The sequence below is a fragment of the Triticum aestivum genome, chromosome 2A (genome assembly GCF_018294505.1).
Source record: "Triticum aestivum cultivar Chinese Spring chromosome 2A, IWGSC CS RefSeq v2.1, whole genome shotgun sequence".
Classification (NCBI taxonomy): Eukaryota; Viridiplantae; Streptophyta; class Magnoliopsida; order Poales; family Poaceae; genus Triticum; species Triticum aestivum.
This window is the reverse complement of record NC_057797.1, coordinates 152,167,421-152,239,509: the sequence shown is the minus strand read 5'-3', so window position 1 is coordinate 152,239,509 and position 72,089 is coordinate 152,167,421. Positions and strand designations below refer to the sequence as shown.

General features: G+C 45.1%; 1 protein-coding gene and 1 pseudogene across 2 annotated transcripts; both read left to right on the top strand.

Annotated features, from left to right (window-relative positions):
• Positions 1-51,700: 51,700 nt before the first annotated feature.
• On the top strand, positions 51,701-60,972 carry LOC123188094 (L-type lectin-domain containing receptor kinase SIT2-like). The gene is made up of 3 exons (XM_044600131.1): positions 51,701-53,724; positions 59,686-60,187; positions 60,311-60,972. The coding sequence occupies exons 1-3, from the start codon at positions 51,712-51,714 to the stop codon at positions 60,916-60,918; spliced, it is 3,123 nt and encodes a 1,040-aa protein (XP_044456066.1). The 5' UTR covers positions 51,701-51,711; the 3' UTR covers positions 60,919-60,972.
• Positions 60,973-63,838: 2,866 nt separating this feature from the next.
• LOC123185046 (L-type lectin-domain containing receptor kinase SIT2-like) lies at positions 63,839-66,029 on the top strand (annotated as a pseudogene). Its single transcript, XR_006493150.1, has one exon. The product of XR_006493150.1 is annotated as an L-type lectin-domain containing receptor kinase SIT2-like (transcript).
• The last annotated feature ends 6,060 nt before the right edge of the window (positions 66,030-72,089 follow it).

Sequence of the window (72,089 nt, the reverse complement as noted above, 5' to 3'; positions counted from 1 at the left end):
AGGAGCGGAGTCCACTCCTCTTAAGAATAACCCGCCTAACATGGAAGATACAGACAGCCCTAGTTGATACATGAGCTATTCGAGCATACAAAACAGGATATTTATTTGAAGGTTTAGAGTTTGGCACATACAAATTTACTTGGAACGACAGGTAGATACCGTAAATAGGTAGGTATAGTGGACTCATGTGGAATAACTTTGAGGTTTAAGGAGTTTGGATGCACAAGCAGTATTCCCGCTTAGTACAGGTGAAGGCTAACAAAAGACTGGGAAGCGACCGGCTAGAGAGCGAAAACAGTCATGAACATGCATTAAAATTAATCAACACTGAATGCAAGCATGATTAGGATATAATCCACCATGAACATAAATATCGTGAAGGCTATGTTGATTTTGTTTCAACTACATGCGTGAACATGTGCCAAGTCAAGTCACTTAAATCATTCAGAGGAGGATACCATCCTACCATACCACATCATAACCATTTTAATAGCATGTTGGCACACAAGGTAAACCATTATAACTCATAGCTAATCAAGCATGGCATAAGAAACTATGATCTCTAGTTGTCATTACAAACATGTTTATTCATAATAGGCTGAATCAGGAATGATGAACTAATCATATTTACAAAAACAAAAGAGGTCGAGCTCATACCAGCTTTTCTCATCTCAGTCAGTCCATCATATATCGTCATAATTGCCTTTCACTCGCACGACCGAACAATGTGAATAATAATAATAATAGTGCACGTGCATTGGACTAAGCTAGAATCTGCAGGCATTCAATAAACAGGAGAAGACAAGGCAATATGGCCTCTTTTGTCAGATCAACAATAATGCATATAAGAGCCACTTCAACAATTTAATCATGGTCTTCTCCTATCAACCCCCAAAGAAAAGAAATGAAATAAAACAATTTACACGAGAAAACTCCCAACAAGCAAAAAGAAGAACAGGAAATATTTTTGGGTTTTCTTTTTAATTACTACTACAAGCATGGAAATTAAAACTAGCTAGAAGCTACAACTAATTTTTTTGGTTTTTCTTAAGGTTTATTAAACACACAAGAAGAAAGCATAAAAAGGAAAATAAACTAGCATGGATGATACAATGAAAAAGTATGAGCACCGACATCTAGCAATGAGTGTGTGAGCATAAATATAATGTCGGTGAGAAATACGTACTCCCCCAAGCTTAGGCTTTTGGCCTAAGTTGGTCCATGGCCACGGCTGGCCTGGCGGATATCCATAATAATAGTTGGGGTCGTATTGAGAAGAAGAGGAGGAAGGCTCCGATTGCCACTGGCTGACAATCATCTCCGGGTCCCACTGGTAATTAGACTGTCGTGAAGGATCAAATTGTGGTTCCGTCTCTGGCTCCTCGGCTGGTGCAGGGTTCTGGTAGGCGTACATAGCCATCAACAGAACAAGGTACGTGCCTACAGTCAAATCAAACAAAGAAGGAGCAGGCAAGGTAATAGTCTCGGGATGATGTTTATTAAAGAACAATTGATATTTAAGCTCTCCTTCCCTATTCTTAACAATAAAATCATGTGCCAGCATACTTTTATAATCTAGATAAACACGAGGCAGCACTTTTTCTTCCTTCTCAGCATGCCTAATAGGATGTGCAGCTAGGCGTGTAGCATAGATGCCTCCAAAGATGGGGCCCTTGGTATGGTTCGGACTTAACCGTTTGGCAATAATGCCGCCCATACTAAAAGAGTTATCACCATATAAACTAGGTGCAAAATAATAATATCAGGGATACTCAGGTTTCCACAGTTTCCGCAACCAATTAAGCAACGACTAGCAAATAAAGCAAAGTAACGTAAAACAGGAAAGTGTATGCTAGTGACTCGTGCATCGGAAACCTTCCTTGTTTCCCCTATAGTGATAGTGTCAATAAATCCCTCCACATTATCACGATGTGGTTCTTCTGTATTGCCCTCAAAAGCGACTAAACAAATCCGACAGAAATCATAAAGTGACATCTCCTTATGCTCATCATATAAATGAAATTCCACCGTAGGTGGTGAGTTCCTAGAATGAAAATGAAAGTTTTACACAAAGGTATTTGTGAGCAAGAGATACTGATCGCATTGGTCGTGGAGGAAAGCGGTAAGGCCTCCAGTCTGAGCCAACTCATGAAAATCTTCATAAATCCCAGCTGCTCTTAAGAAATCCTCGGAAGGCCATTCACACGCCCGAACCTCCGCGGTGCGAGGCAGATTATACTTAGGCTTTGGTGCCTTTTCCTTCGAGCTTTGGCTCGATGAGCCCCTCAAAAGTCTACTCATCATTTTCCGAAAAATTCTAAATTTTTTAGTAACTTCAAAATAAAAGTAAACCAAACTCAATAATATTGATGGTAACTACTCCTACAAGTGCCTAGGGCCTATATCATGCATCAAAACTACTTTTGACCATATAAATTTGACATGCAAGCTCAAGAATAGGGTCACCTAATGTAACGCCTCGGACACACCTGCCGGTGGTCGTTACTCCTGGCAGGATCTAGACTGGCCTCACAGATCAATACTAGTCTTTTCTGCGCACTTTGTCCTCACTCATGCGCACCCGGGAGCAACTTCCCGGTCGGTCGCCCATCCTGACACTACTCCAAGCTGAGCACGCTTAACTTTGGAGTTCTGTCCTGACACTACTCCAAGCTGAGCACGCTTAACTTTGGAGTTCTGTCTGAATGGTCTACCGAAAAAGAAGGAATTCCTTATTGATATGATTAGTCTATCATCCCTAATAAGCCAGGCCATCACATACACCCCCACTCCGAGGAACCGACGTCCTCGTCGGGCCACGGGAACGTTCCCTCTTGGCACATACGTTTGTGCTTCCAGTCCAGTACATGTGTCATGTCGTGTGCCATGACGGGTCACAAACGTCATGAACAACATGACCACGCACCTATCCGCAACCATCCGTGTAACCGCGAGGGTCGGCTCTGATACCAACTTGTAACGCCCCGGACACACCCGCCGGTGGTCGTTACTCCTGGCAGGATCTAGACTGGCCCCACATATCAATACTAGTATTTTCTGCGCACTTTGTCCTCACTCATGTGCACCCGGGAGAAACTGAAGGAAATATGCCCTAGAGGCAATAATAAAGTTATTATTTATTTCCTTATTTCATGATAAATGTTTATTATTCATGCTATAATTGTATTAACCGAAAACATAATACATGTGTGAATACATAGACAAACAGAGTGTCACTAGTATGCCTCTACTTGACTAGCTCGTTAATCAAAGATGGTTATGTTTCCTAACCATAGACAAAGAGTTGTTATTTGATTAACGGGATCACATCATTAGGTGAATGATCTGATTGACATGACCCATTCCATTAGCTTAGCACCCGATTGTTTAGTATGTTAATATTGCTTTCTTCATGACTTATACATGTTCCTATGACTATGAGATTATGACACTCCCGTTTGCCGAAGGAACACTTTGTGTGCTACCAAACGTCACAACGTAAATGGGTGATTATAAAGGAGCTCTACAGGTGTCTCCAAAGGTAAATGTTGGGTTGGCGTATTTCGAGATTAGGATTTTTCACTCCGATTGTCGGAGAGGTATCTCTGGGCCCTCTCGGTAATGCACATCACTTAAGCCTTGCAAGCATTGCAACTAATGAGTTAGTTGCGAGATGGTGTATTACGGAACGAGTAAAGAGACTTGCCGGTAACGAGATTGAACTAGGTATTGGATACCGACGATCAAATCCCGGGCAAGTAACATACCGATGACAAAGGGAACAACGTATGTTGTTATGCGGTCTGACCGATAAAGATCTTCGTAGAATATGTAGGAGCCAATATGGGCATCCATGTCCCGCTATTGGTTATTGACCGGAGACGTGTCTCGGTCATGTCTACATTGTTCTCGAACCCGTAGGGTCCGCACGCTTAAGGTTTCGATGACAGTTATATTATGAGTTTATGAGTTTTGATGTACCGAAGGATTTCGGAGTCCCGGATGAGATCGGGGACATGACGAGGAGTCTCGAAATGGTCGAGACGTAAAGATCGATATATTGGACGACTATATTCGGACATCGGAAAGGTTCCGAGTGATTCGGGTATTTTTCGGAGTACAGGGTAGTTACGGGAGAAGCAATGGGCCTTGACGGGCTTTAGTGGGAAGAGGAGAAAGGGCCAAGGGGCTGCTGCGCCCCCCCCCCCTCTGGTCCGAATTGGACTAGGGAAAGGGGGGCAGGCCACCTTTCCTTCTCCTCCACTTCCTTCTCCCTTCCTCCCCTCTTGGTGGACTCCTACTAGGACTTGGAGTCCTAGTAGGACTCCACATCCTGGCCGCACCAAGCCTTGGCCGGCCTCCTCCTTCTCCATCCTTTATATACTGAGGCAAGGGGCACCCCATAGACACACAAGTTGATCCACGTGATCTATTTCTTAGCCGTGTGCGGCGCCCCAGCCACCATAGTCTTCGATAATATTGTAGTGGTGCTTAGGCGAAGCCCTGCAGTAGTAGTACGTCAAGATCGTCACCACGCCGTCGTGCTGACGGAACTCTTCCCCGACACTTTGCTGGATCAGAGTCCGGGGATCGTCATCGAGCTGAACGTGTGCTAGAACTCGGAGGTGTCGTAGTTTCGGTGCTTGATCGGTCGGATCGTGGAGACGTACGACTACATCAACCAAACGCTTCCGTTGTCGATCTACTAGGTATGTAGATCATACTCCCCCTCTCGTTGCTATGCATCACCATGATCTTGCGTGTGCGTAGGAATTTTTTTGAAATTACTACGTTCCCCAACAGAAACTTCACGGTCGGTCGCCCATCCTGACTCTACTCCAAGCTGAGCACGCTTAACTTTGGAGTTCTGTCTGAATGGGCTACCGGAAAAGAAGGAATTCCTTATTGATATGAGTAGTCTATCATCCCTAATAAGCCAGGCCATCACACCTAAGCAGCAAAAATTTGCAATGAATAAAGCATTAGAACAAAAACTAATTGGACCAATGGAGGAGTCACATACCAAGGAACAATCTCCCCAAGCAGTTTTGTGAGAGGTGCTTTGAGCAAGGAGATCGAAAATGGCGGCAAAACGAGCTTGGACTCGGGTTTGAGCTGGTTATTCGTGTTTGGGTGAGGAAGAAGGAGTGTATGGGTGAAAGGATAAGTGGAGGAGGGCCACCGTGGGCCCACGAGGACGGGGGCGCGCCCTCCACCCTCGTGGCAAGGTGGTTGGCCCCCTGGTGTGTATTCAGTTCCATAAATCCTCAATATTCTAGAAAAAATCATATTTAATTTTCAGGGCATTTGGAGATCTTTTATTTTCGAGGTATTTTTATATTGCATGGATAATCAGATAACAGACATAAAAATATTTATTTTTATTTTATTTAATGTAAATAACAGAAAGTAAAAGTGGGGTACAGGAGGTTGTGCCTTCTAGTTTCGTCCATCTCATGATAATCAAAAGGAATCCACTAACAAGGTTGATCAAGTCTTGTTAACGAACTCATTCCGAATAACATGGAACCGGAGAAATTTTGAATAACACTATGTTACCTCAACGGGGATATGCACATCCCCAATAATAATAATATCATATTTCTTCTTGACAGTAGGAAGAGGAAATTCAAAACCTCCAAATATAATCGATGGAATTTTTCCAATAGAGTTGATACTATGAACTTGAGGTTGTTTCTTCGTAAAGTGTACCGTATACTCATTACCATTAACATGAAAAGTGACATTGCCTTTAGTGCAATCAATAATAGCCCCTGAAGTATTCAAAAAGGGTCTTCCAAGAATAATAGACATACTATCGTCCTCGGGAATATCAAGAATAACAAAGTCCGTTAAAATAGTAACATTTGCAACTACAACAGGCACATCCTCACAAATACCGACAGGTATAGCAGTTGATTTATCAGCCATTTGCAAAGATATTTCAGTAGGTGTCAACTTTTTCAAATCAAGTCTATGATATAAAGAGAGAGGCATAACACTAACACCGGCTCCAAGATCACATAAAGCAGTTTTAACATAGTTTCTTTTAATAAAGCATGGTATAGTGGGTACTCCTGGATCTCCAAGTTTCTTTGGTATTCCACCCTTAAAAGTGTAATTAGCAAGCATGGTGGAAATTTCAGCTTCCGGTATCTTTCTTTTATTTGTAATAATATCTTTCATGTACTTAGCATAAGGATTACTTTTAAGCATATCAGTTAATTGCATACGCAAAAAGATAGGTCTAATCATTTCAGCAAAGCGGTCAAAATCCTCATCATCCTTTTTCTTGGATGGTTTGGGAGGAAATGGCATGGGTTTCTGAACCCATGGCTCTCTTTCTTTACCATGTTTCCTAGCAACAAAGTCTTTCTTATCATAACGTTGATTCTTTGATTGTGGGTTATCAAGATCAACAGTAGGTTCAATTTCTATATCATTATCATTGCTAGGTTGAGCATCATCATGAACATTATTATTAACATTATCACTAGTTTCAGGTTCATTACCCGATTGAGTTTCAGCATCAGAACTAGAAATATCATTTGGATTCTCAGATGTTTCAACAATAGGATCACTAGAAGCATGCAAAGTCTTATCATTTTTCTTTTTCTTCTTTTTAGAAGAACTAGGTGCATCTAAATTATTTCTCTGAGAATCTTGCTCAATTCTCTTAGGGTGGCCTTCAGGATACAAAGGTTCCTGAGTCATTCTACCAGTTCTAGTAGCCACTCTAACAGCATTATCATTGTTCTTACTATTCAATTCATTGTGCAAATCATTTTGAGCGTTAAGTACTTGTTCTACTTGAGTGGTAACCATAGAACCATGTTTACTAATAAGTTTAAGTTCACCTTTGACATTAGCCATATAATCACCCAAGTGTCCAAGCATATTTGAATTGTATTTCAGTTGTCTACCAAAATAAGCATTAAAATCTTCTTGCTTAGCCACAAATTTATCAAACTCATCTAAGCATGGGCTAGCAATTTTAGTAAATGGGATTACAGTTTTATCATATCTATAGAGAGAATTTACCTTCACTACCTGTGTCGGGTTATCAAGACCATGAGTTTCTTCAATAGGTAAAGGATTAAAATTATATGTTTCTTCAACAGGCAGTAAATTAAGACCATGTATTTCTTCAATAGGAGGTAAATTCTTAACATCTTCAGCTTTAATACCCTTTTCTTTCATAGATTTATTTGCCTCTTGCATATCTTCAGGATTGAGAAATAGAATACCCCTCTTCTTCGAAGTTGGTTTAGGAATAGGCTCAGGAATTGGCTCCGGAGGTGTCCATATATTTTCATTTGTCAACATATTATTAAATAGAATTTCAGCTTCATCCGGTGTTCTTTCCCTGAAAAGAGAACCAGCACAACTATCCAGGTAATCTCTGGAGGCATCGGTTAGTCCACTATAAAAGATATCAAGTATTTCATTTTTCTTAAGAGGATGATCAGGCAAAGCATTAAGTAATTGGAGAAGCCTCCCCCAAGCTTGTGGGAGACTCTCCTCTTCAATTTGCACAAAATTATATATATCCCTTAAAGCAGCTTGTTTCTTATGAGCAAGGAAATATTTAGCAGAGAAGTAATAAATCATATCCTGGGGACTATGCACACAACCATGATCAAGAGAATTAAACCATATCTCAGCATCACGCTTTAATGAGAACGGAAATATTTTAAGGATATAAAAGTAGAGAGTTCTCTCATCTTTAGTGAACAGGGTAGCTATATCATTCAGTTTAGTAAGATGTGCCACAACAGTTTCAGATTCATAACCATGAAAAGGATCAGATTCAACCAAAGTAATTATATCAGGATCAACAGAGAATTCATAATCCTTATCAGTAACAAAGATAGGTGAAGTAGCAAAAGCAGGGTCAGGTTTCATTCTATCATTTAGGGATTGCTTACTCCATTTAGCTAATAATTTTTTAAGTTCAGTTCTATTTCTGCAAGCTAAAATAGCTAAAGAAGCATCTTGATCAAAAACATAACCCTTAGGAATGGCAAGTGGTTCTTCATCATCACTTTCATCAGTATCATCAGATTCAATATTTTCAATTTCTCTATCCCTAGCAAGTTGTTCATCAAGAAAAGCACTAAGTGTCATAGTAGTATCAGGCATAGAGGTAGTTTCATCATAAGTATCATGCATAGCAGAAGTGGCATCATCAATAACATGCGACATATCGGAACAAATAGCAGAAGCAGGTGTAGGTGTCACAAGCTTACTCAAAACAGAAGGTGAATCAAGTGCACAGCTAGATGGCAGTTCCTTACCTCCCCTCGTAGTTGAGGGATAGATCTTGGTTTTTGGATCTCTCAAATTCTTCATAATGATAAGCAGATATATATCCCAAGTGACTCAAAGAATAGAGCTATGCTCCCCGGCAATGGTGCCAGAAAATAGTCTTGATAACCCACAAGTATAGGGGATCGCAACAGTTTTCGAGGGTAGAGTATTCAACCCAAATTTATTGATTTGACACAAGTGGAGCCAAAGAATATTCTCAAGTATTAGCAGCTGAGTTGTCAATTCAACCACACCTAGAAACTTAATATCTGCAGCAAAGTGCTTAGTAGCAAAGTAATATGATAGTAGTGATAACGGTAACAAAAGATAACAATAGCAAAAGCATGTTGTTGGTATTTTGTAGTGATGATAGCAATAGCAACGGAAAAGTAAATAGGCGGAGAACATTATATGGAACGCTCGTAGGCAATGGATCGGTGATGGAGAATTATGTCAGATGCGGTTCATCATGTAACAGTCATAACCTAGGGTGACACAGAACTAGCTCCAGTTCGTTGATATAATGTAGGCATGTATTCCGAATATAGTCATACGTGCTTATGGAAAAGAACTTGCAAGACATCTTTTGTCCTACCCTCCCGTGGCAGCGGGGTCCTTACGGAAACTAAGGGATATTAAGGCCTCCTTTTAATAGAGTACCGGAACAAAGCGTTAACACATACTGAATACATGAACTCCTCAAACTACGGTCATCACCGGTAAGTATCCCGATTATTGTCACTTCGGGGTTAACGGATCATAACACATAATAGGTGACTATAGACTTGCAAGATAGGATCAAGAACACTCATATATTGATGAAAACATAATAGGTTCAGATCTGAAATCATGGCGCTCGGGCCCTAGTGACAAGCATTAAGCATAGCAAAGTCATAGCAACATCAATCTCAGAACATAGTGGACACTAGGGATCAAACCCTAACAAAACTAACTCGATTACATGATAGATCCCATCCAACCCATCACCGTCCAGCAAGCCTACGATGGAATTACTCACGCACGGCGGTGAGCATCATGAAATTGGTGATGGAGGATGGTTGATGATGACGATGGCGACGGATTCCCCTCTCCGGAGCCCCGAATGGACTCCAGATCAACCCTCCCGAGAGGTTTTAGGGCTTGGCGGCGGCTCCGTGTCGTAAAATGCGATGATTTCTTCTCTCTGATTTTTTTCTCATCGAAAATCAATATATGGAGGTGGAGTTGGAGTTGGAGAGGCAACAGGGGGCCCACAAGGTAGGGGGCGCACCCCCCACCCCCGTGGCAAGACGGTGGGCCCCCCTGGCCTTCATCTTTGGCAGGTATTTTTCTTATTTTCTGAAAAGTGTCTCCGTAAAGTTTCAGGTCATTCCGAGAATGTTTGCTCCTGCACATAAATAACACAATGGTAATTCTGCCGAAAACAGCGTCAGTCCGGGTTAGTTCCATTCAAATCATGCAAGTTAGAGTCCAAAACAAGGGAAAAAGTGTTTGGAAAAGTAGATACATTGGAGACGTATCAGTAAGGGAAGCAACGAGGAAGCCACGAGGCAGGGGCGCGCCCTCCACCCTCGTGGGCCCCTCGTGGCTCCCCTAATGTACTTCTTCCTCCTATATATATCCATATAACCTAAAACGATCGGGGAACACAATAGATCGGGAGTTCCGCTAGCAGAAGCCTGCGTAGCCACTGAAAGTCAATCTAGACCCATTCTGGCACCCTGCCGGAGGTGGGAATCCCTTTCCGGTGGCCATCTTCATCATCCCGGTGCTCTCCATGACGAGGAGGGAGTAGTTCTCCCTCGGGGCTGAGGGTATGTACTAGTAGCTATGTGTTTGATCTCTCTCTCTCTCTCGTGTTCTTGAGGTGATACGATCTTGATGTATCGCGAGCTTTGCTATTATAGTTGGATCTTATGTTTCTTCTCCCCCTCTACTCTCTTGTAATGAATTGAGTTTTCCCCTTGAAGTAATCTTATCGGATTGAGTCTTTAACGATTTGAGAACACTTGATGTATGTCTTGCTGTGCGTATCTGTGGTGACAATGGGATATCACGTGATTCACTTGATGTATGTTTTGGTGACCAACTTGCGGGTTCCGCCCATGAACTTATGCATAGGGGTTGGCACACGTTTTCGTCTTGACTCTCTGGTAGAAACTTTGAGGCACTCTTTGAGGTTCTATGTGTTGGTTGAATAGATGAATCTGAGATTGTATGATGCATATCGTATAATCATACCCACGGATACTTGAGGTAACATTGGAGTATCTATGTGACATTAGGGTTTTGATTGATTTGTGTCTTAAGGTGTTATTCTAGTATGAACTCTAGGGCTGTTTGTGACACTTATAGGAATAGCCCAACGGATTGATTGGATAGAATAACTTTGAGGTGGTTTCGTACCATACCATAATCTCTTTGTTTGTTCTCCGCTATTAGTGACTTTGGAGTGAATCTTTGTTGCATGTTGAGGGATAGTTATGTGATCCAATTATGTTATTATTGTTGAGAGAACTTGCACTAGTGAAAGTATGAACCCTAGGCCTTGTTTCAACGCATTGCAATACTGTTTGTGCTCACTTTTATCATTAGTTACCTTGCTGTTTTTATATTTTCAGATTACAAAAACTTATATCTACTATCCATATACCACTTGTATCACCATCTCTTCGCCGAACTAGTGCACCTATACAATTTACCATTGTATTGGGTGTGTTGGGGACACAAGAGACTCTTTGTTATTTGGTTGCAGGGTTGCTTGAGAGAGACCATCTTCATCCCGCGCCTCCTACAGATTGTAAACCTTAGGTCGTCCACTTGAGGGAAATTTGCTACTGTCCTACAAACCTCTGCACTTGGAGGCCCAACAACGTCTACAAGAAGAAGGTTGTGTAGTAGACATCAGTTGTCCAATTTATGTTTTCCCTTCTAACCACATTATATATATTTATATTATTACTATTATGGTATGTTTTATAGAGACTTATATATACATTATAAAAACATCCCACGTGTTATTAACTTATAAAAGTAAATGTTTAACAGAAGTTGGCAAGGAAAATCCTGGTTGTTTTTGACTCACAGGTAGGAAAATCCTGGTGATCGCATACAAAAGCTTGCGAAGATTTTAAGGACCAATGTAATAATAACACGCTCATTTTTATTTTGAGCAATAACTCGCTAATTTGTTAATTTTTATATATATATATATATATATATATATATATAATGTGTCGCAACTGTTTATTTTTTGATATTAATTGCTCCTTCTAACCTAACATTATATATAGAACGAGCCCAGCTAATTCGTGTATTTCAAGAAAGTGCAAATGGGCTGGGATTTCTTAGAAAATATTAAATGGGCCGCATTGACGCGAAATTATTTGTTCACCCAGCCCAGCAAATGGACTGTACATTCTAGAAAACATGGGTTAAATATATGCCACATTTTTGAAGGCTCACATGTGGGATAATAGGTCGAAGCCTACGCAGGGCATTGTCAACTTGGTCAACAAATGATTATGACATCTACAGCCATTGGATTTATATCCAGCGGCCGGCATGCACCTTCAATCTCTCGTCTTCTTCCTCCAGCATCGTCGGGACCGCCTGGTCCGGCCTCCGGCGGCTAGCGGCTCTGCTTAGCACGCATCACTGCGAAGTGCTACCCCACCGCTGGTCAGGCTATCCCTCCACCCCACCACACCTCCTGTTATTCTCCACCGACTGCAGCCCCACGTCGCACCAGAACTAGTTATAACCCTTGTACTACTCTCAATCTGTGACTCCATTGCCGCGTCTTCCCATCTCCAGGTTGTTCCCGTCCGGGGCCTCGCCGTCGTCCACCACCTCGCTGCGCTTGGCGCGGCGTGGTCAACAAACGCGAGTCATTGGAAGAGGACTATATATGGAGAGCCTGACGGCTGGGACCCACGAGGTCCATGGTCACACACAAAGAAAGTTCCTCCTTATTAAGCTGGAAAAAAATGTTTCCTCCCCCTGACCGCCGGGACCCACAGGTTGTATCTTCGCACGGAAGGAAGTGCCTCCTTGTTATGCAAAAAAACTATTCCTTCCGTTGACAGCTGGGACCCATCAAGATTTGGTGGCTGACTTGTGGGCCTACTAAGTGAGCATGTACGCAGGGCTTTGTCAACTTAATCAACAAATGATTCTAGCAGCTGGAGCGTTGGATGTTAATCCAACAGCATGCTCCTTCTTCAACCTCTGTTCTTGCTCCTATCTCCCGTGGGTGGTAGTGCTGTCGCGCACCCGAACCAGTCAAGTTTCCCACTCCTCTCCATCCGCGACTCCACTGCCGCATCTTCCCCATCTCCGGGTCGTTCCAGTCTGGGGCCTCGCCGTCGTCCACCGGCCTTGGTGCGCTCGGCACAGTGTGGTCAACGTGGTCAACAACCGAGAGTCATCGGAAGATGACTGTACGTGAGAGGCTGACAGTGGGGACACATCACGCCCATGGGCGCATGCATGCAACTACATCCTTTTAACCCTGAAAAATAATGTTTTTCTCCCCCTGACTGCTGGGACCCACCAACTACATCTTCGCATGCAATGAAGTGTGTCCTTATTACGCCAAAAAGAATGAATACTACCGCTGACAGCTCAGACCCACCAGCTATATCTTCGCACGCAAGGAAGTGCGTCCTTATTACGCACAAAAAAATGAATACTCCCCCTGCTAGATGGGACCCAGCATAGTGGGGGGCTGACCTGTGGGCCTACTAAGTTGCCAGGGACGAAGGGCTTTGTCAACTTAGTCAATATGAATGATTCTAGCTCTAGTGACCATATGATGTCCATCCAACGGCCGTGGTGGTTCTTCAAACTCTGGTCTTCTTGTTCCAGCCGCCCAAACAAGCGTCGGCCGTGCCGCCTGCTCCTGCCTCCCGTGTCCGGCTGTGCTGCCACCGCTGGCCATGCCATCCCTCTATACTCACCCACACCTCCTGTTATTCTCCGGCGACGGCAGCCTCACACCACAGCCGAAGCAGTCAACCCACATACTCCCCTCCGCGTGGGCATCCACTGCCACGTCTTCCCCAGCTCCGCGTCGTCCCCTTCCTAGGCCTCGCTGTCGACCACCGCCCTGATGCTCTTGGCGCGGCGTGGTCAACGTGGTCAAGGAAGGACTTCCATCAAAAGAGTATTGTACGTGGAGAGGCTGATAGCTGGGTCCACGGCAGCAGCAAGGAAGTGCCTCCTTATTACGTGGAAAATAATGAATCCTCCACCTGACAGCAAGGACCCACCGGACGGGCCACCGTATTTCACAGAAAAACGTTTCCCCCCTAACTGCTATGACCCACCAGCTACATCTTCGCACTCAAGGAAGTGCGTGACAGTCGGGACCCACCTGGTCGAAGCGTACGTAGCGTTGTCATTCTGGTCGTGAACATGTACGTACATACTGCTCGATGTAGAGGCGTGCCCGTGTCGTAGTAGAGGCGCGCATGTAGCATGTACACGTACGTACAACGGCTAGGGTGCAAGAAACAAAATACGGCCACGTACGTACATATGGACGGGGTCTCGAATGCCTATTCGCGCATACGTACGGCCAGGGCTCGTGTACATGGCTGGGTCGGAATGGAGAAGCTGTGCCATCGTCGTGTTCATGGGGAGGCAACTGGCTGGGTCAGAACTAAATGCGTCGTCGTGTTCATTGGGAGCCAACCGGCTTGGATGGAACATCCGATGGAAACGAGGCTTGGCGTACCGCAGAACAGAGGAAACAACCTTGTGTTCGACCGGCCACGGTCGAAACGGGATCCTGTTCATCGGGAGGGGTCTGGCGTACTATAAAACAGAGGAAACGGGCCTCCTACGATTGAAATGGGGTTCTATTGATTGGGACGGGTGTGGCGTACCGCAAAACGGAGAAAACAGACTTGTGTTGGAGCACTACGGTCGAAACGAGGGTCCTGTTCATCGGGAGGGGTGTGGCTTACCGCAAAACGGGACTCCACATGATATTGTTCATCTCCACCGTCGACTGCCTCCACGGGCTACTGTTCATCCACCGTCGACCTCCTCGCTCCAGCCTCCACCAGCGACTGTTCATCCATGGGCTCCTATTCATCCAGCCTCCACCACGCGCTCCTCCACCTGCTACTGTTCAACCAGCCCTCTCCACGGGGTCCTGTTCAACCACCCCTCCACGGGCTACTATTCATCCACCCCTCCACGGGCTACTGTTCATCCACCCCTCCACGGGCTACTGTTCATCCCACCCCCCACGGGGTCCTGTTCATCCAGCCCTACATGGGGTCTTGTTCATCCACTGGCTCGATCGATCGGGGTACTGTTCATCCAGCGGCAACGGCCTCTACTACCACGGGGTCCTGTTCATCCAACCCCCCACCGGCAACAGTTCATCCAACCCCCCCCCCCAGCAACGCTCACTGTTCATCTAGAGGCAACATCGATCGGCTTCAGTTAGCAGCAGTAGCGAAGGAATCAGTCGGGTTCAGTTAACAGCAAGGGATCGATCAATCGCTCGGGTTCAGTAACGCGTAGCCTGCAGTGCAATCGCTCGGGTTCAGTTAGAGCCCAATGCCTCACTCGGGTTCAGTTAGAGCCCAACGCCTCGCACACACACGCGTACGTACGAGAGAAATGCGCATCACTCGGCCCCCGACCACCCAGCGTAACCGGGAACTCCCCGATATTTTCCTAGCCCTCGCTTCTACCACGATTTTTTCCATCATGGACGCCCCAAAGAATGTCATGCAAGTGTGTCTTCGGCCCACCCAGGATGAAAAGCCTATTTTTTGTCATGATTTTTGTCATAGAAGTAGGACCCCACCACATCTATGATGATACCGGGTTTTGTCACAATTATCGTCATAGAAGTGTCATAAGTATGACAGAAAAAAATTCGTTCGGCCCAAAGTGTCACGGATGTGTCTTTTTTGTAGTGGTGGTCTTTGGTTGACTTGCCCGATTATCGGCAAGCCATAGATAATAGATGGATCTTCCAGAAGAAGACTGGTGCTGATGGTAATGTTACTATCTATAAAGCTCGACTTGTCACGAAAGGTTTTCGATAAGTTCAAGGAGTTGACTATGATGAGACTGTCTCACCCGTAGCAATGCTTAAGTTTGTCTGAATCATGTTAGCAATTGCCACAATTTATGATTATGAAATCTGGCAAATGGACGTCAAAACTGCATTCCTTAATAGATTTCTCAAAGTAGTGTTGTATATGTTGCAACCAGAAGGTTTTGTCGATCCTAAAGGTGCTAACAAAGTGTGCAAAGCCCCAGCGATCCATCTATGGACTGGTGCAAGCATCTCGGACTTGGAATATACGCTTTGATAAGGTGATCAAAGCATATGGTTTTATATAGACTTATGGTGAAGCCTATATCTACAAGAAAGAGAGTGGGAGCTCTGTAGCATTTCCGATGTTATATGTGGATGACATATTGTTGATTGGAAATGATATAGAATTTCTGGATAGCATAAAAGGATACTTGAATAAGAATTTTGATACGTCTCCAACTTATCTATAATTTTTGATTGTTCCATGCTATATTATATTCTGTTTTGGACATTATTGGGCTTTATTATACACTTTTATATTATTTTTGGGACTAACCTACTAACCGGGGGCCCAACCCAGAATTGCTATTTTTTGCCTATTTTAGGGTTTCGAAGAAAAGGAATATCAAACAGAGTCCAAATGGAATGAAACCTTCGGGAACATGATTTTCGGAACGAACATGATCTAGAGGACTTGGACCCTACGTCAAGAAATTAATCAGGAGGCCACGAGGTAGGGGGAGCACCTCCCCCCCAGGCGCACCCTCCACCCTCGTGGGCCCCCTGTTGCTCCACCGACCTACTCCTTCCTCCTATATATACCTACGTACCCCCAAACTACCAGATACGGAGCCAAAACCCTAATTCCACCGCCATAACTTTCTGTATCCGCGAGATCCCATCTTGGGGCCTGTTTCGGAGCTCTGCCGGAGGGGGCATCCATCACGGAGGGCTTCTACATCAACACCATAGCCTCTCTAATGAAGTGTGAGTAGTTTACTTCAAACCTACGGGTCCATAGTTATTAGCTAGATGGCTTCTTCTCTCTTTTTGGATCTCAATACAAAGGTCTCCCCCTCTCTTGTGGAGATCTATTCGATGTAATCTTCTTTTGCGGTGTGTTTGTTGAGACCGATGAATTGTGGGTTTATGATCAAGTTTATCTATGAACAATATTTGAATCTTCTCTGAATTCTTTTATGTATGATTGGTTATCTTTGCAAGTCTCTTCGAATTATCAGTTTGGTTTGGCCTACTAGATTGATCTTTCTTGCAATGGGAGAAGTGCTTCGCTTTGGGTTCAATCTTGCGGTGTCCTTTCCCAGTGACAGTAGGGGCAGCAAGGCACGTATTGTATTGTTGCCATCGAGGATAACAAGATGGGGTTTTCATCATATTGCATGAGTTTATCCCTCTACATCATGTCATCTTACTTAAAGTGTTACTCTATTCTCTTGAACTTAATACTCTAGATGCACGCTGGATAGCGGTCGATGAGTGGAGTAATAGTAGTAGATGCAGGCAGGAGTTGGTCTACTTGTCTCGGACTTGATGCCTATATACATGATCATACCTAGATATTCTCATAACTATGCTCAATTATATCAATTACTCAACAGTAATTTGTTCACCCACCGTAGAATATGTATGCTCTCGAGCGAAGCCACTAGTGAAACCTATGGCCCCTGGGTCTATCTTCATCATATTAATCTACCAATACTTAGTTATTTCCTTTTGCTTTTACTTTGCATCTTTATCATAAAAATACCAAAAATATTATCTTATCATATCTATCAGATCTCACTCTCGTAAGTGGTTGTGTAGGGATTGACAACCCCTTATCGTGTTGGTTGCGAGGATTTATTTGTTTGTGTAGGTCTCCTACTAGATTGATACATTGGTTCTCAAAAACTGAGGGAAATACTTACGCTACTTTGCTGCATCACCCTTTCCTCTTCAAGGGAAAACCAACGCAAGTGCTCAAGAGGTAGCAAATTTTTTCAATGAAAAACCTCGGTGAAGCTGCTTACATATTGGGCATCAAGATCTATAGAGATAGATCAAAACGCTTGATAAGATTTTTCAATGAGAACACACCTTGACAAGATTTTGAAGTAGTTCGAAATGGAACAGTCAAAGAAGGAGTTCTTGCCTGTGTTGCAAAGGTGTGAAGTTGAGTAAGACTTAAAAACCCGACCACGGCAGAAAATAGAAAGAGAATGAAAGTCATTCCCTATGCCTCAGCCATAGGTTCTATAAAGTATGATATGTTGTGTACCATACCTATTGTGTACCTTGCCATAAGTTTGGCAAGGGGGTACGATAGTGATCCAGGAGTGGATCACTGGATAGCGGTCAAAGTTATCCTTAGTTACCTAAGAGGACTAAGGAAATATTTCTCAGTTATGGAAGTGATAAAGAAGTTTGTCGTAAAGAGTTACGTCGATGCAAGCTTTTACACCGATCCAGATGACTCCGAGTCTCAATCTGGATACGTATTGAAAGTGGGAGCAATTATCTAAGAGTAGCTCCATGCAGAGCATTGTAGACATAGAAATTTGCAAAATACATACGGATCTGAATGTGGCAGACCCGTTGACTAACTTCTCTCACAAGCAAAACATGATCACACCTTAGTACTCTTTGGGTGTTAATCACATAGCAATGTGAACAAGATTATTGACTCTAGTAAACCCTTTGGGTGTTGGTCACATGGCGATGTGAACTATGGGTGTTAATCACATAAAGATGTGAACTATTGGTGTTAAATCACATGGCGATGGGAACTAGATTATTAACTCTAGTGCAAGTGGGAGACTAAAGGAAATATGCCCTAGAGGCAATAATAAAGTTGTTATTTATATTTCCTTATATCATGATAAATGTTTATTATTCATGCTAGAATTGCATTAACCGGAAACTTGATGCATGTGTGGATACATAGACAAAACACTGTGTCCCTAGTAAGCCTCTACTAGACTAGCTCGTTGATCAAAGATGGTTAAGTTTCCTAACCATAGACATGTGTTGTCATTTGATTAACAAGATCACATCATTAGGAGAATGATGTGATGGACAAGACCCATCCATTAGCTTAGCATAATGATTGTTAAGTTGTATTGCTATTGCTCTCTTCATGACTTATACATATTCCTTTGACTATGAGATTATGCAACTCCCGGATACCGGAGGAATACCTTGTGTGCTATCAAACGTCACAACGTAGCTAGCTAATTATAAAGACGCTCTATAGGTATCTTCGAAGGTGTTTGTTGGGTTGCCATAGATCGAGATTAGGATTTGTCACTCCGAGTATCAGAGAGGTATCTCTGGGCCCTCTCAATAATGCACATCATAATAAGACTTGCAAGCAATGTGACTAATGAGTTGGTTACGGAATGAGTAAAGAGACTTGACAGTAACGGTAATGAGATTGAACTAGGTATGGAGATACCGACGACCGAATCTCGGGCAAGTAACATGCCGATGACAAAGGGAATAACGTATGTTGTCATTACGGTACGACCGATAAAGATATTCATAGAATATGTGGGAACCAATATGAGCATCCAGGTTCTACTATTGGTTATTTACTGTAGAAGTGTCTCATTCATGTCTACATAGTTCTTGAACCCATAGGGTCCGCACACTTAATGTTCGATGACGATTTTGTATTATATGAGTTATGTGATTCGGTGACCAAATGTTCAGAGTCCCAGATGAGATCATGGACATGACAAGGAGTCTCGAATTGGTCGAGAGGTAAAGATTCATATATAGGATGATGATATTCGGACACCGGAAGTGTTCCGGGGGTACCGGGTACATATCGAGTCACTGGAAGTGGTGTCGGGCACCCCCTGACAAAGATTTGGGCCTATTGGGCCAAGAGGGGAAACACAGCGGCCAGCATGGGCTGTTGCGCCCCCCTTGCTGGTCGAATAGGAAGGGGAAAGGAAAAGGGGGAGAGAGAAGGAAGAGGAGGCAATTTGGCCTCCCCCTTCCTTCCCTCCTCTCTCCCCTTTCCTTCCCTCTCCGGAAAAGATGGTCAGGGGCGAATTGTACAAGGCCCCCAAGTAGGATTTCTCCTACTAGGGGAGCCCCATGGCTGTCCCCCTCCCCCTCCCACCTATATATATGTGGGGAGGCAGCGCTTAGAACACACAACAAACATCGGTAGCCGTGTGCGGTGCCCCCTCCACAGTTTACGCCTCCGGTGATATTCGCGTAGTGCTTAGGCGAAGCCTGCTACCTCTTGAGCATGCGTTGGTTTTCCCTTGAAGAGGAAAGGGTGATGCAGCAAAGTAGCATAAGTATTTCCCTCAGTTTTTGACAACCAAGGTATTAATCCAGTAGGAGACTACACGCAAGTCACCTAATACCTGCACAAACAAAAAAGAACCTCGCAACCAATGCGATAAAGGGGTTGTCAATCCCTTCATGTTCACTTACGAAAGGGAGATCTGATAGAGATAATAAGATAAATAGTTTTGGTATTTTTGTGGTATAGATTGGAAAATAAAGATTGCAAATAAGATAGTAAACTAGAATTGTAGATCAGAAACTTATATGATGTAAAGTAGACCCGGGGGCCATAGGTTTCACTAGTGGCTTCTCTCAAGATAGCATGCATTACGGCGGGTAAACAAATTACTGCCGAGCAATTGATAGAAAAGCGCATAGTTATGATGATATCTAAGGCAATGATCATGAATATAGGCATCACGTCCGTGTTAAGTAGACCGAAATGATTCTGCATCTAGTACTATTACTCCACACATCGACCGCTATCCAGCATGCATCTAGAGTATTAAGTTCATAAGAACGGAGTAGCACTTAGGCAAGATGACATGATGTAGAGGGATAAACTCAAGCCATATGATATAAACCCCATCTTTTTATCCTCGATGGCAACAATACAATATGTGTTGTTTCCCTTTCTGTCACTGGGATCGTGCACCGCAAGATTGAACCCAAAGCTAAGCACTTCTCCCATTGCAAGAAAGATCAATCTAGTAGGCCAAACTAAACCGATAATTCGAAGAGACTTGCAAAGATATCAAATCATGCATATAAGAATTCAAAGAAGAATCAAATAATATTCATCGATAATCAAGTTCATAAACCCACAATTCATCGAATCTCGGCAAACACACCGGAAAAAAGAGTTACATCGAATAGATCTCCACGAAGATCGAGGAGAACTTTGTATTGAGATCCAAAGAGAGACAAGAAGCCATTTGTCTAATAACTATGGACCCAAAGGTCTATGGTAAACTACTCACACATCATCGAAGAGGCTATGGTGTTGATGTAGAAGCCCTCCGTGATCGAATCCCCCTCCGGCAGATCGCGGAAAAGGCCCCAAGATGGGATCTCACGGGTACAGAAGGTTTCGGCGGTGGAAAAGGTGTTTAGTGGCTCTCCCCGAAGGTTTCAGGGTATAAGAGTATATATAGGCGAAAGAAGTAGGTCGGTGGAGCTGCGAGGGGCCCACGAGGGTGGGGGAGCGCCGCCCTACCTCGTGGCCACCTCGCTGCTTTCTTGATGCCCACTCTAAGTCTCCTGGATCACGTTTGTTCCAAAAAAAGATCCTCGCGAAGGTTTCATTCCATTTGGATTCCGTTTGATATTCCTTTTCTGCGAAACACTGAAATAGGCAAAAAAACAGCAATTTGCATTGGGCTTTCGGTTAATAGGTTAGTCCCAACAATAATATAAAAAGGTATATTAAAGCCCATTAAACATCCAAAATAGATAATATAATAGCATGGAACAATAAAAAATTATAGATACGTTGGAGACGTATCAAAGCCCTGCGCGGATCACTTCACCATCACCGTCACCACACCGTTGTGCTGACGGAACTCTTCGTCGACACTTTGCTGGATCAAGAGTTCGAGGGACGTCATCGAGTTGAACGTGTGCAGAACACGGAGGTGTCATACGTTCGGTACTTGATCAGTCGCAACAAGAAGAAGTTCGACTACATCAACCGCGTTGTCAAACGCTTTCGCTTTCGGTCTACGAGGGTACACGGATACGCTCTCCCCTTCTCGTTGCTATGCATCTCCTAGATAGATCTTGCATGAGTGTAAGAAATTTTTGAAATTGCATGCTACATTTCCCAACAATAAAAATAGAATTTTTGATGTGGAATGCTACCTAACATATTCATCAGATATTCTTTTCTTTGTGGCATGGACATTTGGACTTGAATGATTCAAAGAAATAGTCTATAATTTGACATGGAAACATCAATACTCAATCATATCAACAAGCAACTGTGTCTTTCAAAATATCAACACTAAAGAAAGTTATCCCTAGCCCATTATGCTCAATCATTGATCCATTCATGAAACACATTCAAATATTAACTACACCCAATGCACAAGTATGACAATAGTGTTCCCTGGTTCATGATTTATAAGAGAAGATGGATACTCAACATAAAAGTAAAAATTGCATAAAAGTAAATAGATAGGCCCTTCGCAGGGGGGAGCAGAGATTTGTAGAGGTGCTAGAGCTCATAGCTTAAATTGAGAGATAAAATTGTTTTGAGAGGCATGCTTTTCCCGTCAACGAAAACGACCGAGAATTCCCAATATATTCCATGCTAGATAAATCATAGGCGGTTCCCAAACAAAAGGTAAAGTTTATTTCCTTTCCATCATTCTTTCACAACCCATGTCTAGCTGTATCCACGGGTGCCTTCCATACCAACACATTCAAAGGAATTTATTATCATAGTATTTTTTTCATTTCGAGACTGGGCATCCTTATTACCTGCCACACTCTCGTGCAATGACAAGTGAATAAACACTCATTGTGAGAATAAAATACCTAGCATGGAAAATATTGGCCACCCCCTGCCGCTTCAAGAGCGGTACGAGCACACAAAAAGGGGATTCATTTTGAAAATTAGAATTGGCACATACAAATTTACTTGGAATGGCATGGAAATACCGCATATACGTAGGTATGGTGGACTCACTTGGCACAATTTAGGGTTTAAGGAGTTGGATGCACAAGCAGTATTCCTGCTTACTACAAGGGAAGGCTAGCAAATAGATTGAGAAGCAACCAACCGAAAAAACGAAAATGGTCATAAATGAGCATTGAACATAATTAACACTGAATAATGCACCACAAGTAGGATATAATTTAATTGCATAACTATTGACTTTATGTGCATGCATAGGGAATCACAAACCTTAACCCCAATATTCTTACTACAACATAATTATTCACCAACATGACTCACATATCACTATCTCCATATCGTAAAACTATTTCAAGGAATCAAGTTTATAATGTCCAGTGATCTTCATTGGAGTTTTTATTATTTCCCCCTTGATATCTATCACTTTGGGACCAAATTCATATCTCGCACAAATTACCATTACTATTCTTAACTCTCAAAAAGATCTAAGTGAAGCACGAGAGCATAAATATTTCTTCAAAAAAATCATCTCTCAAAATAATATAAGTTAAGCATGATAGCATATTTCTTTAAAATTTAACCACCGTCATGCTCAAAAAGATATACATGAAGTACTAGAGCAACTGCCTAGCTCAAAAGATTTAAGTGAAGCACATAGATTATTCTAGCAAATCATGATATGCATGTGGCTCTCTCAAACAAGTGCGTTCAGCAAGGATGATTGTGACAAACTAAATAATGAACAAACAAAAGACTCATAAAATACAAGACGCTCCAAGTAAAACTCATGATATGTGATGAATAAAAATATAGCTCCAAGTAAAATTATCAATGGTCATTAGAAGAAAGTGGGGATGCCTTCTGGGGCATCCTCAAGCTTAGTTGCTTGCGAGTCCTTGAATATTACCTTGGGATGCCATGGGAATCCCCAAGATTAGGCTCTTGCCACTCCTTATTCCTTCATCCATCGTGGTCTCACCCAAAACCTAAAAACTTCAATCACACAAAACTTAACAAAACTTCATGAGATCCATTAGTATAATAAAGCAAGTCACCACTTTAAGTACTATTGCAAATCCATTCATATTTTTTTATTGCATTATGCCTACTGTATTCTAACTTTACCATGGCTTATACCCCCTATACAATCCATAGATTCATCAAAATAAGCACATGATGCAACGAGAACAGAATCTGTCAAAAACAGAACAGTTTGTAGTAATCTGAACTTTGACCATACTGCTGTAACTTCAAAAATAGGACAACATGGGTAATTTGTATGTCAGCCATGTGTAAAAAATTCAGAATTTTATCACGCTCCAGCGAAGTTTAACAATTCTGCTACTGAAAGCAAAAATTTCTGTTAATGCAGAAAATCAAGTCAACTATCACCCAAATCATCCTAAAGGCTTTACCTGGCACAAACACTAATTAAAACGCTGAAACACAATCATAACAGTAGCATAATTGCATATTTATTGGAAAAAAAACAAAACAAAAAACTTGAAAGATAACTATTGGGTTGCCTCCCAACTAGCGCTATTGTTTTACGCCCCTAACTAGGCATAATGCATAGTTTCAGGTGTTGTCATATTTGGTTTCCAATTTCTCAATTATGCTACCATATTTCCTAGGAGTTCTAGCATATTTTTTTAATAATCACACTCCTAGGAACAAAAACAAGAGACTTATTTTTATATATTGGTTCCTTTACCAGATCTACAAAATTGGGTTGAACACTAATCATTTTAAGATCTTCGTTATTGTTACTAGTCATGGCACCCTTGTCTTTAGGAACATAAATAAACTTGCACTTCTTGCTAGGAGTTTTTTCAATAGTTTTAATGGAATAAAAGGCAACACCCAAATTATTAATAATTTCTTCCAACTTATCGATCCTAGCGAGACTTTGTTCTACTCTTTCATTAATCATTGGTTCTTTCTCTTTTAGCATCATTAGAGTAATTCCTACATTTGATCCAAATTGAGTGACATGGTTATGAATTTTTTTATCCAAATTATCGATATGCTCTATGGTAGGCATCTTCTTTTTAATAGCATCTAACCTTTGCATAACATGCTCCAAAGTTAAAAATGTTTCATTAACAATAATAGGTGGTGATCCCACTAAATTTCCATAGCATTGAAAGCATCCATAGAGGGACACATCAAGAAATTCCCCCCGGTAATAGTATCAAGCACAAATCTATACTAAGTAGTAATTGCCACATAGAAATTACGAAGAAGAATGGTAGTAGATTGCTTACAAGTTGATCTATTATGAGCATTGCAAATCCTATACCAAGCATCTTTTAAATTCTCGCCTCCCCTTTGCTTAAAATTGAGAACCTCATTCTCAGGGGTACACGTAGCAAGGGAAGAACTAGCCATAATGATAAAGTGGGCAAGCAAGCAAACACAAAACATGTAAAAGGGCAAATGAAAAATATTTTTGTATTTTTTGTAAAAACTTTTAGAAGTGGGGGAGATGAAAACGAGAGGCAAAAGGAAAAATAAGGTAAATGCAAGGAGATGAAAATTTGTGCGTAGGTACTTGATAGATGTTGATGAGTCTCCCCGACAACGGTGCTAGAAATTCTTCCTGCTACTTTGTGAGCTGCTCTGGGATTTCCCCAAAGAGGAGAAGATGATGCAGGATAGTAGAGATAAGTATTTTCCTTAGTTTTGAAACCATGGTTATCAATACAGTAGGATAACCAAGCAACACTATGTAAACAGCACCTGCACACAAACAACAAATACTTGCAACCCAACGTGTAGAAGGGTTGTCAATCCCTGAACAGTATTGAGAAAGATTAAATTGTATAGGCTTTGATAAATTGATCTAACAAAAATACAAAATAAAATAAATAAAATAAAATTGCGGCAAGTATTTTTGGTTTTAATATATGATAGAAAATAGACCCGGGGGCCATAGTTTTCACTAGAGGCTTCTCTCAAGAAAAGAACATATGGTGGATAAACAAATTACTGTTGGGCAATTGACAGAAAAGCAAATAATTATGACAATAGCCAAGGCAATGATCATGTATATAGGCATCACGTCCAAGAGTAGTAGACTGACTCCTACCTGCATCTACTACTATTACTCCACACATCAATCGCTATCTAGCATGCATCCAATGTATTAAGTTCATGGAAAAACGGAGTAATGCTTTAAGCAAGATGACATGATGTAGACAAGATAAACTCATGTGTGAATAAACCCCATCTTGTTACCCTTAATAGCAATGATACATGCATGTCATTTCTCTTTCTATCACTGAGATTGAGCACCGCAAGGTCGAACCCATCACAAAGCACCTCTTCCCATGGCAAGATAAATCAATCTAGTTGGCCAAACCAGGCCAACAATTTGGAGAAGAAATACGAGGCTATAAAAATCATCCATAAAAGAGTTCAGAGAAAACTCATATAATATTCATGGATAGATCTAATCATAAATTCTCAATTCATCGGATCCAAACAAACACACCGCAAAAAGTCATTACATCAAATAGATCTCCAAGAACATTGTATTGAAGATCAAAAAGAGAGAAGAAGCCATCTAGCTACTAACTACGAACCCGTAGGTCTATGGTAAACTACTCATGCATCATCAGAGGGGTAGCAAGGATGATGAAGAACCCTTTCGTGATCGTTGCCCCCTCCGGCAGAGTGTCGGAAAAGGCCTCTAGATTGGATCTCATGGTTCTGGAACTTGCGATGGCGAAAAAAGTATTGTGTGGACTCCCTTGAGGGTTTTGTGATTTTACAGTATTTATAGAGTCGGAGGTAAGTCAAAACGATGCATGTGGGCCCCATTGCCCACTAGGGTGCGCTAGAGGGCCTCTAGCGCGCCCTGGTGCCTAGTAGGCCCCACTTTCATCTTCTCATGGCCTCTAGAAGCTTCCAGGTCTCTTATCACCAGAAAAAATCTCCAAACAGTTTCGTGGCATTTGGACTTCGTTTGGTACTGATATTCTGCAAAGTAAAAAACAAGCAGAAATAGCAACTGGCACTAGGCTCTAAGTTAATAGGTTAGTCCCAAAAAATGATATAAATTTGCTTGTAAATGTATGTAAAACATATAAGATTGATAATATAATAGCATGGAACAATAAAAAATTATAGATACGTTGGAGACGTATCAGTGCCCTGGGGGTGGCGCGCCCCGTGAGCTTGTGGCTCACAGGTGCACCCCCCCCCCCCCCCGGGGTGTGTTCAGTGCCAAAAGTTCTTAAATATTCTACAAAAATCATACTAAAATTTTAGGGCATTCTGAGAACTTTCATTTTCGGGTCATTTTTATTGCATGAAAAATTCAAAAAACAGGAAAATCATGCCCTTTCTAGTTTCTACTTCATTGACTTTAAATAACAGATAGTAAATAAGGGATACAGTAGGTTGTGCTTACTAAATTCACCGATCACATGCCCACAAAAAGAATCCATTAATAAGGTTGATCAAGTCTTATTAACAAACTATTTTCAAATGACACGAAACTGAAGAACCTTCATATAACACTAGGTTGCCTCAACGGGGATATGCATCTCCCCAATAATAAGAGTTTCATATTTCTTTTTGACAGTAGGAAGAAGGAGTTGAAAACTTGCAACAGTAATTGTTGGATCCTTTTCAATAACATTAATGTCATTCACTTGAAATTGCTTCTTCGGAAAGTGTACCGTATGCTCATTACCATTGATATGAAAAGTGACCTTGCTTTTGTTGCAATCAATAATAGTCCCTGCAATATTCAAGAAGGGTATAGCAAGGATGATCGACACGTTGTCGTCCTCGGGCATATCAAGTATAACAAAGTCTGTCAAGATAGTAACATTTGCAACTACAACGGGGCACATCCTCACAAATACCGATAGGTGTAGCGGTAGATTTATCATCCATTTGCAATAATATTTTAGTAGGTGTGAGTTTATTCAAATCAAGGCTTCTATATGAAGAGAAAGGCATAACACTAACACCGGCTCCTAAATCACATAAAGAAGTTTCAACATAGTTTCTTTTAATGGAGCATGGTATAGTGGGTATTCCTCGATCTCCTAGTTTCTTAGGTACACCATCCTTAAAAGAATAGTTTGCAATCATGGTGGAAATTTCAGCTTCAGGTATCTTTCTTTTATTAGTGACAATATCTTTCATATATTTAGCATATAGGGCCATCTTTAAAATATTAGTCAAACGAGTACGCAAAAAGACTGGCCTAAGCATTTCAGCAAAGCGTTCAAATTCTTCTTCTTCCTTATTCTGAGATGGTTTATCTGGGAAAGGCATGGGTTTCTGAACCCACAGTTCTCTTTCATTACCATGTTTTCTAGCAATGAAATCTCTTTTATCATAACGTTTATTTTTAGGAGGTGGGTTATCAAGGTTAACAACAGTTTCTATTTCAGCATCATTATCAGGTTCTTTATCATTGTCTAGTTGAGCATGTGACGCCCTTGATTTGACCGTACACTAATCATACACGCAAATGTGTATGAGCAGGATCAAGGACTCATGGGAAGATATCACAACACAACTCTAGACACAAATTAAAATAATAAAAGCTTTATATTACAAGCCAGGGGCCTCGAGGGGCCTAATACATAAGCTTGAATACACAAGTAAGCGGAAGCAATAATATCTGAGTACAGATATAAGGTTAAACAAGTTTGCCTTAAGAAGGCTAGCACAAAAGTAGCAATGATCGAAAAGGCGACGCACCCTGCCTGGGACCTCCTAACTACTCCTCGAAGTCTAATTCCACGTAGAATCATCCTCGGAATCCTCTGGCTCCTGGACTCCATCATATGATTGCAGTAACCGTGAAAAGGGGAAAAGAAGTAGGAAAGCAACCATGAGTACTCATCCAAAGACCCGCTAGCAAGGATCTACACTACATATGCATTGATATCAATGAAAAGGGTAGTATCTATGGACTGAGTAGTAGAATGCCAGAATAAGAGAGGGATAGCTAGTCCTATCAAAGACTACGCTTCTGGCAGCCTCCATCTTGAAGCATATAGAAGAGAGTAGATGGTAAGTTCACCAAGTATCATCGTATAGCATAATCCTACCTGATGATCCTCTCCTCGTCGCCCTGAGAGAGCGATCACCGAGTTGTATCTGGCACCTGGAAGGGTGTGTTTCATTAAGTATCCGGTTCTAGTTTTCATAAGGTCAAGGTACAAGTCCGGGTCGTCCTTTTACCGAGGGACATGGCTATTCGAATAGATAAACTTCCCTGCACGGGTGCACCACATTTCCCAACACGCTTGATCCCTCTGGCCGGACACACTTTCTTGGGTCATGCTCGGCCTCGGAAGATCAACACGTCGCAGCCCTACCTAGGCACAATAGAGAGGCCAGCACGCCGGTCTAAACCCTATGCGCGCAGGGGTCTTGGCCCATCGCCTATTGCACACCTACACGTTGTGTACGCGGCCGGAAGCAGACCTAGCCCCATTAATACAAGTGCGGGCTTACAGTCCAATCCGGCGCGCGCCGCTGTGTCGCTGACATCAAGAAGGTTTCGGCTAATACCATGACATCGAGTGCCCATAATTGTTCCTGCGTAGTTGGTTAGTGCATATAGGCCAGTGACCAGACTCAGATAAAATACCAAGATCTCGTTAAGCGTATTAATTGATGTAACCGCGAACGCCGACCAGGGCCTGGCCCACCTCTCTCCTAGGTGGTCTCAACCTGCCCTGTCGCTTGCCGCAAAGGTCCACTCAGAGGGCCGTCGGGACAAACGTCCTTTCGTTCTCAATCCATGAATCACTCGTGGGTACTCTACGAGCCGACCTAACTTTAGTCACCACATGTATCACATATTATGCATATAAGTATATACCCATGATCACCTCCCGAGTGATCACGGCCCGATAGTATGGCATGGCAGACGGACAAGAATGTAGGTCCATTGATGGAATACTAGCATCATATACTAAGCATTTGGGATTGTAAATAAATGTAACAAGAGTAGTAGCAAAGATAGGCTATGCATTAGGATAGGATAAACGAAAAGCAGTAACATGCTACACTACTCTAATGCAAGAAGTAGAGAGAAGAATAGGTGATATCTGGTGATCAAGGGGGGGCTTGCCTGGTTGCTCTGGCAAGGAGGGGTCGTCAACAACATAGTCGATCGGGGCACCAACAGCGGCGTCAGCCTCGTAGTATACCGGAGAGAAGAGGGGGAAGAAACAATGAATACAATGCAAACAGATGCATGTCGATGCATGACATGACAAGTAACAGTGCTAGGTGTGCCCTAACACAGTATGAGGTGATACCGGCGAAGGGGGGAAACATCCAGGAAAGTATCCCTCGTGTTTCGTGTTTTTGGACAAATGAACCGGAGGGGGAAAGTTGCTATGCTAGGGACGTGTGGCGGATGACCGGGCTACGTATCCGGAATCGTCTCGTCGTTTCGAGCAACTTTCGTGTACAAAGTATTTTCATCCGAGCTACGGTTTATTTTCTATGACTTAGTAAAGTTTTAATCATTTTCTGGAATTTCTTTAATTAATTTAAATCAACATTATCCAGAATACTTTGGGATGACATCAGTATGACGTATGTGTGACGTCAGCAGTCAATAGTGCAGTGAACTGAAGTCAAACCTGACCTGTGGGTCCAGTGTGACCCACTAGTCAGTGACTGTGGCTTTAACAGAGTGTTAGATTAACAAAACAGGTTAGTTAGTGGGTGGGACCAACTATCAATGAGTGATTAGCATTTAACTTAATTAATTGATTGATTAACAGATTATCTATTTAACTAAAATCGTTTAATCAGGCGGGACCCACATGTCAGTGACATGGGACCGACCACGTCAGCGGCTGACCGAGTCAATGGGTCAACTAGGCCCACCCATCAGCGAAGCATGGGGACCCACACGTCAAGCCAGCTCAGCGATGGCCTGCGACTTCTCGGAATCACGCCGGCGAGCTCATTCGCGGCGGCGTGTCCTCGGGCATCGTTGGAAAACACCCGCAGGGCATTATTTTGACCTTGGTCGGGCGAGTTAGAACGGTAAGACGGTGACACGTCGGTTGGTGGTGGTTTCGCGGGCCATAGTGGCCGGAGTTGAGCGAGGCTTCCACGTCGGCGGAGACCGGAGTCGAGCGAACTCAGACCCGGGGCTAGGGTCACTAGGAGGGGAGCTGGGCGTCGCATTGAGCTCTGGTGAGGCCCGAAAGCTCGAGGCACTGCTCGGGCGCGAGCTCGGAGGCCAGTGGTCACGACGGCGAGGCAAGCGACAACGGTGAGGTTCGGCTACGGTGGCTTGGGCGTCTAGGGGCAATTAGGAGGGGAGGAGAGAAGCGCAACAGGTGCGGCGGCTCACAGTGGGGGTCGAGGAGCAGCTCGGGGAGGCCGGGGAGGTCGCGGTGGCACGGATCAAGGGCGACGCAGAGGCAGAGCTCGACGAAGGGGATCAACGAGGGTGGCGGTGATGTGGCGTCCCGGTGCCATCCAGCAGGAGCAGGCATCATGCTCGGCAGCGACGGTCCCGTGGATAGCTTGGAACGGTGGAAGGTGGCCGGTGGCCACGCCAACGACGAAGCAAGGCGGCTGGTGCATTCGGGCGAGCGAGATTTGAGAAGGAGAGGGCGAGGGAGAGAGTGAGGGTTCGAGCTAGGGTTTGCATCTGAAGGAAATATGCGCTAGAGGCAATAATAAAGTTATTATTTATTTCCTTATATCATGATAAAAGTTTATTATTCATGCTAGAATTGTATTAACCGGAAACATAATACATGTGTGAATACATAGACAAACAGAGTGTCACTAGTATGCCTCTACTTGACTAGCTTGTTAATCAAAAATGGTTATGTTTCCTAACCATGGACAAAGAGTTGTCATTTGATTAACGGGATCACATCATTAGTTGAATGATCTGATTGACATGACCCATTCCATTAGCTTAGCACCCGGTCGTTTAGTATGTTGCTATTGCTTTCTTCATGACTTAAACATGTTCCTAAGATTATGCAACTCCCATTTGCCGGAGGAACACTTTGTGTGCTACCAAACGTCACAACGTAACTGGGTGATTATAAAGGAGCTCTACAGGTGTCTCCAAAGGTACATGTTGGGTTGGCGTATTTCGAGATTAGGATTTGTCACTCCGATTGTCGGAGAGGTATCTCTGGGCCCTCTCGGTAATGCACATCACTGAAGCCTTGCAAGCATTGCAACTAATGAGTTAGTTGCGGGATGATGTATTACGGAACGAGTAAAGAGACTTGCCGGTAACGAGATTGAACTAGGTATTGGATACCGACGATCGAATCTCGGGCAAGTAACATACCGATGACAAAGGGAACAACGTATGTTGTTATGCGGTCTGACTGATAAAAGATCTTCGTAGAATATGTAGGAGCCAATATGAGCATCCAGGTTCCGCTATTGGTTATTGACCGGAGACGTGTCTCGGTCATGTCTACATTGTTCTCGAACCCGTAGGGTCCGCACGCTTAAGGTTACGATGACAGTTATATTATGAGTTTATGCATTTTGATGTACTGAAGTTTGTTCGGAATCCCGAATGTGATCACGCACATGACGAGGAGTCTCGAAATGGTCGAGACATAAAGATTGATATATTGGAAGCCTATATTTGGATATCGGAAGCGTTCCGGGTGAAATCGGGATTTTACCGGATTACCGGGAGGTTACCGGAACCCCCCGGGAGGAATATGGGCCTTAGTGGGCCTTAGTGGAAGAGAGGAGAGGTGGCCAGAGATGGGTCGCGCGTCCCTCCCCCCCTTTGGTCTGAATAGGACAAGGAGAGGGGGCCGGCCCCCCTTCCTCCTCTCTCTCCTCTTTTCCCCCCTCCGCGAATCCTATTCCAACTAGGAAAGGGGGGAGTCCTACTCCCGGAAGGAGTAGGACTCCTCCTGGCGCGCCACCTCTTGGCTGGCCAGCCCCCCCCCCCCTTTGAGCCTTTATATACGGAGGCAAGGGGCACCCCTAGAGACACAAGTTGATCCACCTGATCATATTCTTAGCCGTGTGCGGTGCCCCCTTCCACCATAGTCCTCGATAATATTGTAGTAGTGCTTAGGCGAAGCCCTGCGACGGTAGTACATCAAGATCGTCACCACGCCGTTGTGCTGACGGAACTCTTCCCTGACACTTTGCTAGATCGGAGTCCGGGGATCGTCATTGAGCTGAACGTGTGCTAGAACTCGGAGGTGCCGCAGTTTCGGTGCTTGATCGGTCGGGCCGTGGAGACGTACGACTACATCAACCAAGTTAATGCTTCCGTTGTCGATCTACAAGGTATGTAGATCACACTCTCCCCCTCTCGTTGCTATGCATCACCATGATCTTGCGTGTGCGTAGGAAATTTTTTGAAATTACTATGAAACCCAACAGTGGCATCCGAGCCTAGGTTTTATGTGTTGATGTTATATGCACGAGTAGAAGACAAGTGAGTTGTGGGCGATATAAGTCATACTGCTTACCAGCATGTCATACTTTGGTTTGGCGGTATTGTTGGACGAAGCGGCCCGGACCGACATTACGCGTACGCTTACGCGAGACCGGTTCTCCCGACGTGCTTTGCGCAAAGGTGGCTAGCGGGTGACAGTTTCTCCAACTTTAGTTGAACCGAGTGTGGCTACGCCCGGTCCTTGCGAAGGTTAAAACTACACCAACTTGACAAACTATCGTTGTGGTTTTGATGCGTAGGTAAGATTGGTTCTTGCTTAAGCCCGTAGCAGCCACGTAAAACTTGCAACAACAAAGTAGAGGACGTCTAACTTGTTTTTGCAGGGCATGTTGTGATGTGATATGGTCAAGACATGATGCTAAATTTTATTGTATGAGATGATCATGTTTTGTAACCGAGTTATCGGCAACTGGCAGGAGCCATATGGTTGTCGCTTTATTGTATGCAATGCAATCGCGCTGTAATGCTTTACTTTATCACTAAACGGTAGCGATAGTCGTGGAAGCATGAGATTGGTGAGACGACAACGATGCTATGATGGAGATCAAGGTGTCGCGCCGGTGACGATGGTGATCACGACGGTGCTTCGAGGATGGAGATCACAAGCACAAGATGATGATGGCCATATCATATCACTTATATTGATTGCATGTGATGTTTATCTTTTATGCATCTTATCTTGCTTTGATTGACGGTAGCATTATAAGATGATCTCTCACTAATTATCAAGAAGTGTTCTCCCTGAGTATGCACCGTTGCGAAAGTTCTTCGTGCTGAGACACCACGTGATGATCGGGTGTGATAGGCTCTACGTTCAAATACAACGGGTGCAAAACAGTTGCACACGCAGAATACTCAGGTTATACTTGATGAGCCAAGCATATACAGATATGGCCTCGAAACACGGAGATCGAAAGGTCGAGCGTGAATCGTATAGTAGATGTGATCAACATAGTGATGTTCACCAATGAAAGTACTCCATCTCACGTGATGATCGGACATGGTTTAGTTGACTTGATCACGTAATCACTTAGAGGATTAGAGGGATGTCTATCTAAGTGGGAGTTCTTTAAGTAATATGATTAATTGAACCTAAATTTATCATGAACTTAGTACCTGATAGTATCTTGCTTATGTATGTTTGATTGTAGATAGATGGCCCGTGCTGTTGTTCCGTTGAATTTTTAATGCGTTCCTTGAGAAAGCAAAGTTGAAAGATGATGGTAGAAATTACACGGACTGGGTCCGTAACTTGAGGATTATCCTCATTGCTGCACAGAAGAATTATGTTCTGGAAGCACCGTTGGGTGCCAGGCCTGCTGCTGGAGCAACACCAGATGTTATGAACGTCTGGCAGAGCAAAGCTAATGACTACTCGATAATTCAATGTGCCATGCTTTACAGCTTAGAACCGGGACTTCAACGATGTTTTGAACGTCATGGGGCATATGAGATGTTCCAGGAGTTGAAGTTAATATTTCAAGCAAATGCCTGGATTGACAGATATGAAGTCTCCAATAAGTTCTATAGCTGCAAGATGGAGGAGAACAGTTCTGTCAGTGAGTATATACTCAAGATGTCTGGGTATTGTAATCACTTGATTCAACTGGGAGTTAATCTTCCGGATGATAGCGTCATTGACAGAATTCTCCAATCACTTCCACCAAGCTACAAGAGCTTCGTGATGAACTATAATATGCAAGGGATGAATAAGACTATTCCCGAGCTCTTCGCAATGCTGAAAGCTGCGGAGGTAGAAATCAAGAAGGAGCATCAAGTATTGATGGTCAACAAGACCACTAGTTTCAAGAAAAAGGGCAAAGGGAAGAAGAAGGGGAACTTCAAGAAGAACAGCAAGCAAGTTGCTGCTCAAGAGAAGAAACCCAAGTCTGGACCTAAGCCTGAAACTGAGTCCTTCTACTGCAAGCAGACTGGTCACTGGAAGCGGAACTGCCCCAAGTATTTGGCGGATAAGAAGGATGGCAAGGTGAATAAAGGTATATGTGATATACATGTTATTGATGTGTACGTTATTAATGCTCGCAGTAGCACCTGGGTATTTGATACTGGTTCTGTTGCTAATATTTGCAACTCGAAACAGGGACTACGGATTAAGCGAAGATTGGCTAAGGACGAGGTGACGATGCGCGTGGGAAACGGTTCCAAAGTCGATGCGATCGCAGTCGGTGCGCTACCTCTACATCTACCTTCGGGATTAATATTAGACCTAAATAATTGTTATTTGGTGCCAGCGTTAAGCATGAACATTATATCTGGATCTTGTTTGATGCGAGACAGTTATTCATTTAAATCAGAGAATAATGATTGTTCTATTTATATGAGTAATATCTTTTATGGTCATGCACCCTTGAAGAATGGTCTATTCTTATTGAATCTCGATAGTAGTGACACACATATTCATAATGTTGAAGCCAAAATATGCAGAGTTGATAATGATAGTGCAACTTATTTGTGGCACTGCCGTTTAGGTCATATCGGTGTAAAAGCGCATGAAGAAACTCCATACTGATGGACTTTTGGAACCACTTGATTATGAATCACTTGGTACTTGCGAACCGTGCCTCATGGGCAAGATGACTAAAACGCCGTTCTCCGGTACTATGGAGAGAGCAACAAATTTGTTGGAAATCATACATACATATGTATGTGGTACGATGAATATTGAGGCTCGTGGCGGATATCGTTATTTTCTCACCTTCACAGATGACTTAAGCAGATATGGGTATATCTACTTAATGAAACATAAGTCTGAAACGTTTGAAAAGTTCAAAGAATTTCAGAGTGAAGTTGAAAATCATCATAACAAGAAAATAAAGTTTCTACGATCTGATCATGGAGGAGAATATTTGAGTTACGAGTTTGGTGTACATTTGAAACAATGCGGAATAGTTTCGCAACTCACGCCACCCGGAACACCACAGCGTAATGGTGTGTCCGTACGTCGTAATCGTACTTTACTAGATATGGTGCGATCTATGATGTCTCTTACTGATTTACCGCTATCGTTTTGGGGTTATGCTTTGGAGACGGCCGCATTCACGTTAAATAGGGCACCATCAAAATCCGTTGAGATGACGCCTTATGAACTATGGTTTGGCAAAAAACCAAAGTTGTCGTTTCCGAAAGTTTGGGGCTGCGATGCTTATGTGAAAAAAGCTTCAACCTGATAAGCTCGAACCCAAATCGGAGAAATGTGTCTTCATAGGATATCCAAAAGAGACTATTAGATACACCTTCTATCACAGATCCGAAGGCAAGACTTTTGTTGCTAAGTTTGGAAAGTTTCTGGGGAAGGAGTTTCTCTCGAAAGAAGTGAGTGGGAGGAAAGTAGAACTTGACGAGGTAACTGTACCTGCTCCCTTATTGGAAAGTAGTGCATCACAGAAAACTGTTTCTGTGACACCTACACCAATTAGTGAGGAAGCTAATGATAATGATCATGAAACTTCAGAACAAGACACTAGTGAACCTCGTAGATCAACCAAAGTGAGATCCGCGCCAGAGTGGTACGGTAATCCTGTTCTAGAAGTCATGCTACTAGATCATGATGAACCTACGAACTATGAAGAAGCGATGGTGAGCCCAGATTCCGCAAAATGGCTTGAAGCCATGAAATCTGAGATGGGATCCATGTATGAGAACAAAGTGTGGACTTTGGTTGACTTTCCCAATGATCGGCAAGCAATTGAGAATAAATGGATCTTCAAGAAGAAGACTGACGCCGACGGTAATATTACTGTCTACAAAGCTCGACTTGTCGCAAAAGGGTTTCGGCAAGTTCAAGGGATTGACTACGATGAGACCTTCTCACCCGTAGCGATGCTTAAGTCTGTCCGAATCATGTTAGCAATTGCCGCATTTTATGATTATGAAATTTGGCAGATGGATGTCAAAATTGCATTCCTGAATGGATTTCTGGAAGAAGAGTTGTATATGATGCAACCAAAGGGTTTTGTCGATCCAAAGGGAGCTAACAAAGTGTGCAAGCTCCAGCGATCCATTTATGGACTGGTGCAAGCCTCTCGGAGTTGGAATAAACGCTTTGATAGTGTGATCAAAGCATTTGGTTTTATACATACTTTCGGAGAAGCCTGTATTTACAAGAAAGTGAGTGGGAGCTCTGTAGCATTTTTGATATTATATGTGGATGACATATTACTGATTGGAAATGATATAGAATTTCTGGATAGCATAAAGGGATACTTGAATAAGAGTTTTTCAATGAAAGACCTCGGTGAAGCTGCTTACATATTAGGCATTAAGATCTATAGAGATAGATCACGACGCTTAATTGGACTTTCACAAAGCACATACCTTGACAAAGTTTTGAAGAAGTTCAAAATGGATCAAGCAAAGAAAGGGTTCTTGCCTGTGTTACAAGGTGTGAAGTTGAGTCAGACTCAATGCCCGACCACTGCAGAAGATAGAGAGAAAATGAAAGATGTTCCCTATGCTTCAGCCATAGGCTCTATCATGTATGCAATGCTGTGTACCAGACCTGATGTGTGCCTTGCTATAAGTCTAGCAGGGAGGTACCAAAGTAATCCAGGAGTGGATCACTGGACAGCGGTCAAGAACATCCTGAAGTACCTTAAAAGGACTAAGGATATGTTTCTCGTATATGGAGGTGACAAAGAGCTCATCGTAAATGGTTACGTGGATGCAAGCTTTGACACTGATCTGGACGATTCTAAATTGCAAACCGGATACGTGTTTACATTAAACGGTGGAGCTGTCAGTTGGTGCAGTTCTAAACAAAGCGTCGTGGCGGGATCTACATGTGAACCGGAGTACATAGCTGCTTCGGAAGCAGAAATGAAGGAGTCTGGATGAAGGAGTTCATATCCGATCTAGGTGTCATACCTAGTGCTTCGGGTCCAATGAAAATCTTTTGTGACAATACTGGTGCAATTGCCTTGGCGAAGGAATCCAGATTTCACAAGACAACCAAGCACATCAAGAGACGCTTCAATTCCATCCGGGATCTAGTCCAGGTGGGAGACATAGAGATTTGCAAGATACATACGGATCTGAATGTGGCAGACACGTTTACTAAGCCTCTTCCACGAGCAAAACATGATCAGCACCAAGGCTCCATGGGTGTTAGAATCATTACAGCATAATCTAGATTATTGACTCTAGTGCAAGTGGGAGACTGAAGGAAATATGCCCTAGAGGCAATAATAAAGTTATTTTTATTTCCTTATATCATGATAAAAGTTTATTATTCATGCTAGAATTGTATTAACCGGAAACATAATACATGTGTGAGTACATAGACAAACAGAGTGTCACTAGTATGCCTCTACTTGACTAGCTCGTTAATCAAAGATGGTTATGTTTCCTAACCATGGATAAAGAGTAGTCATTTGATTAACGGGATCACATCATTAGTTGAATGATCTGATTGACATGACCCATTCCATTAGCTTAGCACCCGATCGTTTAGTATGTTGCTATTGCTTTCTTCATGACTTATACATGTTCCTATGACTATGAGATTATGCAACTCCCGTTTGCCGGAGGAACACTTTGTGTGCTACCAAACATCACAACGTAACTGGGAGATTATAAAGGAGCTCTACAGGTGTCTCCAAAGGTACATGTTGGGTTGGCGTATTTCGAGATTAGGATTTGTCACTCCGATTGTCGGAGAGGTATCTCTGGGCCCTCTCGGTAATGCACATCACTGAAGCCTTGCAAGCATTGCAACTAATGAGTTAGTTGCGGGATGATGTATTACGGAACGAGTAAAGAGACTTGCCGGTAACGAGATTGAACTAGGTATTGGATACCGACGATCGAATCTCGGGCAAGTAACATACCGATGACAAAGGGAACAACGTATGTTGTTATGCGGTCTGACCGATAAAAGATCTTCTTAGAATATGTAGGAGCCAATATGAGCATCCAGGTTCCGCTATTGGTTATTGACCGGAGACGTGTCTCGGTCATGTCTACATTGTTCTCGAACCCGTAGGGTCCGCACGCTTAAGGTTACAATGACAGTTATATTATGAGTTTATGCATTTTGATGTACCGAAGTTTGTTCGGAGTCCCGGATGTGATCATGGACATGACGAGGAGTCTCGAAATGGTCGAGACATAATGATTGATATACTGGAAGCCTATATTTGGATATCGGAAGCGTTCCGGGTGAAATCGGGATTTTACTGGATTACCGGCAGGTTACCGGAACCCCCCGGGAGGTATATGGGCCTTAGTGGGCCTTATTGGAAGAGAAGAGAGGTGGCCAGAGATGGGCCGCGCGCCCCTCCCCCCCTTTGGTCCAAATACGACAAGGAGAGGGGGCCGGCCCCCCTTCCTCCTCTCTCTCCTCTTTTCCCCCCTCCGTGAATCCTATTCCAACTAGGAAAGGGGGGAGTCCTACTCCCGGAAGGAGTAGGACTCCTCCTGGCGTGCCACCTCTTGGCCGGCCAGCCCCTCCCTTTGAGCCTTTATATACGGAGGCAATGGGCACCCCTAGAGACACAAGTTGATCCATGTGATCATATTCTTAGCCGTGTGCAGTGCCCCCTTCCACCATAGTCCTCGATAATATTGTAGCAGTGCTTAGGTGAAGCCCTGCGATGGTAGTACATCAAGATCGTCACCATGCCGTCGTGCTGACAGAACTCTTCCCCGACACTTTGCTGGATCGGAGTCCGGGGATCGTCATCGAGCTGAACGTGTGCTAGAACTTGGAGGTGCCGTAGTTTCGGTGCTTGATCGGTCGGGCCGTGGAGACGTACGACTACATCAACCAAGTTAACGCTTCCGTTGTCGATCTACAAGGTACGTAGATCACACTCTCCCCCTCTCGTTGCTATGCATCACCATGATCTTGCGTGCGCGTAGGAAATTTTTTGAAATTACTATGAAACCCAACAACATCGGCATCTAGTGGGCCTTGTAGACGTCGGAGAAGCACCGGATGAGCGTCGCGTGGCTCATTCGCGGCATGGACGCGCGCGCGGTGTCCACCGCGCCAGGGATGAACAGGGGGATGACGACCTCGCTGTGGGCTGGGCCTGCACACTGTGCACTAGAGGCCCAGCAACATGTGGCTTCTTTCTTCTTTTCCTTTTTTTTATTTCTGTTTTATTTTAACTATTGTTTTCTTTTTATTACCCAAGGCAAATGAATTTAGTTAAACATGAAATTTGGCACATAATTCATGGACAATATTTTGGAGTGGCACATAAAGTTTGGAGGCAATTGGAGTTAAATAAATAACTAATAATTTTGCAAAGGCCATTTTATTTACTGTTGGAGCACTTATTAATTTCCTAGGGTTTTATCTGTTATTCAAATGATGTTGGTTTCTACATGGTAATTCCTTAGTGAATTTTTGCAACCTAATAAAAAAATTTAATTCACTATTTTATGAAACTATACTTTGACTTGTTATTTGAATTTGTATTTGAACTAATTTTCGAACGAGTGAGGTTTAGCAAAATTTTAATTATGATGACCCAGCATCATTAACAGGGATTTACTGCAGCTTAACTATCGGGGTGTCACAAATCTCCTCCACTACAAGAAATCTCGTCCCAAGATTTAAGAGGTGGAATAAGGGGGAAAGTTTTGGTTATGAAATTCTAATGGATCTTTTGTTCTAGGTTGCGCTTCCCGAAGAAGTCCATCCATCACATTGATGTCTTCATTCCTCTGCTTCAGGTCATCATGATGAAGTCGTCATCCTTTCTTTGGGGTCTTCATCGTACTTACGAATAGGTAAGGGGCGGCTTGACAACGATAGGATGCTATAACGGTTAATCATCTGGGGGTTATCCCAGGAACGAGCCCATGATTATCTCTTGAGTTGAACCAATAAAACACATCGAGAGGAAGTAATAACATACAATAAGAAGTTTCAAATGGGTAGACAATCATTCGATGTCTGAAACAAAGTGTGAAAGGGGTTCAAAGCAACAAGAATAAGTATTGCGTCTGATACCAGAATAGATCACTAGGAAGGTGGCCCATGAATTATATACTAAATCAAGCAAGAGGATTAACTTTGGCAACAAGGGTGTACATGAGAGTCAGGTTTCGATCCTGTGGAACTGTGGGTTATGGGCCCACCATGTGGGTTAAAAGTAGAAAGGGTGCTGACATCTTGCACGGTCACAATAGCAAGGTATGTTAGAGGGTAGCCTACCAGTTATGTTGGCAACAACATTGGTACCATGGGCGAGGGACGAAGAGAACCATTTTCCTGCTTGTTGAACAAGGTGGACCAATAGGCAAAGTTCTCGTCCATGGGTGGTTACCGAAATGTCACCAACAATAGTAACAGGGTCTTGCTGATATAATTGTACACCGAGGTGTTTACATAAGCAGGAGAATACTACTGCTTAGATCATATAGATCTCAAGAAAGGTTAAACAAAACAATGGAAAGGAAAATGTGATTATCAGATTAAACAGACGAATGGAAAGGAAAATTTGTTTAAACACGTATTCCAGGGGTATATCCTTCCCAAGGACAAGGAGAGCATGATATCCATGACAGGATAGAAAGTAGAAAACCCTTTAGGAAATGTGGAGAAATTTCATGACATTACCCATACAACGATGTTAGGATAATTGATAAAGAAAATCTAGCATTGTGCTTCAAATGTTCTTGTTGAAGATTGGAGTACCACAGATATGCTTTGAGATAGCATTGACATGGTGTTTAAGCAAAGGTCAGACTTCGGATACTCAAAGGATCCATCAAGAACAACTTGTAGAATAAGTCTTACAATTTCCTCATGGAAGAATGGATATCCTTGCTAAAAATGAAACTATAACAATAGGTCCTCCGGTCAGGTGTCCCAGGCATGACATCACCTTACTGAGTCATATAAAGACCAGTGTTATAAGTCTTGGAAATATGTTCCAACCATCATATCTGACCGAGGTTCAGATCCGATTGGTGTAAGGATACCTCAGACTTAGGATGCCTGAAAAGGAAGGGGTGCAACACAATTTGACGAGATGGAGTTGCAAGATTCTCAGGAAATGAACTATGGAAGCAAGTTCCGAATCATGAGTTCATCATTTAACCAAGGAGAGGACGAGGAGGTAGCTGATGAACTCAGCGGCAATTCATTGACATTTTCAAAAGATGAATTTCCACACTTAATTGAACAAGGAGATAGCATTTGTCAGATCAAATGATATAATGAGGTATGCTTGAGGCAAACATACACATTTAAACATTAGTTGAAAGGCGCGCCCGAAATATGGGCTTATGTAGCATGATCAATGTTAGAATGGTGATTCGATAACCAATGGTCTAACAATGAAATATCGACCATTAACTTCAAAGCAATAGGGTTACTAGAAGTTTTGAAGTCGCACATCATAGTTCAATTGTCGGTTTTCCGGTTAGAAACAACACGTAGACCAAGGAATGAACGGATATGGCAAGAAGTGTCACGTGTATCAAGAATTCTTAAGAGGTGGTGAAATTCTCATGACATTCTTGACATAAAAGATGGTAATACTCCAAGGTAAAGAAGAACAAATGCTGGATAGTAAGGATCTCAAAGTATAACACAAAACACGAAGAAGTTTGTGTTGAACGAAAGGCAATAAAATGGTCGATGATAACACAAATCATCAAGGGCAAGGATGTTATTTCTCATCATGAATTAAATTGATATCCCGGAAGAGCTCAGAATGGTGATGATGATCATGAAGAATTTTGTCGAGAGGCTCCATGAAGAAGCAATTGAATAACGGCTACATCAAGCAACAGGACTAATGCAGCGAAAGATTATTGGAACCACGGATACGACACCAACTCTGAATCAAGCTTGTTGGTCGAGGTGAAACGATAAGACAAGGAAGATCGATGTAAGCTTAGCTCATTGCCGAAAGTGGTGCTCCGGAAATAAGGACCAGGTAGCACAGTTAAAATCAGCACAATACTAATATAGCCGATCAGGCTAGAAATGACGTGATCGAGTACAAACTCGTAAGTAAAGAAGATTACTAACAGTTGTTTAATCGTGATGCGGACTCGATTCATTTATCGGTGTCCTTGAGTGTTTAATGACTCAGAGCCTATGAAAAAATTGGAATCGGTGAGAATGTAGTACTTGATGGAGAACTCATAAGAAGTTATGCAATTCTGTGATAATCTCGAGATACCAGGGTGTAATACTCGATGAAAGTTCAAAGTAACAGTTGGACTGGTGTATTAATCCACAGAAGACAAGTGCTTAAACTTGCCCGAGAAATGGGATCAAAGGAGAACATATGGTCGGAACCACGATTGCAAAGGATCAATTCACCGATGCCAAAGGATATTATATCAAGGAAATAGTTATTATTACAAGAACGTTCCATGATAGGATCTACATCGTGTCCATGGGCATGAACACAAAGGTTCAAGGTCGACTCCCACTTCCTCAATGCATAATATTCCATTCACCTCTCGTATTTCGAAAATGACATTAGTTGTTGAAAGTTTTACCTGGTGCAATACCAGATAAGTATGACCCGTGAAATCTTTCGGGTTCACATCGATTAGGGAAGGCGTTGGTTCAACCCATCGGGGCATCTTAGGAACATATACCACAAACTTTGGAGTAAACAATACAAGCTCGAAGGTATAGTATGATTATCATAGCAGAGGATACAAATTACCAAAGGCATTATATACCCATGGAAAGGCTCACAAGGTTATTGAATATGAAGGACACCGTCGGATAATTGTCCAACAAGGGGCCTTGTAGTCTACAACGGAGCTGATGCGAGTATCGGTACTCAATCAGAGGAAGAAGGAATTTAAGGGCATCGGATTATATAAACAACTGACTAATTCAAACACCAAATGCAAAGGAACTATCATTTCCGAATCAAGGGATCAGAAGCCGACGGTCTAATTAAGAATGGATAAGTTTAATAGACTTAGGGGTACAATCGACGGCAATTTGATTGGTCGATAACCAGCTCATGTCCAAAATGACATTTGAGCTAGAAAGATAATTTAAAAGGATCAACCGATGATTGCGTGCATTCGCACTCATGTTGAATCAATAGGATCAAAATGACGGTGTCAAAGGAGACTAACGAATATTGCCAGACATATGGGAAGCATCCATAATGCAAGCAGACAAGTATTTGCAGAGCAATAAGCTGCTAAGGATTTTCAGAGGATCAAATAGTATTTCGAAGACTTTTGTGAAACACAAACAACTGGGGATGAGCAGATACTCGGTGAGTGCGAGGAATTATTCGTAGGGGTATTCATGTGGTAAAGATCTGCAAGGCAGTACGCACAAAGTATTCTCGGAACAATGGAGAGAATTTCAAGATATCTTATAATAACAAGATCAATGGGGAATGATTGTATGAATGGTAAGTGTACGTGGTTATCCATAGAGGTTTATCGATGGATGGGAATTGCAAAAGCGATGGCATAAAGTCTCGAGAGAACATCATAGAGTATCCTCGGAATCTTCTGGTGCAGTAGGCGATCATCGGTAATAAGGTGCTCTCCGGGTGAGCGATCGCGAGATCCTAATGTTAGACTTAGCAAAATTCATTTACCCTGAATAGAAGAGAAATCAGAGTCCCATAGTATAGACGAGGAATAAAAGATCCTAATACCACCCGATGGCGACGTGGGCCCATGGGCCGCACAGCCATGTTACTAAAACGGTTTTCATCGACTAAACTCAACTTCGGCCAAGGAGTGTGGAAGGGGGATTCCTACAGGCAGTTGGCTCTAATACCAACTTGTGACACCCTCGATTTGGCCGTACACTAATCATATACGCAAATGTGTACGATCAGGATCAAGGACTCACGGGAAGATATCACAACACAACTCTAGACACAAATTAAAATAATACAAGCTTTATATTACAAGCCAGGGGCCTCGAGGGCTCGAATACACAAGTCAGCGGAAGCAATAATATCTGAGTATAGACATAAGGTTAAACAAGTTTTCCTTAAGAAGGCTAGCACAAAAGTAGCAATGATCGCAGTAACCGGGAAAAGGGAAAAAAAGAAGTAGGAAAGCAACCGTGAGTACTCATCCAAAGTACTCGCAAGCAAGGATCTACACTACATATGCATTGGTATCAATGAAAAGGGTAGTATCTGTGGATTGAACTGCAGAATGTTAGAATAAGAGAGGGATAGCTAGTCCTATAGAAGACTACGCTTATGGAAGCCTCCATCTTGAAGCATATAGAAGAGAGTAGATGGTAAGTTCACCAAGTATCATCGTATAACATAATCCTACCTGGCGATCCTCTCCTCGTCGCCCTGTGAGAGAGCGATCACCGGGTTCTATCTGGCACTTGGAAGGGTGAGTTTTATTAAGTATCCAGTTCCAGTTGTCATAAGGTCAAGGTACAACTCCGGGTCGTCCTTTTACCGAGGGACACGGCTATTCGAATACATAAACTTCCCTGCAGGGGCGCACCACATTTCCCAACACGCTTGATCCCTCTGGCCGGACACACTTTCCTGGGTCATGCCCGGCCTCAGAAGATCAACATGCCGTAGCCCTACCTAGGCACAACAAAGAGGTCAGCACGCCGGTCTAAACCCTATGCGCGCAATGGTCTGGCCCCATCACCCATTGCACACCTGCATGTTGCGTACGCGGTCAGAAGCAGACCTAGCCCCCTTAATACAAGCGTGGGCTTACGGTCCAATCCGGGGCGCGCCACTCAGTTGCTGATGTCAAGAAGGCTTCAGATGATACCACGATGTCGAGTGCCCATAATTGTTCCCGCATAGTTGGTTAGTGCGTATAGGCCAGTGGCTAGACTCATATGAAATACCAAGATCTCGTTAAGCGTATTAATTGATGTAATCGCAGACGCCGACCAGGGCCAGGCCCACCTCTCTCCTAGGTGGTCTCAACCTGCCCTGTCGCTCCACCACAAAGGTGCACTCAGAGGGCCGTCGGGACAAACGTCCTTTCGGTCCCATTCCGTGAATCACTCGCGGGTACTCTACGAGCCGACCAGACTTTAGTCACCACATGTATCACATATTATGCATCTAAGGATATACCCATGATCACCTCCCGAGTGATCACGGCCCGATAGTATAGTATGGCAGACGGACAAGAATGTAGGGTCACTGATGCAATACTAGCATCCTATACTAAGCATTTGGGATTGTAGATAAAGGTAACAACATTAGTAGCAAAGACAGGCTATGCATCGGGATAGGATAAATGGAAAGCACTAACATGCTACACTACTATAATGCAAGCAGTAGAGAGAAGAATAGGCGATATCTGGTGATCAAGGGGGGCTTTCCTGGTTGCTCTGGCAAGGAGGGATCGTCAACAACGTAGTCGATCGGGGCACCAACAGTGGCGTTAGCCTCGTAGCCTACCGGAGAGAAGAGGGGGAAGAAACAATGAATACAATGCAAACAGATGCATATCACAACATGACATGACAAGTAAAAGTGCCAGGTGTGCCCTAACACAGTATGAGGTGATACCAACGAAGGGGGGAAACATCCGAGATAGTATCCTCGGTGTTTCGTGTTTTCGGATAGATGAACCGGAGGGGAAAAGTTGTGTGTTCGCTATGCTAGGGATGTGTGGCGGACAAATGGGCTACGTATCCTGAATCATCTCGTCGTTCCGAGCAACTTTCATGTACAAAGTATTTTCATCCGAGCTACGGTTTATTTTCTATGACTTTGTAAAGTTTTAATCATTTTCTAGAATTTATTTAATTAATTTAAATCAAGATTATCCAGAATAGTTTGGGATGATGTCAGCATGACGTATGTGTGACATCAATAGTCAACAATGCGGTCAACTAGAGTCAAACCTGACCTGTGGGTCCAGTGGGACCCACTGGTTAGTGACTGTGGCTTTAACAAAGTGTTAGATTAACAAAACAGGTTAGTTAGTGGGTGGGACCAACTGTGAGTGAGTGATTAGCATGTAACTTAATTAATTAATTGATTAATTGATTAACATATTATCAATTTAACTAAAATCGTTTAATCAGGCAGGGCCCACATGTCAGTGACATGGGGCTAGCCACGTCTGCGGCTGACTGGGTCAATGGGTCAACTGGGCCCACCCTTTAGTGACGCAGGGGGACCCACGCGTCAGGCCAGCTCAGCGACGGCCTGCGACTTGTCGGAATCACGCCGGCAAGCTCGTTCGTCGCGGCGCGTCCTTGGGCATCGTCGGAAAACGCCCACAGGGCATTATTTTGATCGTGGTTGGGCGCGTTAGAATGACAAGAGAACGACGCGTCGGTTGGTGGTGGTTTCGCAGGTCGCGGTGGCCAGAGTTGAGCGGGGCTTCGACGTCAGCGGCGACCGGAGTTGGGCGAACTCAGACCCGGGGCTAGGGGCACTAGGATGGGAGCTGGGGGTCGCATTGAGCTTCGGTGAGGCCCGGAAGCTCGAGGCACTGCTCAGGCGCGAGCTCAGAGGCCAGTGGCCACAACGGCGAGGCAAGCGACGGTGGTGAGGTTCGGCTATGGTGGCTTGGGCATCTAGGGGCGGTTAGGAGGGGAGGAGAGGAGCGCAAAGGCGCGGCGGCTCACAATGGGGGTCGAGGAGCAGCTCGGGGAGGGCGGGGAGGTCGCGGTGGCGCGGATCGACGGCGATGTAGAGGCGGAGCTCGGCGAAGGGGATCAGCGAGGGCGGCGTCGATGTGGCGTCCGGTGCCATCCAGCAAGACCAGGCGTCGTGGTCGGCAGCGGCGGTCCCGTGGACAGCTTGGAACGGCGGAAGGTGCCCGGTGGCCACGCCAACGACGAGGCGCGACGACTGGTGCGTTCGAGCAAGCGAGATTTGAGAGGGAGCGGGCGAGGGAGAGAGTGAGGGTTCAAGCTAGGGTTTTCATCGGCATCTAGGGGGCCTTGTAGACGTCGAAGAAGCACCAGATGAGCTCCGTGTGGCTCATCCGCGGCATGGATGCGCGCGCGGTGTCCACCGCGCAGGGGGTGAACAGGGAGGACGACGACCTCGTTCTGGGCTGGGCCTGCACACTATGCACTAGAGGCCCAGCAGCACGTAGCTTCTTTCTTCTTTTCCTTTTTTATTTTTGTTTTATTTTAACTATTGTTTTCTTTTTATTAGCCAAGGCAAATGAATTTAGTTAAACATGAAATTTGGCACATAATTCAAGCACAATATTTTGGAGTGGCACATAAAGTTTGGAGGCAATTGGAGTTAAATAAATAACTAATAATTTTGCAAAGGCCATTTTATTTACTGTTGGAGCACTTATTAATTTCCTAGGGTTTTATCTGTGATTCAAATGATGTTGGTTTCTACATGGTAATTCCTTAGTGAATATTTGCAACCTAATAAACATTTTTAATTCACTATTTTATGAAACTATACTTTGACTTGTTATTTGAATTTGTATTTGAACTAATTTTGAAACGAGTGAGGTTTAGCAAAATTTTAATTACGATGACCTAGCATCATTAACAGGTGTTTACTGTAGCTTAACTATCGGGGTGTCACAGAGCATCTACATGAATATCATCATTATCATTATCATTATCACTAAGTGAATGTTCATTACCAGATTGTGTTTCAGCATCACAAATAAAAACATCATTACTGTTCTCAGAAGGTTTTTCTACCTCAGGTTCACTAGGAGCATGCAAAGTCCTATCATTTTTCTTTTTCTTTTTCTTCTTAGAAGAACTAGGTGCATCATTATTAATTATTTGAGAGTTTTGTTCAATTCTTTTAGGGTGACCTTCAGGATATAGTGGCTCCTAAGTCATTCTACCTCCTCTAGTCATTGATCTAACAGCATGATCATTCATATTACTATTCATTTCATTAAGCAAATCCTTTTATGACTTAGCTACTTGTTCTAACTAAGTCTCGACCATAGAAGCATGTTTTCCTACACCTTTAACATCATTTCAATTCTAAACAACAAGTCACTCAAGCGATCAATTGTATAGGCATTACGTTTCAATTGTTTCTTAACATAAGCATTAAAGTGATCTTGCTTGATAATGTAGTTATCAAATTCATACAAGCGTTGACTAGGAGATTTATTGTAAGGAATATCACCTTCATCCAATTTTATATAAAAAAAATTACCTCTACTACGTGTGTCGGGGTGTCAAGTCCATGTATTTTTTAAATTGGTGGTAAATTCTTAACATCTTCGGCTCTAATACCTTTTTCTTTCATAGATTTCTTTGCGTCTTGCATATCTTTAGGACTGAGAAATAGAATACCCCTCTTCTTCGGAGTTGGTTTAGGTGGTGGTTTAGGAAGTGTCCAATCATTATCATTGCGCAATTTATTATTCAATAGACCTTCAGCTGGTTCAACAGTTCCCTGAAAACACAACCAGCACAACTATCTAGGTAATCCCTAGAAGCATCGATTTGTTCATTATAAAAGATATCAAGAATTACATTTTTCTTGAGCGGATGATCGTGAAAGCATTAACTAACTGGAGAAGCCTCCCCAAAGCTTAAGGGAGATTCTCTTCTTCAAATTGCACAAAGTTAAATATTTTCTGTAAGGCAACTTGTTTCTTATGAGCAAGAAATATTTTTCAGATAAGTAATATATCATATCATGTGGACTACACACACAATCAGGAGCAAGAGTATTAAACCATATCTTAGCATCACCCTTTAACGAGAAAGGAAACAACATAAGAATATAGTAGTAGTGTGTTTTTCCTCGTCAGCAAATAAGGTGGCTATATCATCCAGTTTAGTAAGATGTGCTACAACGGTTTCGGTTTCATAACCATGGAAATTATCAAATTAAACCAAAGTAATTAACTTAATAGCAGGTGGTGGTGGTGCAAGCTTACTCAAAACAGGAGACGAATCAAGTGCAGAGCTAGATAACAATTCCTTACCGCCCCTCGTCCTAGAGGGAACGATCGTTGTTCTATTATCATTCAAATTCTTCATAGTGAACAACAAATATAAATTCTAAGTGACTCAACAAATTGTGACAGTACCAACAATAGTAGTGACTTAGTAAAGATCAATATGTGAAAGATTGTAGGCATTGGATCGGTGATGGATAATTATGTTGGATAACATTCATCATGTAACAATTATAACCTAGGGCGACATATAACTAGCTCCAATTCATCAATGTAATGTAGGCATGTATTCCGTATATAGTCATATGTGCTTGCGATAAGAACTTACATGACATCTTTTGTCCTATCCTCCTGTGGCAGCGGGGTCCATAAGAAAACTAAGGGATATTAAGGCCTCAACCAGAACAAAGCATTAACACATAGTGAATACATGAACTCCTCAAATTATGGTAATCACCAGAAAGAATCCCTATTATTGTCACCATGAGGTATGCGAATCATAACACGTAATAGGTGTGTATAACTTGCAAGATAGAATCAAGAACACAAATGTATTTGTGGTAACATAAAGGGTTCAGATCTGAAATCATGGCACTCGGGCCCTAGTGACAAGCATTAAGCATAGCAAAATTACAGCAACATCAATCTCAGAACATAGTAGATACTAGGGATCAAACCCTAACAAATCTAACTCAATTACATGATAAATCTCATCCAACCCATCACCGTCCAGCAAGCCTGCGAAGGAATTACCCACTTTCGATGGTGAGCATCATGAAATTGGTGATGGAGGAAGGTTGATGATGACGAAGGAGTCGAATCCCTCTCTCTGGAGCCCAAAACGGATTTCAGATCAGCCCTCCCGATGAAGAACAGAAGGTAGCGGTGGCTCTGTATCTTAAAACGCGATGATTCCTTCTCTTTGATTTGTTTTCTTGGCGAATAGGTACTTATGGAGTTGGAGTTAGGGTTGCGGGAGCTGCCAGGGGCCCACAAGCCTGCCAAGCGCGCCCCTGGGCTTGTGGCGCCCTGGTGGCCCCCCTCTGGTAATTTCCTTCGCCAATATTTTTTATGTATTCTAAAATAATCTTCGTAAATTTTTAGCTCAATTCGAGAATTTTTATTTCTGCACAAAAACAACACCATAGCAATTTGCTGAAAACATCGTCAGCCCAAGTTAGTTCCATTCAAATCATACAAATTAGAGTAGCCGCGTGTTGGACAGGTTCGAGCATATCATATGATTGTTTTTTTGCAAAACGGTTGCATTCTTAAGCCCTATCACACACGGTTATCATGTATCGTGTGAGATGAACCCCCCATATTGCACACCTTTGTAAGGCGGCGGTTTGAAAATGCGTCGGTTTAAACCGTTTGCTTGACTTAACCGCATTAGTGGTGGCCTCTTATGGCTGAAACTTGTTGTATCGGTTTCTACCTACTTGTTTGTTGGATGATGTTGCTGTTATGGCTTTGTTTATAAAGTTAGACGTGTGTGTTTTTTCTATAAAATTAAACTGCAGAAAACGGACTTAAGGTTGATGTGCTATGATTGTTGAAAAAATAAACTGAACTGGTTTAGCCGTCTAGGTGACATCCACAATTTAGATATTCGTTTCTTCATGTGAACGGCTGAAGGTGAATAGTCAGCAATCCTCCTTTTCAACCAGGTGACGCTACCACGCTGCACGGCACTGCGCTTCCCCAGCTCGCAATATCAACCATTTGCAATTTCATAAGCAGCCATCTTTGACAAGAACCCTCGCAGATTTTTCTCCGGTCTACACAGGCGCCGTGTCAGCTAGGTATTACATACACACCAAGACAAATGTGTAGCAGCCTTTTTCATTCAAAGAGAACAAATCAATGAGTAGTAGACTAGTACTCACGGCAACTACGACCTCGGCTCCTTCTGATACTGCCAGGCATGCCATTATCTCCATGACTTTCAGCCAAGGTGTGCGGTGCGGCTCAGCCCTACGGCCAATCTCCACCCCGCCAAAAACTGTACCGATTGAGCTGCTTTCTCTTGAAGGAAGCGCAGCAGGCCAGCGGCACTAAATCTGGCAAGAAACCATGCCGGCTCTTCTTCTGCTCTTGCTGTTGAGCATGGGCGGAGAGTTGGTCTCGTGCTCGTCCGCCGACGAGGGCCAGTTCGCCTTCCAGGGCTTCGCGGCGGCGAACCTTACGCTGGATGGTCTCGCCGCCGTCATGCCCAACGGCCTGCTCGCACTTACCAACTTCACCCTCCAGACGAAAGGCCATGCCTTCAACCCCACCCCTCTCCGCTTCCTCGACGTCAACGGGGCGACCAACTCCACTGCCGTGGCGCGGTCCTTCTCCACGTCCTTCGTGTTCGCCATCGTCTCCAACTACGACGGCCTGAGCGACCAAGGGCTCGCCTTCGTGGTTGCCCCGACCACGAACCTCTCAACGGCGATCGCCGGGCAGTATCTGGGCCTCCTCAACGCGACGAACGGCGCCGCGAGCGACCACATGCTGGCAGTCGAGCTCGACACCATCATGAACCCAGAGTTCCGCGACATCAACAGCAACCACGTGGGCATCAACGTCAACAGCCTCATTTCGCGGAAGGCCAAGCCGGCCGGCTACTATGGCGATGACGGTGCCACCTTTCGAGACCTGATGTTGAACAGCCGCGAGCCGATGCAGGTGTGGGTGGACTACGATGGCCAGGCCAGGCAACTCAATGTGACATTGGCTCCTGCGCAGGAGCCCAGACCGAGGTATCCTCTCCTCTCTGAAGCCATTGATCTCTCCACTGTCCTCACGGACACAATGTATGTTGGCTTCTCGTCGTCGTCCGGCGTGGTGTCGACGCACCACTATGTGCTTGGATGGAGCTTCAGCTTGGACGGGCCTGCCCCGCCTCTTGATTTCTCTAAGCTTCCAGCACTGCCGCGTGTGGTTTCGAAGCATCGGTCCATGATCTTGGCTCTCGTGCTTCCACTAGCCACCGTATTGATCATCGCCGCGGTCCTAGCTGCCGCCTCCTTCTTTGTGTGGCGCCGGCGTCGATTTGCTGAGGTTCGCGAAGATTGGGAGGATGAGTTCGGCCCACACCGGTTCGCATACAAAGATCTATTTCGTGCCACTGATGGATTCAAGAATGGAAATTTACTCGGTGCCGGAGGGTTTGGCAAAGTATACAAAGGGGTACTTCCTGGATCCAATTTGGAAATCGCGGTGAAGAGAGTATCACATGACTCAAGACAAGGTATAAGAGAGTTCATTGCTGAAGTGGTGACCATTGGTCGTCTCCGCCACAGGAATCTAGCACAGTTACTAGGCTATCGCCGGCGCAACGGTGAACTTCTCTTGGTGTATGACTACATGGAAAATGGTAGCCTTGACAAATACTTGTACAATAACAATGGAGCAACTTTGGATTGGCCTCAAAGATATTGGATCATCAAAGGTGTTGCATCAAGTTTATTGTATCTACATGAGGATTGGGAACAAGTCGTCATCCACCGAGATATAAAGGCAAGCAATGTGCTCTTGGATAAGCAGATGAATGGAAGGCTCGGCGATTTTGGCCTAGCAAGGTTGTACGATCATGGCACTGATGCTCAAACAACACATGTGGTTGGCACTATGGGATACCTCGCACCAGAACTTGTGCGCACTGGAAAGGCAACACCTTCAACCGATGTATTTGCATTTGGCGTGTTTCTCCTAGAGGTTGTATGTGGACGCAGGCCCATTGAGAGTGGTCAGCATAACAATAGGGTGATGTTAGTCGACTGGGTGCTTGAGCACCACCACAATGGCTCAATCATTGACACGGTGGATCCATGCCTCATGAGTAAATTCAACACAGATGAGGTCACTCTTGTGCTCAAACTAGGTTTGTTGTGCACGCACCCATCGCCCAATGTGAGGCCTCCTGTGCAAAAGGTCATGCAATACCTCGATGGTGTCCAATTAGTTCCTGATTTACCATCGACATACATGAGCTACAGCATGTTGGTTCTCATGGAGAATGAAGGGTTTGATTCATACATCATGTCATGCCCTTCGCCAGGGATGACCATCTGCAGTGTATCCGACGTGTCATCGGCAACCGTTCTTCTAGATGGGAGATGAATTTTTTGCTTGTAGTCAACTATTTTTTGCTTGTAGTCATTGATAGGTGGTCTACTAATTTGGGTGTAATTTTTATTATTTTTAGTGTTCATTGTATTACCATTATTGAAGATGAATAGATCAGAAGTTTTCCCCACAAGAAAAATATTTGTTCATGTATCTCTTCAAAAATGTTCATGTATTTGTCAAAAAGAAAAGGAAATGGTAAGTACAAAACAATATAAAAGTAAGTGAAAATAAATAAAAAAAACTTATAAAATGTTAAAGAGTCATGAAATGTAGACAAAAAGGATGAAAAATAAAAATAGAAAAGGATACGTGATAAATTGGATGTGCACTTTGCGAGCAGGCGCATGGACCGGTCAAAACATGCCACGCAAGCCAAATACATGGGCCCCGAAATCGTCTCCGTTGACCATAAATCATCATTTCATTATTATTTTTTTAATTGTAAATCATCATTTTTTTAGAACAATGATCAAAGTGAGATTAGGCTACAAATTTAAGTAACACAAGTGCATTTTAAGCCAATCTAAAATTAATGCCATTGTGCCCCTCTGCATGCCTCCCGTTGTCACACTCACACTGTGGCGGCTAAATTTCGTGTTTTGATCCTTTTTTCAAACCTATTTGAGATCTGACTCTTGTTTGAAAAAAATTCGAGATCTGACCCTTTTGCTACCGCCAGGGACCATGGCGGTAGGGTATAATAGCCTAGCGCCAAGGACCCTGGCGGTAGGGTTGCATGCCATACCGTCAAACCCCGCCTAAGTATTGAACACAGTGTGTGCTCGTGCCTACCGCCAAGCACCTTGGCGGTAGGGTTGTGCAGGCTACCATCAGCCTATTTGGCGGTAGAGATGTTTCCTACCGCCAAAGTCCCTGGCGGTAGGCTGTTAGACCCTACCGCCATGGACTCTGGCGATAGCAAAAGGGTCAAATCTCGAAAAAAAATCAACTTAGGGTCAGATCTCGAATAGGTTTCAAAAAAGGGTCAAAACACGAAATTTTGCCCAATGTGGCCAGGTAACTTCTGATTCCAAGCATAATAACCATGTGAAAACTCTAGAGCCAGGTGTCCGTCCAAGCATAAAAATCTACACAAGTTCTTCAACAAGCATAATTTACCTTGGGTTAATTTGATCTGGGAATCTTATTACGCCACCAACCCACCACAAGGGAAAATGGAAGGATCTTTTTGGTGGAAAGCACATTTGAAATTAGTCCCTCTCTTCAAGGAAGTGGCAAGTTCTTCTGTGGGAAAGGGTGATTCTACTCTGTTTTGGACGGACACCTGGCTCCAAGTTCCCCTGGCTCAGAAATATCCAGAACTGCATTCTTTTGCAATAGATGACCAAAGCTCAGTGGCCACCGTGAAGCAGTCCTTAGACCTTATGCAGCACTTTCATACTCCTCTCTTGGTTATTGCCTTCCAGCAACTACAGGATATTAATCCAGTTTTGCTCCAGTTGGAAAATTCTAATGATTCCTGAGCATATTTTTTTTAGAAAAGGAGGATGACCCCCGGCCTCTGCATCTGGGAGATGCATACGGCCACTTTATTGATTATTCTCGAGGACCGTACAAAGTGTTACAACAATGTGTCTGAATCCACCATCTTGGCAACATATGCCGCTACTCCTATCCAAAATGATTAGGGGGTGCTAGCTGGGCCACTACCCAAACCACTCACCTAAGCCTAACATCAAAAGCCGGAAGCCGAAACTCATTCGGAAGCCCCAGCCGAGCCACATACCGGGTCTGGGGCACAATCCGGTCAGACGCACTCGTGTGTCGTCGCCGCCATCTTCCACAGGTCCATCTTCAGATCATATTGAGGCTTCTACCTTGTCTGGCCACTCTGCCATCGACGTCACCATGACGCCAGACAGCTTCCTCCTCCTGCACGAGTCCATCTCCGCGCATCAGACGCCGAGTCTCCACAGCACCATGCCGCTGAGATCCGCCACCATCAATGTGAAAGATGAAGCACCGCTCCACCAAAGTCGCCGTCCTCTAGTCCCTCGAGCCGTGTGCACCTCCAAGAATGACGCCCCCAGGGGGGGAACGACACCAGAGAGCCGCCGTCATCCGATCTACTGATCTAGGGTTTCCCCCGGAGGTAGCAGAGAGTGGCCTTGAACTTCTCCACGACGATGCCTTCAGGAAGGGAACGATGCAGACAGCGTCGCCATCGCCGGCCTAGGCAATAGCCAATAGCAGGTTTTCACCCAGATCTGATCGAAGACCTCCATCTCTCGTACACGGGTCGCCGTCCGAGAAAGCCGCCGACGAGCAGACGCCAGAGCAGTCCCGCCGCCGCTGCGCGCAGACCGGCCGACCACGTGGTTGCAGCCACGCCGCTGCAATCCACCTCTATGCAGAGCCCACGAGGACCTGCGCCGCCACCCCGCGACGCTCGCTACCGCCAGGGACCAAATCCGCGCGGATCTAGCCGGAGGCGTGCCGGCCCGCCACCGCCCGATCTGACCCGCCGCAGCCGCCGCGCCGCGGCCACCCACCAGGTCGCCGCCAAGGCAGGCCACCCCGACGGAGCGCCGCCGCACCGCTAGCCCCCGCCATAGGCTAGCGCCCCCGCTCGGGAAGCCGTCCCGCGCCGGCCATGACCATGGGCGGAGGGGAAAGGAAGGCCCCGCCGCCGCCCCGGCCGGCCTGGCTTCGCCCGGCGGCGCCACCGGGCGGCGGCGAGGGAGGTGGGCAGAGGAGGGAGGAGAGAGGCGGCGGCCGGGATGGGTTCCCCTCGGGGCGCCCACGGGAGCGCCGCGAGAGGAGGGATCTGTTGTTATATATGCGGTGTCTAATAATTTCTCTGTTAGCAAGATGTACAAACATCTGTTGGGACCTCATGATACTCATCTCCTGTTTAAAGATCTTTGGAAAGCTGCCAGCAGGATCAGACACAAAATCTTCTTTTGGTTGCTGCTTCATGACAGAGTTAGCTCCAGGAGTCTGCTTAAAAGGAAAAATTTCTTGCTTCAGAGTTATGAATGTGCCATCTGTCAAGATCATGTTGAAGAAACATCCCTACACCTCCTCTGGGATTGCCATTTTGCCCTCTCTTGCTGAGATTCTATTGCTCCACGCAGATGCAGAGGTGTTTCTACTTTTGATAATATCATTTCTCTCAAGCAATGCTTCCCAGCCCCGATTGCCATGGACATTGTGATTATGGGATGTTGGAACATTTGGATGCAAAGGAATGGGAAAATCTTCAAGGTTGTTCCCTCAGGAATTCATGCCTGGAAGCAAGGTTTATATCAAGATCTTTCTCTGGTCAAATCAAACAAAAGAAAAGAACATCGCCGCTCTTGAGCAATGGATGAATTCCCTTTTCTCATAAGAACTCATAGATAATGTTAACTATGTTGGAAAAAACTGGAGTTGGCTAGATGGCCTGTACTTTTTTTACCTTTGTCTGTACATATTTATCTTTTTATAAATGAAAATATACCGTAGAACTATTGTAATGATCTTTCTAATGAGTTATATACTTATATGCTGCAATTGATATGTTCTGCAGCCTCCTCAGTCAAGTCCTCCCTTTCTTCAGGTTGGACAATGGTCTTATCTCTTGCAGTTTGTATGTTCTGCAGCCTCCATGGTCATGTCCTCTCTTACTTCAGGCTGGGCAGAGGTTTTAACTACAAGTATGTGCCAATGCACCTGTAAACCTCTCTAAATTATGTCCAGTTCTAATAAACATTGCAGTTTATCTTGACCATACTAATTAACAAAATTAATTGTGATCTTCATGTCATGCTAATTATTACATTTTTGGTATACCTGAGATTTTGTTGTTGTGATCTCTTCTTAGAAACAAGGGGAAAAGGCCTACATATAAAAGCCACCGATCATGTGTTTCTAGGATTACGGTATTGACCTAAAAATGGAATTATGCAAGGCAATCTTCTGGAGTTTACTATATATTACTAGCTTCCTTCCATGTGCCTTTTATAGCTACAATAAGTGAATAATGACAGATGTGCAAGGTATCTAAAGATCTCCACTTAGTGCAGATGTCTGGTGACAGACTTCCTTTACATTGCATACTTTTCAAATACGTAATGGCTGTTGATTCAGAACTGTATATGTAACTTCTTTATATCTTTCTTTTTTTGTGAATGAGGAAATTTTCCTGAACTCTATCGATCTCTAAAGTTTGTAAGCATCAAGTTCAATGTTAGTGAGGAACATATGAAGCCTTAGCTAAGGAAATATAACCTTTGCTGTCTAAGGTGCGAAAATAATAATCAAGTACAGAGTGTGAGGATGTTTATCTTCCTTTACTAGGAGAATAATGCATATGAACTAGAAATATGCACATGTTTTGCTATTCTGGCACCTAAATTTATTTTTATTAGTGATGCACTTTTCACTATTTTCAGATGCTCCACCCTCTCTGCAGTCATGAAGCCATGCTCTTTATGTCCTTATTCGCATCACCGCTATTTCCATTATTTGCAGACCTCTTTCCGCCAAAGGTAAACTGTCCTTTTTATGGTCAAAATGTATCTATCTGGATTATTAGCATCCACAAATATTTCCTACATGATTATAAAAAATTAGCTTTACTGTATGCAAAGATATAGGAAGGAAAGAAGTGCTGGACTTCAAAACCAAAACAGTCATAAAGACGAGGAAAGAATGTTAACTAAACAAACACAAAAATACTGCACATCTGACTGTAGTTACAGTTTCACTTAAGTACCATTTCCTTACTGCACATCTGACTTACAAATATGTATTCCGCATCTACTACACAAAATTACATGTTCAACTAAACATTGACACGGTGGTATATGTTGTCCATGTACAAATAAAACTATCATTTCATGAATAGATGTTGGAGTTAAAAAAACGCAAACATTTGTTACGGTTTTACATCTCTACAGAATTCAGTTGTTTGTACTCCAGTTTTCTTTACTTAAAATATCACTAATGCCTTATGTGAAACAAGTAAGTATCTGAAGTATAATTTTATCTTTTTAAATAAATAAGGGCAAATACAGAGACTCGCGTCTTGCCTATACAAGTGAAAATTATGAAACTACATAAGGTTATTTGGTGATTTGATTTAGTACTCTGTGTTTGGAGATCACAATTTGTCATGAATGTGTAGTCCAATCTTGGATTTTCCTTGGGAAATTTCTAGCCCGTGCAAATGCACGGGTAACGGGTTGATGACTAGTATAGTCGAAATGTGTTGCGAGGCCATCATTGTAGATTTGTAGACATCACACTTATAGACCCCATTAATGCATTTCATTTCCAATAGGTAGTTTGGTCAAACGCGCGCCACGAGCCACAAGGCTCTCATAATTTTCCACACCGCAAAACGCTGAAAAAAAAGTTCTCTTTACCTCGTCAATCTTACACAAAAGCTGAGAATTCGCTGTATGCAAGTACTTCCTCCGATCCGTATTACTTGTCCTATATTATACGGATAGTAGTAGAAATTTTGGGAAGCTATAACCAAAGAGAGTGTGTTTCACTGTTTCCTGCACCACAGCCCACTGGCTCGTCCTGCAAAGTGGTAGGAGAGCTATGTTTGTCCAGCTTCACCACTTGGTCACTCTGCTCCTGCTCCTGGTGGCCGCCGATCGCTGCCACCCCGCCACCGGTGGTGGAAGCAGCAGCGGCGATGACGGTCGGCAGTTCACGTACAACGGCTTCGTGGGTGCGAACCTGACGCTCAATGGCGGGGCCACCGTCATGCCGAACGGCCTCCTCATGCTGACCGATGGCACCCTTCAGACGAAAGGCCAGGCCTTCCACCCGTCCCCGCTGCCGTTCCACACCGAGGCGAACGGCACCGGCGTCGTGCGGTCCTTCTCGACCACTTTCGTCTTCGCCATCTTTGGCCCGTACGCCTACCTGAGCAGCCATGGACTGACCTTCTTCGCCTCAGCGTCCAGGGAGGTGCTCTCCACTGCGCTTCCAGGCCAGTTCTTGGGCCTCCTCAACGGCACCAATGGCAACCGGAGCGCCCGCATCTTCGCCGTGGAGCTCGACACGCTCCTCAACGCCGATTTCCGTGACATTAACAGCAACCATGTCGGTGTCGACATCAATAGTCTGATATCCATCGATTCCGCCGACGCCGGATACTACGATGATAGCACAGGTCGGTTCCAGAACCTAAGCCTGATCAGCCGGAAGGCAATGCAAGTGTGGGTGGACTACGATGGCGTGGCCACGGAGATCACGGTGACCATGGCTCCCGTGGGCGTGGCCAGGCCCAAGAGGCCGCTCCTGCGGACCACCGTCGACCTCTCGGGTGTGGTGCAGAGCACGGCGTATGTTGGATTCTCGTCGGCGACGGGCGTCATGTCCACACGCCACTTCGTCCTCGGCTGGAGCTTCGCGCTGGACGTGCCAGCCCCGGCGCTGGACATCTCGGCGCTGCCGGCCTTGCCACGCGCCTGGCCCAAGCCACGCTCGAGGATCCTGCAGATTGTGCTGCCTATAGCGTCGGTGACGCTGGTTTTTGCTGTAGGCATCGGAGTGTGCATCTTGGTACGACGGCGTCTCAAGTATTCCGAACTGCGTGAGGACTGGGAGGACGCGTTCGGCCCCCAACGATTCTCTTACAAAGAATTGTTTCATGCGACCAAGGGGTTCAGCAATAAGAACCTGCTCGGAGTAGGAGGCTTCGGAAGTGTGTACAGGGGTAGACTCCGCAAGCCTGACAAGGAGATCGCCGTAAAGAGGGTCTCCCATGAGTCAAGGCAGGGGATGAAGGAGTTCGTCGCCGAGGTTGCAAGCATCGGGCGACTACGGCACCGCAACCTCGTGCCGCTGCTTGGTTACTGCCGGCGCAAGGTGGAGCTTCTCCTGGTTTACGATTACATGCCAAACGGAAGCCTTGATAAATACTTGTATGATGGATCTTCAGGTACACTGGATTGGCGTCAAAGGTTTCACATAATCAGAGGTGTGGCTTCTGGGTTACTGTATCTCCATGAGGATTGGGAGCAAGTTGTCATCCACCGAGATGTGAAAGCGAGCAATGTTCTCCTAGACAGCGAGATGAATGGGCGGTTAGGGGATTTCGGCCTTGCAAGGCTGTACGATCATGGAGCGGACGCCCATACAACACATGTGGTTGGCACCATGGGCTACCTGGCCCCCGAGTTAGGACACATGTGGTAAGGCAACCCCGTCTACCGATGTGTTCGCTTTCGGTGCATTCCTTCTGGAAATCATCTGTGCACGGAGGCCAATTCAGCAAAACGAGCGAAACAGCCGCATCGTGCTCGTGGATTGGGTAATCGAGCAATGGCGCAATGGTCTGATTGTTGATGTGGCAGATACAAGAATTCTGGATGGGTTTAATCCGGACAAGGTCTCACTGGTGCTGAAACTAGCACTGCTCTGCTCACACCCGTTGCCCACTGCGAGGCCAACCATGCGGCAAGTCATGCAGTACCTTGACGGTGACAAGCTCCTCCCGGACCTGTCACCGTCGTACCTAAGCTTCAGCATGCTGGAGCGGATGTACAATGGGGAGTTCAACCAGAACGTGATGCCATACAGTTCTCGACGAGCGTAGGTGCCATTTCTGATCTCTCGGGAGGAAGGTGATGAGGTTCTTGCACTGAGTAAAAAAAAGTGGAATTGTGTAATTGACTATGGAAGTTCCGATGTATCTATGTTGTACTCATTTTACTAGAAATGTCTGCTCTTGTGATTTATCTTTCTTATGACTGAATTTCAGGATTATATAAACACACCAATGCTGATCTAAAGTGGTGTTGTTTTGTTTAGGAAACTTGCTTTTGTTGATGGTTTGGATTTTGCGGTGATCTTGTGCAAGTGTCACGCTGGTTTGAGCTGTCTGCGTGCAGTTGGTTCAGAAAAAGCTTTGCCTGATTGTTGCAGGCTCTAGTTTTCTTCCTCCTATCCGTTAGGTATCCTTTTGAGTTTCTGCTGCTCTTGGTTTGTAAACTGTGGCAGTTTCTTTAATGGAAATCCATGGCCTTTTCGTCCCATAAAAAATTATAATCCCTGGACTTTTGAACCAAGAAAATAGTCAGTTTCAGTCCCCTAAATTTGTCACCGGGCCCGAGCTAAACCCTCCAGTATAAAACAAGATATCTGGGTCATAGGACGTTGATGGTTTTGCTGAAATAGGGCTTTGACCAAGCTCACGGTGGACGAATTGGTGCAGAACTAGAATACCCAGAAAGTAAATCTTAGATAATGAGTGAAGATCAGAGAAAATCGGAACCAGGAATCAGACACATGAGACAACTACTAGTCGTCGTAAAATGGCTTCAAGGAGCAGAAATGTGTACTCCGTATGACTGTTAGAAGTCACAGCTGCGAATCTTCTTCTCAAATCATAGTGAAAAGAGCCCGGGAAGTCCATATTTTTCCATAGAAAAGTAAAAGAGGTCTCACTCAGCCATACTTTTTTTCTACGGAGTAGTTTTCTACCATGTGCAGTGACAAACGCTATCACCCCGCGTGACACGCTCTTGCGTCTTGCCCAGCTCACACCTACGACCGCTTGCAGTTTCAGAGGATACTACTCCGCTAAGGCAATGTCTTTCTCCCCAAACCACTCCGGCCCATCCACGGTGACGAACTCCACCGTCGTGGCGCCGCAGATCATGGTCCTTTGCGGTGAGAGTTCTTGTCTTCTATCATTGGAGTGACAACTCTCACGCTACCACTTGGAGTTTTCAGAAGATTTAGAGACCTTTTACAGTACATCAAATTAATATAAGCCGACCATTTTATCCATCCAACGGACCAGATTAACACATACTACTTCTCAAACTGTGTAGTACTTTCTGCTAAAACCGTGTAGTATTTTCTGTTAAAGGGGCAAAATCGGAACAGTGACATACCGATTTGGCAGTTAGGGGCAAAAACAGATCCAGTGTATGTGCATTCAACGCAGATGCTAGCTCCACTTCAACTTTCTAGTCTCTGCATCGACGCAGATGCTTCACTCCTAGACACAATCGTCACCACGTGCTAACGCCTCGGACGTTGACATTATCCTTCATGCTGCTGCGATGGCAGTATTCTCAGCACGTTCGAGCTGCCGTGCTGGCGACGTCCACCTCCAGACCTCGGCTGCACCGGCTCGCCGGAGCCCATCCCGGTGTGCCCAACTTGTAATCCATGGTGCCAAGGCCAAGGCACAGCCTCGTGGTAAACGAGTCAAGAAGTAGATGCGAATGAAAAGCCGAGTTGTTGGACACACCGCACTGTAATACGTATCTCGGTGGCCTCCATGAGCTCTGGTAGCCACTCCGCCGACGGATCGACCGGCACGGACATGATTCTCCGGCACCATGAAGAAGGCCCTCTTCGTTGCGTCCCGATGGCTGCAGGCATGCAGCACTGCACGGCCCACCTTGAGGCGGAGATGTTGGCGTGCGAGGAGGGGCTGCGGCCACCCTGCATTGCTCAACTCGTCCTTTGGTCTGACTGCTCCAATGCGGCGACGCTGATGTCCAGTACGGGCGCTTATCAGGCCATGAACCCAGTTACCCATCGTTTGCCCGTGAAAAATTAGGGTCAAAAGTACCCCTACTTAACCGGCCTGAAACGTTTAAGTACCGCCTAAATTAATGGTTGGATTAGACCCAATACTACCCACTTCTGGCAGTAGTATGATGCACCGTAAAAAAGCTCAAGATTTACTCATACTTAATACTAGAAGGTGAGAGTTGTCAGTGGTAGGGTGAGAATTGTCTCCGGTCCATTCTATCCATAAAAGTAGCAGACTTGTGTTCCACTTGTATTACCTTCTGTTAGATGGAAACCAGACTGCTGGTAGTAGTAGTACTCGCTGCAACTAGGACGCCGACTTCCAACGTCCTTCTCACTGACTTCCAGCCCAGTGTGCGGCGCGCCTCAGTCCTCCTCTACGACTACCAGACACGTCCTTCTCTCTCTGACTTATCCTAGCCTAGTGTGCGGTGCGCCTCAATCCTGCGATCTCACCCACAACAAAATTCTCCACGCCGTCAGAAAATGTACCGATCGTGGTTAAAAACTTTACCAATTGAGTACGTAGACCTCAGTTTGCTCAAAAGAAAACCAGAGGCGAGAAACCATGCCAACTCTTCCTCTGATCTTGTTGTTGAGCCTGAACGGACTGTTGTTGGCCTCGTCGGCCGACGCCGGCCAGTTCGCCTACCAGGGCTTCGCGGCGGCGAACCTTACCCTGGACGGTCTCGCCGTCGTCATGCCCAACGGCCTCCTCGCCCTCACCAACTTCACTTCCCAGGAAAAAGGCCACGCCTTCCACCCAGCCCCGCTCCGCTTCCTCAACACGACGGCGAGCTCCACGGCCGTGGCGCGCTCCTTCTCCGCGTCCTTCGTGTTCGCCATCGTGTCCGTCGTCGATGGCCTGAGCGATCAGGGCCTCGCCTTCGTGGTCGCGCCGACCTCGGACCTCTCATCGGCCAACGGCGGACAGTACCTAGGCCTCCTCAACGCGAACGGCACCGCGAGCGGCCACATCTTGGCCGTCGAGCTCGACACCATCCGGAACCCCGAGCTGAGCGACATCAACAGCAACCACGTCGGCATCAACGTCAACAGCCTCATCTCGCAGCAGGCCAAGCCCGCCGGCTACTACGCCGACGACGACGACATGGCCTTCCGAGACCTGATGCTGAATAGCCGCAGGCCAATGCAGGTGTGGGTGGACTACGACGGCGAGGGCCGGCGGCTCAATGTGACATTAGCTCCCGTACAAGCTCCCAAGCCCAAGAATCCCTTGCTCTCTGAAGCCATTGACCTCTCCACTATCATGGCGGACACGATGTATGCTGGCTTCTCATCATCGTCGGGCGTGGTGTCCACGCACCACTACGTCCTTGGATGGAGCTTCAGCTTCGACGGACCTGCTCCGCCGCTCGACTTCTCTAAGCTGCCCAGCCTGCCGCATGTGGGTCCCATACCTCGGTCCAAGATCTTGTACATCACTCTACCATTAGCCATCATGTTGCTCATCGCCGCGGTGTTGGCCGTCACGTTCATCGTGTGGCGCCGGCGGCATCGGTTTGCAGAGGTGCGCGAAGATTGGGTGGAAGATTTCGGCCCACACCGATTCGCATACAAGGACTTGTTCCATGCCACCGATGGGTTCAAGAACAGAAATGTACTCGGCGTTGGAGGGTTTGGGAAAGTATACAACGGGTACTTCCTGTATCTAATTTGGAGATCGCCGTCAAGAGAGTGTCACATGACTCAAGGCAAGGAATACGGAAGTTCATTGCCGAAGTGGTGAGCATTGGTCGTCTCCGGCATCGAAATCTCACGCAGCTCCTAGGCTATTGCCGGCGCAACGGTGAACTTCTTTTGGTGTATGACTACATGGCAAATGGCAGCCTTGACAAGTATTTGCACAATAAGAATGGGCCAGCTCTATGTTGGCCTCAAAGGTACTTGATTGTCAAAGGTATCGCATCAAGTTTATTGTATTTACACGAGGATTGGGAGCAAGTCATCATCCACCGAGATATAAAAGCAAGCAATGTGCTACTGGGTAGGGAGATGAACGGGCGGCTCGGTGACTTTGGTCTGGCAAGGCTATACGACCATGGTACAAATGCTCAAACAACACATGTCGTTGGTACCATGGGATACCTAGCGCCAGAACTTATGCGCACGGGGAAGGCAACACCCTCAACCGATGTATTTGCATTTGGTGTGTTTCTCCTAGAGGTCGTCTGTGGACGCAGGCCAATCAGGAGTGACGAGCATAACAACCCGATGGTGTTGGTCGACTGGGTGCTTGAGCACCACCGCAATGGCTCAATCATCGATACGGTGGATTCTCGGCTCGAGGGGAAATTCAACATGGAAGAGGTCAGTATCATACTCAAACTAGGTTTGTTGTGCGCGCACCCATTGCCCAACACAAGGCCTAGCATGCGAAAGGTCATGCAATATCTAGACGGTGATCAAGCCGTCCCTCATTTGACTCCAACCTACATGAGCTACAACGAGATGGCCTTGATGCAGAGCGAAGGGTTCGATTCATACATCACGCCGTGCCCTCCACCGGTGACGGGCATTTGCAGCCGATCTGGTGAGTCCTTGGTGACAGTTCTATTCGATGGGAGCTGAAGCGTTGCTCACAATTACAGCTATTTGTATTTCCTCTCGCTCTCTTTTCGAGGGATTTAATTATCTTGTGCTCTCATATCTCTCTTTTTCTTTGCACCGCTTGTCGTCTGAAAGGTACCTCAGTCGGAGGAGCTCTTTTTTATAATCCATGAATCCAAGTTATTATAGTGAAATGTTTTTTTGAAAGATCCAGCAATTGCTGGCATTTTCGTTGATCATAGCAGAAAGCAGTGGAAAAACAACAATGGTGGTGAGGATCCTAGGATCAAAGTTTCAGGGAATGCCACAGACGGCCAAAACCCTAGGAGCAAGGGGGGTTTATCTCTCAAGGGGGGTCCCCGAAGGGGCTCCCTAAGCATGCAGCTCCTGTGGTTCTCCATAGCTCGATGTTGTCTCTTATGCGCTTGATGATTCTTGCCACGCACGGCAGGTGCTGCCTGAAGGTGCAGTTGTTTCTCTCCTGCCATATCTCCCAGCAAGCAAGCCAGCACAGCGTCCGTATGCCCTTTCGCCATTGGTGTTGGGTCTGCTCCAGGATGCCTACTATGATCGCGGTGGAGCTGCCCTTGAAGGAAATATGCCCTAGAGGCAATAATAAAGTTATTATTTATTTCCTTATATCATGATAAATGTTTATTATTCATGCTAGAATTGTATTAACCGGAAACATGATACATGTGTGAATACATAGACAAACAGAGTGTCACTAGTATGCCTCTACTTGACTAGCTCGTTGATCAAAGATGGTTATGTTTCCTAGCCATAGACATGAGTTGTCATTTGATTAACGGGATCACATCATTAGGAGAATGATGTAATTGACTTGACCCATTCCATCAGCTTAGCACTTGATCGTTTAGTTTGTTGCTATTGCTTTCTTCATAACTTATACATGTTCCTATGACTATGAGATTATGCAACTCCCGTTTACCGGAGGAACACTTTGTGTGCTACCAAACGTCACAACGTAATTGGATGATTATAAAGGTGCTCTACAGGTGTCTCCAAAGGTACTTGTTGGGTTGGCGTATTTCGAGATTAGGATTTGTCACTCCGATTGTCGGAGAGGTATCTCTGGGCCCTCTCGGTAATGCACATCACTTAAGCCTTGCAAGCATTGCAACTGATAAGTTAGTTGCGGGATGATGTATTACGGAACGAGTAAAGAGACTTGCCGGTAACGAGATTGAACTAGGTATTGAGATACTGACGATCGAATCTCGGGCAAGTAACATACCGATGACAAAGGGAACAACGTATGTTGTTATGCGGTCTGACCGATAAAGATCTTCGTAGAATATGTGGGAGCCAATATGAGCATCCAGGTTCCGCTATTGGTTATTGATCGAAGACATTTCTCGGTCATGTCTACATAGTTCTCGAACCCGTAGGGTCCGCACGCTTAAAGTTTTGGTGACGATTGTATTATGAGTTTATGTGATTTGATGTACCGAAGATAGTTCGGGGTCCCAGATGAGATCGGGGACATGACGAGGAGTCTCGAAATGGTCGAGCCGTAAAGATCGATATATTGGACGACTATATTCGGACATCGGAAAGGTTCCGAGTGATTCGGGTATTTTTGGGGGTACCGGGGAGTTACAGGAATACGAGGAAGAAGTAATGGGCTTCATGGGCCAAGTGATGGAAAAGAGGAGGCAGGGCACGTGGCCCCCCTAGCCCAAACCGAATTGGACTAGGGGGTCGGCCCCCTTTCCTCTTCTTCCTCCTTCTCCTTCCTTCTCCTTCTCCTCGTTCCTTTCCTCCTCCTAGTAGGAGTAGGAAAGGGGAGTCCTACTCCTACTAGGAGGAGGACTCCTCCTGGCACGCCCATAGAGGGGCCGGCCGGCCTCCCCCTTGCTCCTTTATGTACAGAGGCAGGGGGGCACCTCTAGACACACAAGTTGATCAGTTGATCTCTCCCAGCCGTGTGCGGTGCCCCCCTTCACCATATTCCACCTCGGTCATATCGTAGTGGTGCTTAGGCGAAGCCCTGCGTCGGTAGCAACATCATCACCGTCACCACATCGTCGTGCTGACGGAACTCTCCCGTGAAGCTCTGCTGGATCGGAATTCGCGGGAAGTTATCGAGCTGAACGTGTGCTGAACTCGGAGGTGCTCTGCGTTCGATACTTGGATCGGTCGGATCGTGAAGACGTACGACTACATCAACCGTGTTGTGCTAACGCTTTCGCTTTCGGTCTACGAGGGTACGTGGACAACACTCTCCCCTCTCGTTGCTATGCATCACCATGATCTTGCGTGTGCGTAGGAATTTTTTTGAAATTACTACGTTCCCCAACAGTGGCATCCGAGCCTAGGTTTTATGCGTTAATGTTGTGCACGAGTAGAACACAAGTGAGTTGTGGGCGATATAAGTCATACTGCTTACCAGCATGTCATATTTTGGTTCGGCGGTATTGTTGGATGAAGCGGTCCGGACCGACATTACGCGTACGCTTACGCGAGACTGGTTCTACCGACGTGCTTTGCACACAGGTGGCTGGCGGGTGTCAGTTTCTCCAACTTTAGTTGAACCAAGTGTGGCTACGCCCGGTCCTTGCGAAGGTTAAAATAGCACCAACTTGACAAAATATCGTTGTGGTTTTGATGCGTAGGTAAGAACGGTTCTTGCTAAACCCATAGCAGCCATGTCAAACTTGCAACAACAAAGTAGAGGACGTCTAACTTGTTTTTGCAGGGCATGTTGTGATGTGATATGGTCAAGACATGATGCTAAATTTTATTATATGAGATGATCATGTTTTGTAGCCGAGTTATCGGCAACTGTCAGAAGCCATATGGTTGTCGCTTTATTGTATGCAATGCAATTGCGCTGTAATGCTTTACTTTATCACTAAGCGGTAGCGATAGTCGTGGAAGCATAAGATTGGTGAGACGACAATGATGCTACGATGGTGATCAAGGTGTCGCTTCGGTGACGATGGTGATCATGACGGTGCTTCGGAGATGGAGATCACAAGCACAAGATGATGATGGCCATATCATATCACTTATATTGATTGCATGTGATGTTTATCTTTTATGCATCTTATCTTGCTTTGATTTACGGTAGCATTATAAGATGATCTCTCACTAAATTTCAAGATAAATGTGTTCTCCCTGAGTATGCACCGTTGCCAAAGTTCGTCGTGCCCAGACACCACGTGATGATCGGGTGTGATAAGCTCTACGTCCATCTACAACGGGTGCAAGCCAGTTTTGCACACGCAAAATACTTAGGTTAAACTTGACGAGCCTAGCATATGCAGATATGGCCTCGGAACACTGAGACCGAAAGGTCGAGCATGAATCATATAGTAGATATGATCAACATATTGATGTTCACCATTGAAAGCTACTCCATTTCACGTGATGATCGGTTATGGTTTAGTTGATTTGGATCACGTGATCACTTAGAAGATTAGAGGGATGTCTTTCTAAGTGGGAGTTCTTAAGTAATATGATTAATTGAACTTAAATTTATCATGAAGTTAGTACCTGATAGTATCTTGCTTGTCTATGTTTGATTGTAGATAGATGGCCCGTGTTGTTGTTTCGTTGAATTTTAATGCATTCCTTGAGAAAGCAAAGTTGAAAGATGATGATAGCAATTACACGGACTGGGTCCGTAACTTGAGGATTATCCTCATTGCTGCACAAAAAAATTACGTCCTGGAAGCACCACTAGGTGACAGGCCTGCTGTTGGAGCAATACCAGATGTTATGAATGTCTGGCAGAGCAAAGCTGATGACTACTCGATAGTTCAGCGTGCCATGCTTTACGGCTTAGAATCGGGACTTCAACAATGTTTTGAACGTCATGGAGCATATGAGATGTTCCAGGAGTTGAAGTTAATATTTCAAGCAAATGCCCGGATTGACAGATATGAAGTCTCCAATAAATTCTCTAGCTGCAAGATGGAAGAGAATAGTTCTGTCAGTGAACATATACTCAAAATGTCTGGGTATCATAATCACTTGACTCAACTAGGAGTTAATCTTCCTGTTGATAGTGTCATTGACAGAGTTCTTCAATCACTGCCACCAAGCTACAAGAGCTTCGTGATGAACTATAATATGCAAGGGATGGATAAGACAATTCCCGAGCTCTTCGCAATGCTAAAGGCTGCGGAGGTAGAAATCAAGAAGGAGCATCAAGTGTTGATGGTCAACAAGACCGCCAGTTTCAAGAAAAAGGGCAAAGGGAAGAAGAAGGAGAACTTCAAGAAGAACAGTAAGCAAGTTACTGCTCAGGAGAAGAAACCCAAATCTGGAATTAAGCCTGAAACTGAGTGCTTCTATTGCAAGCTGTCGGCGTTCTGGGAACGGGGGTCCCCGGACTTGCCTGCCTGCGGCCTGCGGCGTGGCTCAAAGGGGGGCCCAGCGCGGCCCATCTTCACCAACACAAACCCAAGACCCTTACGAGGGGCCAAGCCTTATGGGGCGGACGACACGAAGCTTCCTTAGGCACGGCCTCGTCAGGCTGGCTCACGAGGAGGCGAAGAGATTAAGGCGGGGTACCTCACGAGGTGCCCGTGACGCAAGCCATGACGACCGAGGGCGCCAGGCGGGTGCCAGCCGCGCAGTGTCCTCCTTTCCTCTTTGGTGCAAAGGGGGCAAGCGCAGCCGCGGAGTACCGATGCATCAGGCAAAGGTTGCCATTTCGGTGCAACGAGACCAAGACCAGGAGGACTACGAGACGGAGGTCACCGTGGAGCCCAAGACGGCGTCATCACCAGAGTTTTGCGCAGGCGAAGACTACTTTTGTCAGGGTAGCTAGTACTAGCTGTCCCCCTTCAAATTAGCCCGCCATTGTTGGATCCCTTCCCGCTCGATATTTGGGAAGAGGACCAGGGCCCCTATAAATAGGATCAGCCACCCGCTAGACAGGGGAGAGAGGACAGACGGAGAAAGAGAGAGAGGGAGAGAAAGGTGGTTGAGCTCCTCCCAGCAGTTCATCGCCCCAGCCAAGAACAGACTCTCGCGAGGCTGTTCTTCCTTGTATTGTCCATCATCATCAGCCCAAGAGGCAATCCACCACACCACACACTGGAGTAGGGTATTACACCACAACGGTGGCCCGAACCAGTATAAACCATGCGTCTCTTGTGTTGTTCTTGCCATAGTTTAGATCCTAGCAAGGCGGAGGGGTGCAGGTAGGTAGGAGGCGAAATCTCCACGCGCACCCCAGTGTTCGAACCTCAAGGGTCTGCCGGAACCCGAAATCTGACATTTGGTGCGCCAGGTAGGGGTGCACCAGAGTCCACCTTCTACCGCTTCACGCCCCGTCGCGTCGTCATCACCATGTCCGGCGACCAGGCAGGCAACCCAGATCCGTGGGCGGTGTGGCCCGCCTGCGCAGAGCCGCTTGCCTCGGGCGACCCCGTGCCCCAGGCAGCTCGCGGTCCGCAGGGCGCTGCGGGCCACGGGCGACGCGGACAGGCTTCGACAGCTCTCACGCTGCGACAGGCGCGGTCGGCAGCAAGGGCCTCCAATCACGCCGCGACCACGACGCCGTACACTCGCAGGGAGCAGGCGAACTCGAGGGCCGCGCTCACAGTGGCCCGAGAGCTGCTGTAGTGCAGGCTTCTGGAGGGCGGCCACGACGTGCTGCTGGAGCGAGTGGCAGAGCTCCTGGGCTTCGCCGCCTCGGGGGCTCACCCCTTCTCCACCCAGCTCCCATCTCAAGCCCAGGGCGGCCCGCGCGGGGGCTCCGCATGCGCCCGCGGGCTCCAAGGCTACTCCGACGCCAGCGAAGCTGTCAGCGCCGGACCGGCGGCGGCGCTGCCCCCGCTCCCGGTCCACGAAGAAGAAGGACTCAACGCGACCCGCGGCCCCAGTGGGCAGCCGCGCTGCCACCCCACGGTGGGCGCGTCAGGCAGGACCACGTGGCATGCAGGGCATTATGGCGTGGCATTCGGGATGACGGCGCCAGAGGAACACGTGCCCCTCATGATGGACCAAGGACACCCACACGAGAGCGAACAAGGCTCGCTTCTCAGCCCAGACTGGGGGGACGAGGCGCCAGAAGCTGAGCCTTTCCGGGAGCCCCGGGACAGTCCTACTGGCCACGCTGGGGGCAACGATTATCGGGTACCGCTAATTCTTCAGGAGCAGGTATATGCTAACCATGGATCTCAGGAGGTGCAGGTCGCCACAGCGAGCAGCTGCCCCGCTCCCACGGTCTCCTGCCCCTCGGGAGGAGGGCGCAGGGGGCTGCA

Excerpts from the sequence above, each read along its gene's own strand:
- LOC123188094 (XM_044600131.1), top strand. The coding sequence starts at position 51,712 with ATGCCGGCTCTTCTTCTGCTCTTGCTGTTGAGCATGGGCGGAGAGTTG. Across the intron at positions 53,725-59,685 it reads CCGACGTGTCATCGGCAACC|GTGCTCTCCACTGCGCTTCC; the intron begins GTTCTTCTAGAT and ends GCGTCCAGGGAG. Across the intron at positions 60,188-60,310 it reads GCTGCCGGCCTTGCCACGCG|TGCGTGAGGACTGGGAGGAC; the intron begins CCTGGCCCAAGC and ends AGTATTCCGAAC.